Here is a 72,089-nt window from a genome sequence, read left to right as displayed (position 1 = left end):
AACAGTGAGGAGAGTGGGCACCCCTGTCCTGTTCCTGATCACAGAGGAAACGCTTTCAGCTTCTCGCTGTTCAGTATGATGTTGGCTGTGGGCTTATCATATATGGACTTTATTATGTTGAGGTACTTGCCCTCTACACCCATTTTGTTGAGAGTTTTATGAATGGATGTTAAGTTTTGTTGAATGCTCTTTCAGCATCTATTGAGATGATCATGTGGTTTTTGTCCTTCTTGTTGACGTGGTGGATGATGTTGATGGATTTTCAAATGTTGTACCATCCTTGCATCCCTGGGATGAATCCCATTTAGTCATGGTGTATGATCCTTTTGATGTATTCTTGAATTTGGTTTGCTAATATTTTGTTGAGTGTTTTTGCATCTATGTTCATCAGGGATATTGGTCTGTAGTTTTCTTTTTAGGTGGGGTCTTTGCTTGGTTTTGGTATTAGGGTGATGTTAGCTTCATAGAATGTGTTTAGGAGTATTCCCTCCTCTACTATTTTTTGGAAAACTTTAAGGAGAATGGGTATTATGTCTTCTCTCTATGCCTGATAAAATTCCAAGTAAACCCATCTGGCCCGGGGGTTTTGTTCTTTGGTAGTTTTTCGATTACCGCTTCATTTCCGTTGCTGTTAATTGGTCTGTTTAGATTTTCTGTTTCTTTCTGGGTCAGGCTTGGAAGGTTGTATTTTTCTCAGAAGTTGTCCATTTCTCCTAGGTTTCCCAGCTTGTTAGCATATAGGTTTTCACAGTACTCTCTAATTATTCTTTGTACTTCTGTGGGATCCGTCATGATTTCTCATTTCTCGTTTTTGATTCTGTTGATGTATGTTGACTCTCTTTTCCTCTTAATAAGTCTGGCTAGAGGCTAATCTATTTTGTTTATTTTCTCAAAGAACCAGCTCTTGGTTTTATTGATTTCTGCTGTTTTTTTACTTCTCAATTTTATTTATTTCTTCTCTGCTCTTTATTATGTCCCTCCTTCTACTTACCTTAGGCCTCATTTGTTCTTCTTTTTCCAATTTCGATAATTGTGACATTAGACCATTCACTTGCAATTGTTCTTCCTTCTTTAAATATGCCTGGATTGCTATATACTTTCCTCTTTAGACTGCTTTTGCTGTATCCCACAGTAGTTGGGGTTTGTGTTGTTGTTGTCATTTGTTTCCATATATTGCTGGATCTCCATTTTGATTTGGTCATTGATCCATTGATTATTTAGGAGCATGTTGTTAAGCCTCCATGTGTTTGTGAGCCTTTTTGCTTTCTTTGTACAGTTTATTTCTAGTTTAATGACTCTGTGGTCTGAAAGTTGGTTGGTAGGATTTCAATATTTTGGAATTTACTGAGGCTCTTTTTGTGGCCTTGTATGTTGTCTATTCTGGAGAATATTCCATGTGCACTTGAGAGGAATGTGTACCCTGTTGCTTTTGGATGTAGAGTTCTATAGATGTCTATTTGGTCGATCTGTTCTAGTGCGTTGTTCAGTGCCTCTGTGTCCTTACTTATTTTCTGTCTGGTGGAGCTGTCCTTTGGAGTGAGTGGTGTTTTGAAGTCTCCCAGAATGAATGCATTGCATTCTATTTCCTCCTTTAGTTCTGTTAGTATTTGTTTCAGATATGTTGGTGCTCCTGTATTGGGTGCATATATATTTATAATGCTTATATCCTCTTGTTGGACTGAGTCCTTTATCCTTATGTAATGTCCTTATTTATCTTTTGTTACTTGCTTTATTTTGAAGTCTGTTTTGTCTGATACTAGTATTGCAACACCTGCTTTTTTCTCTATGTTGTTTGCATGAAATATCTTTTTCCATCCCTTGACTTTAAGTCTGTACATGTCTTTGGGTTTGAGGTGAGTCTCTTGTAAGCAGCATATGGATGGGTCTTGCTTTTTTATCTATTCTATTACTCTGTGTCTTTGGATTAGTGGGTTCGGTCCATTTACATTCAGGGTGATTATTGAAAGGTATGTACTTTTTGCCACTTCAGGCTTTAAGTTTGTGGTTACCAAAGGTTCAAGGTTAGCTTTTTAGTATCTTACTGTCTTACTTTACTCGCTTATTTAGCTATTATAAGCACGTTCTGATGTTTCTTTATTTCTCTCCCTTCCTATTCCTTCTCCATTCTTCAAATGTTGGCTGTTTTTTTCTGTGCTCTTTTTAGGAGTAGTCCCATCTAGAGCAGTCATTGTAACATGCCCTGTAGAGGTGGTTTGTGGGAGGCAAATTCACTCAGCTTTTGCTTAACTGGGAATTGTTTACTCCCTCCTTCATATTTAAATGATAATCGTACTGGATACAGTATTCTTGGCTTGAGGCGCTTCTGTTTCATTGCATGAAGTATATCATGCCATTCTCTTCTGGCCTGTAAGATTTCTGTTGAGAAATCTGATGATAGCCTAGTGGGTTTTCCTTTGTAGGTGAACTTTTCTTTCTCTCTGGCTGTGTTTAACACTCTGTCCTTATCTTTGATCTTTGCCATTTTAATTATTATGTGTCTTGGTGTTGCCCTCTTTGGATCCCTTGTCATGGGAGTTCTGTGTTCCTCTGTGGTCTGAGAGGCCATTTCCTCTCCTAGTTTGGGGAAGTTTTCAGCAATTATTACTTCAAAGACACTTTCTATCCATTTTTCTCTCTCTTCTTCTGGTACCCCTGTAATTCGGATATTGTTCCGTTTCAATTGGTCACACAGTTCTATTAATATTCTTTCATTCTTGGAGATCCTTTTATCTCTCTCTGCATCAGCTTCTCTGCATTCCTGTTCTCTGTTTCCTAGTCCATCAATGGTCTCTTGCATCTTGTCCATTCTGCTTTGAAGTCCTTCCAGAGGTTGTTTTATTTCTGTATTCTCCCTCCTTAGTTCTTGCACATTTCTCTGCACATCCATTAGCATGGTTATGACTTTTGTTTAGAATTCTTTTTCAGGAAGATTGGTTAAATCTATCTTCCCAGGTTCCTTCTCAGGGGAAGATGTCGAAGATGTCGAAGATGTCTGGGTTAGTCTGGTCTGGATCAAATTGTTTTGCCTTTTCATGTTTATAGGTGCAATGGTGAGCTGTTGACTCATCTGTCAGCTGGGAGAGCCAAGACTTTTTCCACCTCCTCCTGACCTTTCTTTACTGGGACTACTGCGACCCCTAGTGGCTTGTGTTGGGCAATTGCGTGTAGCCTGGGTCTCTGTATCTTGCCCGGCCGGTTTCGAGGAAGGTCCCTTGCTGTGGGCGGGATGAGCCTCAGGCTGCTGCTCTGCTATGGGAGGACCCCGCACGGGTAATGGACGGGGGGCTGTTTGGCTGTTTACCTCCATTAGGGATCTCAGAGCTGTTGCCCAGGGGGTTATTGTGCCCAGAGTTTCCTAGAATTTCCAGCTGCTGGACTGTGACCTGGGATGCTTCCGTCCAGTTGAGTGACATGGGATGCTTCCGTCCAGTTGAGGGACGGAACTTTAAGACTTACAGAAAGCACTCGCTTTTCTTTGTCCCAGAGGCTCTGGCTGCATGACCCATTCACAGGTCTTACTGTCCTGCTTCCCTAGTTTCCAGCACTCTATGCATGCACTGTGTGTCAGCGCTCTGGTGTGGATGGCTATTGCTGGGTGTTTAGCAGTCCTGGGCTCCCTCTCCCTCCCTGCTCTGACTCCTCTCCTCCCACTGGGAGCTGTGGTGAGGGGCCTTGGGTCCCGCTGGGCTGTGGCTTGTATCTTAACCCTTTCACCAGGCACCGGGTTCTCGCAGGTGTGGTTGTAGTACTGTTATACTAATGCCACCATCTTGGCTCTGCCCCTCAAATGGTATTTCTATTTTTATTTTTTTGAGGAACCTCTGTACTGCTTTCCACAATGGTTGAACTAGTTTACACTTCCACCAGCAGTGTAGGAGGGTTCCCCTTTCTCCACATCCTCACCAGGATTTGCTGTTCCTTGTCTTTTCTATATTGGCCATCCTAATTGGTGTGTGCTGATATCTCATTGTGGTTTTAATTTGCATTTCCCTGATAACTAGCGATGTGGAGCATCTTTTCATGTGCCTGTTGGCCATGTGAATTTCTTCTTTGGAGAAGTGTCTGTTCATATACTCTTCCCGGTTTTTTAATAGGGTTATTTGCTTTTTATGTCTTGAGGTATGTGAGTTCTTCATATATTTTGGATGTTAACCCCTTGTCGGATATGTCATTTATCAGAGTGTGAATTTTATACTAGGTAAATTTTACTGCAATAAAGCTATAGAAAAATAATGGTCAGTAAGCAAGATACAGATGCAGTATGTTTGACAGTATATTGATCATTGTTGAAACTGGGTGATGGGTATTGGGGTTTGTTAGACTGTATGACTACTTTTGTAGTCATACAAAAGAAATTAGTAAAAATAGAATGTAGTTAGAAATTTCTCTTACTAAGAAATTTTAATTTTGTTATCATTAATCTACAATTACGTGAAGAACTTTATGTTTACTATGCTCCCCTCTTCACCAAGCCCTCCCCCATGAACCCCATTATAGTCACTGTCCATCAGTGTAGTAAGATGCTATAGAATCACTACTTGTCTTCACTGTGTTGCATTTCCCCTCCTACATGCTAATTATACATGCTAATCCTAATACCCCTTTATGCCTCCCTTCCCACCCATCCTCCTCAGTCCCTTTCCCTTTGGTAATTGTTAGTTCATTCTTGGGTTCTGAGATTCTGGTGCTGTTTTGTTCCTTCAGTTTTCTTTATTCTTATACTCCACATATGAGTGAAATCATTTGATACTTGCCTTTCTCCACCTGGCTTATTTCACTCAGCATAATACTCTCTAGCTCCATCCATGTTGTTTCATATGGTAGGATTTGTTTTCTTCTTATTCCTGAATAATAGTCCATTGTGTATATGTACCACATCTTCTTTATCTATTCATCTACTAATGGACATTTAGGTTGCTTCCATTTTTTGGCTTTTGTAAATAGTGCTGCCATAAACACAGGGGTGCGTCTGTCTTTTTCAAACTGGCTTCTCCATTCTTAGGGTAAATTCCTAGAAGTGGAATTCCTGGGTCAAATGGTCTGTCTATTTTGAGCTTTTTGAGGAACCTCCATACTGCTTTACACAATGGTTGAACTAATTTACATTCCCACCAGTAGTGTAGGAGGGTTCCCCTTTCTCCACAACCTCGCCAACATGTATTGTTTGTCTTTTGGATGGTGGCGATACTTACTGGTGTGAGGTGATATCTCATTGTGGTTTTAAATCACATTTCAATGATGACTAGCGATGTGGAGCATCTTTGCGCATGTCTGTTGGCCATCTGAAATTCTTTTTTGGAGAACTGTCTGTTCAGCACCTCTGACCATTTTCTAATTGAACTATTTGCTTTTTTGTGTTGAGTGCATGAGCTCTTTATGTGTTTTGGATGTCAATCCTTTATCAGATCTATCATTTATGAATATATTCTCCCATACTGTATGTAGGGTACCATTTTCTTCTATTGATGGTATCCTTTGCTGTACATATGCTTTTCAGCCTTGATATAGTCCCACTTGTTCATTTTTGCTTTTGATTCCCTTGCACAGGGAGATATGTTCATGAAGATGTCACTCATGTTTACTTCTAAAGGATTTTTGCGTATGTTTCTTTTCTAGGAGTTTTATGGTTTTCATGACTTCCATTCAGGCCTTTGATCTATTTCAAATTTTCTTTTGTGTATGAGGTTAGACAGTGATCCAGTTTCATTCTCTTACATGTAGCTGTCCCTTACTAAGAATTTTTTAAATGAATAGCATACAGCAACAACAGACTGCAGCTTTGGTTCTCCCCATTAAACCTTGCTAATCTAGTGGTATTTAAACACTATTCCACATTGTTTCATGTTGTGAATAATGATGGGGATAATAACAATAGTAGCAGTAGCTGCCTCTGAATTCGTACTGCATACCAGGCCATGTACCAAGGGCTTTGCAACTGTCATACATTTACAAGAGCCCTAGGTGATGCTGAGCGGGTATCTGTAACAAAAGATATGTACCATGAGTAAAGCATACAGATTTATGTAAGCCATATGTAACCCAGGACCCTTCATAAGGAAATGAGGACTGGAATAAGCTGTTGAGCCTGAACACTTTCATGCTAGTTTTGATGGACAGAGGAAAGTTGTGGGATGGGACAGTGTATGGTAGGCATGGAAATCTGGGGGAGATGCAGCAAGACCTGTTACTTCATTTCTCTGGGAAACCCTCAGTCCTGGAGATAAATGTGCTCCTTTCTTCCAGGTATAGGGATGGCACCACTCACAGGAGGGTCTTAGGATCTGTTTCAGGGTAAGGTCAAAGAGGTTTTGCACTTACCATTTCTTCTATTCCTTCAGCTCAGGGATTCGATATGCAAGGTAATACATTTTGAGGTAGTATATCCCAAACTCTGTCAAAACCTCTTGTAAGTGCTCTGTTTGAGAGAGAAATAATCAATGTGCTTTGAGAGCCCAGGGGAGGTAGCAGTCACTTTTGATGAGTGTGTAGGGGTGGAGCAGGGTGTTTTAGGACTTCACACCGGAGAGAAATTCAGGCTGGTTCTTGAGGAATGGGTAAAGATTCACAGAAATTGAATAGAAGATGATTTCAGTCTGAGAGAACATTAAGAGTGATGTGGGTGTGGAAAGTGCTGTGGGCAGCCACAGATGTGAGAGGTGGGGAAGTAGCTAAAAGCATACAGGACCAGTGGGTGGGAGTCAGGAACCATGATGGGTCTCTAAAAAATGATGGCTGAGGCCTGGGTGCCTGGGTCTGAGGCCTGTAGAAGGAGATCCAAAGTAACTCTCAATTGTTTCAGCCTGTCTTCTGTCCAAGAAGTTCCTGGCATGTCCCCCACGTATGGTCATCCAAGATGATGCAGCGAGAATGAGAATTAGTCAGCATGTCTCAAATGCTCACCCAGCACCAGCCCATTCTGAGTGCCGTTTGGCACAGACAGCCAGAGATAAATACCAGCTGTAACACAACAAAACATAGGTATTTTTTCCAATAAACAGCTTCACTTAACCTCTCCTGAACTCACATTACCTATTTCATTCTGTCTTGCTCACCAGAAATTGATTTAGAAACACAGGAATTTAGTGATAAGATGTCTCAGTTGGAAGGAAAGCTGAAATGCACACTCTTTTGTCCTCTTTTGTCTTATTTTTTTAGAACACGAGGGCCGTTGCTTAAGGGGAAACTCAACCTTGGTGTGAATTCATGCCCAAAGGGGTAAGAAAAATATTCAGGATTAGAGTTACTGCAATAAGCTTTAAAAATGAATATCCTAGCATGGATTCTGGGGCATAAATATTATTTCAGCAGGAAGTTCTCAGTTCCTAATTTCTCACTTTCTTGAGCAAATGGGAACATAACAGTTTAAAACAGAGGTCCTCATAGACTCCAAATCAGTGTGTACTTTTAAAACAGGTTTGAAAAAAAGATTAGAAAATACTGTATGTATTCAATCTATGTAGAAGATAGAGAGCCATTATTACTATATCCAGGTAATGCATTTTTCCCTTCACACTCATAATGAATTACACTAACCTGTGACCTGGTTCTAAATTCTTTATTCCCAAGTGCACAAGTGACAGTAAATGAACTCTGCTAATTAATCCTGGCGTCTTGTCTGAGAAGATATTTAAAATGATTAAAGGAACTGAAGTTTGCCTTGTGAGTGAAATCCAAGCAGAACCCAGGAAGACACTTATGTTTTCACTGCTGCTGCTCTAAGCCCACAGGAGGCAAGGCAAGTGGCTGAGGCGTCCTCGTTTCGAAAGCACCTCAGGCGGCAACCCGGGTATGTGCCAAGCCTGTGCCCCAGGCCTTCCAGGTGTTTTTCCTGTGCTGAAATCCATCCAAACCTTAATCAGGACCACCAGTCAGCAAGCCCTCGGCGGTGCCGGGTGAATCCCCCCCTTGGGCATCCCCACTGTCACTGGACTAGCTCATGGTCCTGGGGAGAAGGAAGGAAGTTCCCATCCTTCTCCCCCTTTACCATTCAAATAGTGACTCTGGCCTCCGCAATGTCACGTGCATCACTAACTGAGTGCAGAGGTCTTCTATGGACTTTCTCCGCTTCGAGGTGAAATTCACGGCGGGATCCCACCAGCAAAGCCACCAGCGGGAGTTTCATCACACTGCCCTTTACAGGCACCCGCTACCAGATGGGTCTTGACTTCAAATCCCTAAACTTAAGACAAATCTTTCCAAGATCCCAGGAGCCACCTGTGCCATTCAATGTGGGAGACTGTGGGACCCCCAAATGCCAATAGATGCTCAGGATTGAAGGAGTTTAGATGGATAGCCACTGGGGATGGGGCACTGCCACTGCCCTCCTTGGGAAAAGTACCCCCATCAAGTTATCCACAGGCTACTATACAAAAGGCCAGATTTTCTTTAAAAAAAATCCAGCCCTTGGTATGATAGTCCAGATCATCCTAATTAGAATTTTAGAGTTTAAGATATTACAAGGCACTTTCAAGATTATCTCATCTAAGCAAGCCATTTTACAGATTAGAAAAGTGGGGCTCAGGAGGCCACAAGACTTACTAAAGGCCCTGCAGCTAACTAGTATCCCATGGGATTGGGACAGAAATCTCCAGGTCCTGGTCCATTCCTGGAGGTCAAGGTAACGTTCTAGCAAGACGCATAGCTCTGAGGTTAACGTAGCCCATTTCCCCAGAGCCAGCATGACACAGTAAGAATCTATAAGACATTATTTTTATACTAAAATATACATGTGAGTTTTTAAAAGATTTAAAAAAGGCTCCTCAAGAATATGCCCTGCTTGAGGTAGAGTTTGGCACTATGTTCCCGAGCCATAAACACTATAGCTGTGCTATCAATATGGTGGCCACTAAACACATGTGTCTACTGAGTACTGTAAATATGGCTACTACAAGATGAGATGCACTGTAAGCATAAATACACAACTGAAGTCAAAGATTTAGTTAAAAAATAATAAAATTCCTCAATAATTTCTTATGGTTACATGTGGAAATGACAGTATTTTACATAAAATCATTGAAGTAAAATACACTATTAAAATTAATATTGCCTGCTTCTATTTTACATTTAGTGTTGCTTCCAGTAAACTGTAAATCACATTTGGGGCTTGTATTATGCTTCTATCAGACAATGGCTGGACTAGAGGGTTAAGGCTCTTCAGTAGTTAGGTTTTCTTCCTTCCAGGCACGAGGTCAGATTGCAGTCTCTGCCCCTTTGAAATGAGGTGTGGTCATGTACTTTGCTTTGACCAGTGAAATATGAGTGGAGGAGACACGTGCTCTGGGCAGGGCATTTAACTGCCCATGCAGAACACTGCAGTGCCCTCCAGGAAACTGTGGAAGTGAAAGTGGAGACTAAACCGTGTCACACTGACTGAGCTGGAGGCTCCAGCTGACTTAGCTTACATATGGAATGTGTGCTCAAAATCAACTTTTGTAAGTAAGCAATTGAAATTTTAGGATTGTTCATTCCTGTAGCATAGCCTAGCATATTCTGTCTGGTGAAAGGTGTACATAGAACTATGGCACTGCAGCATTTCCAAAACTTGTTTATCCACAGAACACTTTTGAATGTGTAATTTATTGATAGGATATTAATTAGAGCTTATGAGATACAATGCATATTTAGATCATATTATTGAAGCCATCAAAAATAGTTCTCACAGATCTATTAAATGAGCCAATGATCAAAATTGATTTGCATGTCTTATTGTTCTTAGAATAAAATAAAAAATAAATCATTTTTAAGTCAACAATGAAATTAAAGATAATTTATTTTACATTTTACAACAAATTGTCTTTCACGAAAAATCTATGAGAGTAATTTTTATGACTTCTTAAAAATCACGAGCCAATTTAATATCAGAAACAATGTAGCTGATCAAAGACAGCATATAGTCTGTCCCTAAATTTTATCTTTACTACATTATAATATGAAAAAAATCAAATTTTCTCTGGTTGGGGCCTACTGATGGACACTTCTCCCAAATTCAATTTTTTCATCCCAAATAACTCATTCCTTATTTTAGAAAAAGTCTGTGATTTTTTCATTTTCACTTTTAAGCACTTTTTACTTGTTTAAAATTGACAGTTTGAGAACTAAACAAGTTTTTTGTTTAAAACTTTCTTCTTTCAATCTCAAATCCACAGAGAACAAATTATGTAGTATGAATATTTTTATATATAATCAAAACTAAATATTACAAATTAATTTTTACTGATATATATCACAGCTTTCAAATTGTTTTTGGTTTTAATGGTTTTTAGTATTGTGAAAGTAAAGCCGCAGGCCAAGAGGGAGTGACTTGTCCTGGGCCAGCTCAATGCTTAGCCTAATGCAGTTTCAAACTCCCCCAGAAATACAGTCATACCTGTCAATCAGGAATTTTCTGCTCAGCACCAGTGAGGTACTTTGTCACATGAGCCCTCTCTGTCCTCTAAAAAGGATATGAGCTCATCTGCATGATAAGACTCCCATATTTCCCCTTAAAGGAAGTTGACCTTGCCAGAGACAATCCTTCCTTATCTTCTGCAATTAATTTCCTTGCTGCACCTTCTTTCCTATAAAAACTTTTCATTTTGTACAATTCCTCAGAGTAACTGTCTACTCGCTAGAAGAGATGCTGCCTAATTCTTGTATTGCTTGCTAATGCCAATTAGATTTTTAAATTTACTTAGTTGAATTTTGTTTTGTAACAATAGATACACAAGTCTAGCAATCATTACCACTAATATCAGGATGTTTTTATCACCCCAAAAAGAACCCCCATTCTCACGAGCAATCATTCGCTACTTTCTTTCCCTCCCATCAAATACTAATCTACTTTTTGTCTCCCTGGATTTGCCTTTCCTAGACAGATCCTATAAATAGAACATATGCAATATGTTGTCCTTTGTGTCTGGCTCCTTCCCTTAGCATAATACTTACGAGGTTCATCCATATTACAGCACTAATCAGTACTTCATTCCTTTTCATGGCTGAATAGTACTCTACCTCATGGAGGATATACCAAGGTTTCTTTACCCACTCATTAGTTAGTGGACATTTTGGTTAGTTATTTCCACTTTTTGCTATTGTGAATGGTAGTACTATGAGCATTCATGTACAAACTTTTCTTGATAATATGTTTTCAGTTTAGGTCAAATTAAAATTTAGCCAAAAAACAATTTTTAGGACAAAATGCATGGCACAGATTTGGATAACATCTGCCCTTCTAGCAAAATGTGAATTAAATACCCTGCATCTGTGCATCAGGCATGTGGTGACTTCCTGGGGAGCAAGGGCATACTGGGAGATTTCTAGCTGGCATTTGTTGGTGGTCCACCTTGGTCCAGGCAGGCCATTTCTCCTGAGGCCCCCCTCACTACCATCACCCTCTACTAGGCATCCACATCCCACCTTATATTCCAGAGGGTCCCTGAGCCTCCTGGCTCTTAGCCACTTGTGGTGAGTGAGAGAGGGATCTGTACAAAATCTCAGAGCACAGATGCCATCACTCATGCTGGATGATTGATGGGCACTGTGCTGGCAGCCATCTGTCAGTGGTCCTCTCTGGGCTGCAACACGAGGCACGTCCTCTTCCTCAGCTTTTAGAGGGCCTCCAAGAGCTGGAAACACATAGTGCCAACTCTAGGGGGAGCTTATGGTCTCTCCTTTGTAGGCTACACACCTTTCAAAAGGGTCCTCCAGTCCTTCCCAGTACCTCTTCCCCAACCCATGGGTTCTTTATGTCTATCCTGCTTTTCACACCTCTGCAACCATCTTCCTTTTCACCAGTGTATTCTGAATTCAAGACTCAAATATGCCACCCTAGTTTTCTTATTTTCAGTGCTCTGTCCACCTAGAGAGGGTGACTCAATGTCTGGCTGCCTGGGTTAGGGGAAGGAAGAAGTGAAAGGCTCAAGTAAAGAAATTTTATTTTAATATATAGCTTTGGAGTGAAAAGAGGGAGCTAAGGAGAGTACCAATTAATCATTCTAAGAGTATCCAGCAATAGCAGTATTCTCAGTAATGCCATACCATTTCTTTCTCTTTTTTAAAATTAAAGTATCATTGATACACAATTTTCTGATGGTTTCACATAAACAACCCTGTGTTTTCAACATTCACCCATATTATGAAGTACTCACTCCCCATTGCAGTTACTGCCCATCAGCGTAGTAAGATGCTATAGTCATTACTTGTCTTCTCTGTGCTACACTGCCTTCTCCATGACCTATCTATATTATGATTATGAAATATAATAATCCTTAATCCCCTTCACCCTCTTTCCCCACCCACCCTCTCCAGCCCCTCCCCTTTGGTATAACCACTAGTTCCTTCTTGGAGTCTGTGAGTCTGCTGCTGTTTTGTTCCTTCAGTTTTGCTTTGTTTTTATACTCTATAAATGAGTGAAGCAATTTGGTACTTGTCTTTCTCCTCCTGACTTATTTCACTGAGCATAATACCCTATAGCCCCATCAGTGTTGTTGTAAATGGTAGGATTTCTTGTCTTCTCATGGATGAATAATATTCCATTGTCTATGTGTACCATATTTATTTATCCATTCATCTATTGATAGACACTTAGGTTGCTTCCATTTCTTGCCTATTATAAATAGTGCTGTGATAGGGGTGTATATGTATTTTTGAATCAGGGATCTTGTTTTCTTTGGGTAAATTCCTAGAAGTGGAATTACTGGGTCAAATGGTGTCAAACAATTTTTTTAAGGATATATTATTACACAAGACTGACTATAGGTTAGTTTTCTTAAATATTTAAGAACAAATTCACTAGTACCAATTTCATTCCCCAACTGAAATATATTGGTACCTGGCAAAACCTTGACCTTCTGTGGGACCCAACTTTAGAAATGAGGCACCCCAGAGCACATATGAAGTATCTACTTTAAGCTGAATATCATTAAATGTCCTTGAGTCATCCCACTGAGGAGTCAGGATATCTAGGCTATCCTAAGGTGAAGGAACAAATAACCCTAAACTTGAATTGACTTTTAATTACAATGGTTTATTTCTCACGTAGCTATGTGCCCACATCTGTCTGTGGTGGCTCTGCATGTGTCACCTCTGCTCCAGGGTCCCAGCAGGCAGAGTGGTCGCCATGTGGAGTGCTGCTGACCAGGGGAAAGAGAGAGCAAGCTGAGTCACTGGCAGTTTACCTTGCCCAGAGGTACTTCCTCCTCGATTTCATTAGCCAAAGTGATCTACACAGCCATGCCCAAGTTCATGGTGAGATGCATAATCCTCTCATGGGGAGGGCATGACAGTGAGGTACCTTGAATCTGAGAGAACAATAAAGAAGTCTATTGTAGGACAAGAAGCAGCAAGGCCCACAAATCTTCAGACCCTTGCGTGGGACCTGTACCACCAACCCATACTTTCTCTTCCCCTCAGTGTGCTCTTCTCTGAGATCATTTGAATCCTTTTGTACTGGCACTAATCGGTCACAGCCATCTCGTTCTACTCCACCAACTTTCTCTAATTTTAAATCTCAAGAAAGTAGGAATTGGGCTCTCAGACTCCAACTGGCCTCCTTCCTCCTCAGCAGTGGGTACAGCACTGCGTTCTGCTGCCGGCTCTACTCCCTGCTCAGAGGCAATGTCCAGGAGGCAGAGTCCGCTCGGCAACACGCTCCACATGTAGCTCCATCCTAGACCAAGTCACGGGGGCTCCAGAAGGTCAAGCTACTATTCTTTTCCCTGTGCATGGTTTTCTTCCCTACAGCAATATAGACTAGTTTAGAATAAATACCACTGCTTACATATAAAAATCATATGAGCAATTAATTAGTGTCAACAGAAGTAGTAAGTGGTAAGAGCACTCAAGAAGTTCTCTCAAACATAAAAGCCTGGGTATCTGTGTTTGCTCTGAATCTAAAACCCTTCCTTCCTTTGCTGTGTCAAGGTGGCACTGACCTGTAAATAACATTACCCCCCAAATTCTGACTTAAATAAGTAGCTATTCAAGGGAGTGCTTTTTCATGAAACACGTGGCCCCAAGTAAAGCAGAGCTGGTACTGAAGCTCAGTGATGCTGTTACTTTCTCTTTCTTTTAATTCCTCCATCCTTAATGTGATGACTTTCATGTCCATGGTTCTGCAAGGGGTGCTGGACCCTGCAAGCCTCACGATCCTGCCCAAAGAGGAAAAGAGAAAGGGACGATGGGTAAGGGGCTTTCTCCTCATGTGGCTTTGCTTTTTTATTCACGGAGGAGGTGACACACTAAGGGCTGCCCCTGAGGCTTCTGCCTGTCCCTCATTGACCTGAAGTGTGCCATTTGGTCCCTACGTGTAACAGAGGCTGCAGAAGAAAAATTTCAATTTTAAAGTCTCTGTAGTTGAATCAGGCAAGGGAGAGTTTTGACGTTGAGTTTGGGTCAGTCAACCTACATCTGCCATGGTGCCACTTTCATGACATTTTCACCCCTTTGTTGATCTATACAATGCACACAATGCCACCTACTTCTGTGAACGAGCATTTATATTCGCCTCCTGTGAAACCACAGTTCTGCTCTTGGGAGTGGTTGGTGCCCACACTTTCTTGCCAAATACCCCTGCAGTCCTTCCATGGTGAGCACCCTAATGCCAACTGGTTTTCACTCAAGCATGCGTAAGTCACTTTAGCCTTGGGTGATCAAAATTATGAAAATAACTAGTTGTTTGCTTCCTGTTATACCTTGGTGACAGCAGTTGGTATTAATATGACCTGATTTTTCACCATCCTTGTATTATTAATTGTGTTCTTGGTTCAAGCTGAGACTTCTAGCTGTTCCCCCAAAACGATGTTCCCTTCCTTAAGTAGTTAAGGAATCCTCATCTTGGGAGGGCACTTGTTTGCCCACTCTTCATCCTCATTTCTCAACATTCCTTGAGGCTAGATGTGGCCATATGGCCACATTATCGACATGTAACCAAGTGAGATAAAACAAAAAGTGTTCTGTGGTAGCTTCCGGGCATTCCCCTATTGCTCTTCTCTTCTTCCTCCTTTTTCTGGCCAGAATGTAGACATGACAGATGGCACTGGAGCCTCCATCTTGGACCAGAAAGTGCCCTTGAGACTACAGGCCACTCATGGTGGACTATCCAACCCAAGCAGCCATGAGTGGTGATGGACTTCCCTGAGCATGGACAGCCCGCCTCTGTATGGGACAAAATCATGATGACTCAAGGACACCACTACCGCTTTCCTCAGACTGACACAAGTAATTTCTAGTTTTCCTCAGACTGACACAAGTAATTTCTAAAACATAATGAATTATTTTACCTTCAGTTTTACTCCTCACTATTTGGCCTCTAACATGTACCCACCGAGCCCATGTGAAAGAACTGATATTATCAGGCATAAAAAATTTCCATTGCATCATTTCTCCAGAGAAGTGAGTGTCTTAGTCAGACAGGAAAGGAAGACATTTTTTTTTTTTTGTATCCCTAATCTACAGTTACAAGGAAGACTACTTTATGTGATTCTTCCCTAAACAAAAAATTGCTTTCAAAATAATCTGCTTTGTCTTCACGGAGTCTTCCACTGACAAGTATACAACAATTTGGTTGTAAAAACACTACTGTACTTGCAAAAGGGATAGACAAATGAGAACCTGTAAATTCAAATAGTCTGTGTGCTGAAACCTATAATAAAGAAAAGGCAAATATAATTACTGTCCGGGTACATATGACCAGTATTATCATTCTTTGTATTTAGTGAAATGTGGAAAAATATGGAGAAAGAAGTGGATTCACAGTGCAGTCTGAAACAAAAATCTTCATATTCAAACGTGAATGTTCCATCTGTTCCATGTAACAGTTACTTGCAGGGTCTGTCCTCTCCTGGTTCTTGCAGTACCATCAAACCCCTTCCAACTTCTGGGTGGCTGACACACACATTCGTGGTAGCGTGGAGGACTCCAAAGAGGGAGCATCTCAAGATGCCTCTCTCTCCCATCTGTTGGTCTTCACAGAAGGCTGTGGTTTAATAGTGGCTGGCCTTAAACCCTCTATCTAATTCTCAAAGGAGAAAAGAAATCCCAGAAATAGGAGACAGAAGCAGCCACTTAATTCTGAGTTAAGAAACTCAAGAAGGTGATCAACATTGATAACTAAGCATGATTGCTAGGGGAGGTTGCAAACATAAACAGAGGTTTTATTGCTGTTATCTTCTATGCCACTGGTCCTTCACCATCAAAAATAAACAAAAGAGAAAAATAGATTTTGAAATTGATATCCTCAGAAATACCACCTAAGTGGACCATGCCCAAGGTTTGTTTTAGGTCTAATCCATGAGAACATTAAAAATGGCATTAAGGACTAAATCAGTGGTTTAACTACACAATTATTTTCTCACTGATGACACAGAGACTTTTCCCCAGGGGTCTCTATAGTTACCCTACATGACCACAGTCTCAGAGACTATGAATATGCAACTAGTATCTCCTTTTCTTTATTTATCTATTTATTATAAACTTAACACACATAATATACACTACTGTGAATATATAATCATATTATATATTATGGAATATGAATAAAATTATACACAATTATAAAATATAAACATAATTCTATCATATGTAACATATTCTACCTACTATGTAACATGTACTGCCTATTATGAAAGTTTTATTCATAATAATTTCATACATATTCTTTGAGCCAATACCAATAGTTAATATGTTCTGCAGATATCAGTATACATATCCATCTTGTTATGACCACTTAAGTTAATAAGTTTTGTATCTGCCAACAGATCAGTGAGATTTTGAAAACCAGGCCAAAGACAATTACAGTCAAGTGATTAGGGTAAGAGCTATAGCCAATAATGAGCAATTTCATTACATTAACAGTTTTACAATGTGATAATATTGAAGAATTTATGTTCCCATCTTTTCCTTTTCATGGTATGTTCTGGTATTTACACCAATTCAAAGTGAGAATAATAGAACATAGATCTTAAAATTATGGTCAGGTTTTTGGATACCAGTACAATCAGAGCCTCAGGGAGCCTTCTGAACCTTCTAGCACATTTTCTTATTTTACAGAAAAGGAAACCAGTATCAGAGAGGTACTGAGTGCCTCTCAGTCACACAACCAGCTAGTGGGAAAGCTGGAGCTAGGATGTGAGGGCTTATTTGCTTGTTTTTACTTTTATTCAAACACCCTTTCTACATCAGCATAAATTTAGAAACTCAAAAATGAATTATTGAAACTTCATAAGGTTGGAATAATGGAAGTTTTTCAAGCCAGAGGCTGAGACTTCTAGCTGTTCCCCCAAAACGATGTTCCCTTCCTTAAGTAGTTAAGGAATCCTCATCTTGGGAGGGCACTTGTTTGCCCACTCTTCATCCTCATTTCTCAACATTCCTTGAGGCTAGATGTGGCCATATGGCCACATTATCGACATGTAACCAAGTGAGATAAAACAAAAAGTGTTCTGTGGTAGCTTCCGGGCATTCCCCTATTGCTCTTCTCTTCTTCCTCCTTTTTCTGGCCAGAATGTAGACATGACAGATGGCACTGGAGCCTCCATCTTGGACCAGAAAGTGCCCTTGAGACTACAGGCCACTCATGGTGGACTATCCAACCCAAGCAGCCATGAGTGGTGATGGACTTCCCTGAGCATGGACAGCCCGCCTCTGTATGGGACAAAATCATGTTCGGTCTTATTCACACCACTACGGCTTTGCAGTTGTGCTCCAGACTAAACTAACCTTCATACATTCACAGAACAGTTGAAATATTTGGACAATTCCTCCATACTGCTATGTTCTATTTGTGGGTGATCGGGCTTTTCTCCATTCCCATTACAGTCCCCAAAAAGGGGGAAGAGCATCTGGAAGGAGGAGGAGGAAGTTGGCAAGGCAAAGAAAGAAGAAGGTGCCCCTTTTTGCACAGTTGCATTGTGGATGAAAGGGGCACACAGACTGAGACCAGTGGGTCTTGACATCCCCAGTTCAGGTCAAAGCCTCAGATGGCCACGATGTGTCAGAGAAGGGAGGAAAAGCCAAAGCTGAGGGCTCCACAAAGGAGTGGCCTCACAGGTAGACAGACCAGTGAGCACGTCGAGTAACGATGGCGGAAGCACTCCGGGCAGGGGCAGGACTGGGCTGGGCGGAGCCAGAACTGGGCCCTCTCTGAGCCCATCCAACCTTTGCCTGTTTTGTAGTGTGAACTGTGCAGGGCCCTTGGAGGGGTGTTGGAGTGGGTACCATCCACACACCACTATGTTAACCTTGGCAGGAGCAGCCCGGCCAGGGCTTCTGTGGGGCCAGGCCAGTGCAGACTTACCCATCCCCAGAGACACAGCCAGGCCAACACCCAAGACCACACAGCTGAGAGCCCCAGCAAGTGTGGGTCATCCTGCAGCCACAACCAGGGAGGACCAGCAAGGATCACAGGCTCTTCTCATCCCTCCAGCACAAGGTCTTCTAAAAATCTCCATCTACTGGCCACCACTAAATGGGAAGGAATCTATAATCTGATCTTGAGAACAATCAAATTAATTCACACCAGAAGGAGTCCTGACACCAAAAGAGATCGAAACAGTACTGACGGGCCAGATCAGAACTTGTTTCCCTGTCGTTCTTACCCTTCTCTGCCTCCCACAGCCTGAGTCCACATGGAGGCTTGTTGAAGAATGTTCAGCTTAAGAAAGCTACCTTTTCTGTGCACATCTGTATGTAGGGTGGGGGTGACTATTGGACTCTGGTGGTTCTTACAGTGTCAACAGTGGGTTTTCAAGGACAAGAAACCTGTATTGCTCCCAAGCCAGGGATGAGAAGGTGTGGGACTTATATGACATCATGTCTTACAGCACTTCACTAAAACAATAGTGTTTATTCAGTAGGTACAAGAGTACATTTTTTTTGTGGCCCTATTGTGAATTCGTAAGTGGCAACTGTTTCTGCTTGGAATCAAAACAAAAAATGTATCCTGCTTATTGTTATTTTGGGTACATCTATGGTCAACTTGCAACATCTGGAACCTCTTGAATCTAGCTGTTTATACAAACAAAAAGAATTCTAATATTAGTTTGGTTTTTTAAAGAGATGGATATTTACTTAAATTGGGACAGTTTGATAGAAAATGTTCAGAATGTTAGGAAAAAAACAGTTTTGTCTAATTTGTGGTTGAAAGAAAAGCTTTGGTGATAGTGGATTCAGAGGACATTTTGCTTTTACTTGTCAGACTTTGCACAAATGCACATTAAAGATCTGAATGAGCTATTAACAAAGCATTCCTTTTATATTTTGGTATAATTAATCTACAATTACATGAAGAACATTTTGTTTATTAGGCTCACCCCTTCACCAAGTCCCCCCCATATACCCCTTCACAGTCACTGTCCATCAGCTTAGTAAGATGCTGTAAAATCACTACTTGTCTTCTCTGTGTTGTAGAGAGTCCGCACTGTACCCCCTCCACATTACACATGTTAATTGTAATGTTCCCTTTCTTTTTCCCACCCTTACCTCCCTTCCCATCCATCCTCCCCAGTACCTTTCCCTTTGGTAACTGTTTGTCCATTCGTGGGTTCTGTGATTCTGCTGCTGTTTTGTTCCTTCAGTTTTTCTTTGCTCTTATACCCCGCATATGAGTGAAATCATTTGGTACTTGTCTTTCTCTACCTGGCCTATTTCACTGAGCATAATACTCTCGTTCCATCTATGTTGTTGCAAAGGGTAGGATTTATTTTCTTCTTAAAGCTGAATAATATTCCATTGTGTATATGTACCACATCTTCTTTATCCATCCATTTACTGATGGACATTTAGGTTGTTCCCATTTCTTGGGTATTGCAAATAGTGCTGCGATAAACATAGTGGTGCATATGTCTTTTTGAAACTGGGCTCTTCATTCTCAGTGTAAATTCATAAAATTAGAATTCTTGGGGCAAATGGTATTTCCATTTTAAGCATTTTGAAGAATGTCCATACTGCTTTCCACAATGGTTGAACTAATTTCCATTCCCACCAACAGTGTAGGAGTGTTCCCCTTTCTCCAACCTCACCAACATTTGTTGTTTGTATTTTGGATGGTGGTTATCCTTACTGGTGTGAGGTGATACCTCACTGGGGTTTTAATTTATATTTCTCTGATGACAAGTGATATGGAGCATCTTTTCATGTGTCTGTTGGCCATCTGAATTTCTTCTTTAGAGAACTGTCTATTCAGCTCCTCTGCCCATTTTTTAATTGGATTATTTGTATTTTGTTTGTTGAGGAGTGAGAGCTCCTTATATATTTTGGATGTCAATCCTTTATCAGATCTGTCATTTATGAATATATTCTCCCATGCTGTAGGATGCCTTTTTGTTCTATTGATGGTGTCCTTTGCTGTACAGAAACTTTTCAGCTTGATATAATCCCACCTGTTCATTTTTTATTTTGTTTCCCTTGCCCAGGGAGATATGTTCATGAAGAAGTCAATCATTTTTATGTCCAAGAGACTTTTGCCTATGTTTTTTCTAAGAGTTTTATGGTTTTACGACTTACATGCAAGTCTTTCATCCATTTTTGAATTTACTTTTCTGTATGAGGTTAGACAGTGATCCAGTTTCATCCTCTTACATGTAGCTGTCCAGTTTTGCCAGCAGCATCTGTTGAAGAGACTCTCATTTCCCCTTTGCACATTTATCATATATTAATTGACCAAATTTGTTTGGGTTAATGTTTGGAGTCTGTATTCTGTTCCACTGGTCTGTGGCTCTGTTATTGTGCCTGTACCAATTGGTCTTGATTACTGTGGCTTTGTAGTAGAGCTTTAAGTTGGGGAGCGAGATCCCCACCCCCACTTTATTCTTCCTTCTCAGGATTGCTCTGGCTATTCGGGGTCTTTGGTGGTTCCATATGAATTTTTGAACTATTTGTTCCAGCTCATTGAAGAATGCTGTTGGTAATTTGATAGGGATTGCATCAAATCTGTATATTTCTTTGGGCAGGATGGATATTAATTCTTCCTAGCCACGAGCATAGAATGAGTTTCCATTCATTAGTGTCCTCTTTAATTTCTCTTAAGAGTGTCTCCTAGTTTTCAGGGTATAGGTCTTTCACTTACTTGGATAGATTTATTCCTAGGTATTTTATTGTTTTTGATGCTATTGTGAATGGAATTGTTTTCCTGGTTTCTCTTTCTATTAGTTCATTGTTAGTCTATAGGAAAGCCACAGATTTCTGTGCATTAGTTTTGTATCCTGAAACTTTGCTGAATTACGATATTAGTTCTAGTAGTTTTGGATTGGAGTCTTTAGAGTTTTTAATGTATAATATCATGTCATCTGCAAATAGTGACAGTTTGACTTCTTCTTAACCAGTCTGGATTCCTTGTATTTCTTTGTTTTGTCTAATTGCCATGGCTAGGACCTCCAGTACTATGTTGAATAACAGTGGGGAGAGTGGGCATCGCTGTCTTGTTTTTGATCTCAGCCTCTTGCTGTTCAGCATGATGTCAGCTGTGGGTTTATCATATGTGGCCTTTATTATGTTGATGTATTTGCCCTCTATGCCCATTTTCTTGAGAGTTTTTTATCATGAATAGATGTTGAATTTTGTTGAATGCTTTTTCAGCATCTATGGAGATGATCATGTGGTTATTGTCCTTCTTTTTTTTTTGATGTGGTGGATGATGTTGATGGATTTTCGAATGTTGTACCATCGTTGCATCCCTTGGGTGAATCCCATTTGGTCATGGTGTATGAACTTTTGATGTCTTCTTTTTGAATTCGGTTTGCTAATAGTTTCTTGAGAATTTTTGCTACTATGCTCATCAGCGATATTGGTCTGTAATTTTTTTTGGTCGTATCTTTGCCTGGTTTTGGTATTAGGGTGATATTGGCTTCATAGAATGAGTTTGGGAGTATTCCCACCTCTTCTGTTTTCTGGAAAACATTAAGGAGAATGGGGATTATGTCTTCTCTGTATGTCTGACAAAATTCCAAGGTAAATCCATCTGGGCCGGGTGTTTGTCCTTGGGTAGGTTTTTGATTACTGCTTTAATTTGCTTGTGGGTAATTAATCTGTTAAGATTTTCTGTTTATTTCTGGGTCAGTTTTGTAAGGTTGTATTTTTCTAGGAAGTTCTCCATTTCTTCTAGGTTTTCCAGCTTGCTAGCATATAGGTTTTTATAGTATTCTCTAATAATTCTTTGTATTTCTGTGGTGTCCATAGTGATGTTTCCTTTCCGTTTCAGATTCTGTTGATGTGTTTTGACCCTCTTTTTCCTCTTAGTAAGTCTGGCTAGAGGCTTATCTATTTTATTAATTTTCTCCGAAGAACCACCTCTTGGTTTCTTTGTTATTTATCTATTGTTTTATTCTTCTCAATTTTACTGGTTTCTTCTCTCATCGTTATTATGTCCCTCCATCTGCTGAACTTAGGTCTCATTTCTTCTTCTTTTTCAAATTTCAGTAATTGTGACATTAGACTATTCATTTGGGATAGTTCTTCCTTATTCAAGTATGCGTGGATTGCCATATACTTTCCTCTTTACACTGCTTTCGCTGCATCCCACAGAAGTTTGTGCTTTGTGTTGTTGCTGTCATTTGTTTCCATGTATTGCTGGATCTCCATTTTAATTTGGTCATTGATCCGTTGATTATTTAGGAGCATGTTGTTAAACCTCCATGTGTTTGTGAGCCTTTTTGTTTTCTTTGTACAATTTATTTCTAGTTTTACACCTTTGTGGTCTGAAAAGTTGGTTGTTAGCATTTTAATCTTTTGGAATTTACTGAGGCTCTTTTTGTGGCCTAGTATGAGTTCTAATCTGGGAATGTTCCATGTGAAGTTGAGAAGAATGTGTATCCTGTTGCTTTTGCATGTAGAGTTCTATAGATGTCTACTAGGTCCATCTGTGTGTTGTTCAGAGCCTCTGTGTCCTTACTTATTTTATGTCTGGTGGATCTGTCCTTTGGAGCTAGTGATGTGTTAAAGTCTCCCAAAATGAATGCATTGCATTCTATTTCCTCCTTTAATTCTGTTAGTATTTGTTTCACACATATTGGTGCTCCTGTACTGGGTGCATATATATTTAGAATGGTTATATCCTCTTGTTGGACTGAGCCCTTTATCATTATGTAATGTCCTTCTTTATCTCTTGTTACTTTCTTTGTTTTTAAGTCTTTTTTGTCTGATACTAGTATTGAAACACCTGCTTTTATCTCCCTGTTGTTTGCATGAAATATCTTTTTCCCTTCCTTGACTCATAATCTGTGCATGTCTTTGGGTTTGAGGTGAGTTTCTTGTAAGCAGCATATAGATGGGTCTTGCTTTTTTATCCATTCTGTTACTCTGTGTCTTTTGATTGGTGCATTCAGTCCATTTACATTTAGGGTGATTACTGGAATATATGTATTTATTTCCATTGCAGGCTTTAAATTCCTGATTACCAAAGATTCAAAGTTAGCTTCTTTACTACCTTACTGTCTAACTTAACTCACTTATTGAGCTATTCTACACAGTCTGGTGATATTAAACACAGTCTGATGATTCTGTATTTATCTCCCTTCTTATTCCTTTTCCTCTATTCTTCATATGTTGGGTGCTTTGTTCTGTGCTCCTTTTAGGAGTGCTTCAATCTAGAGTAATCCCTCTAAAATACCCTGTAGAGGTGGTTTGTGGGAGGCAAATTCCCTCAACTTTTGCTTGTCTGGGAATTGTTTAATCCCTCCTTCATATTTAAATGATAAATATGCTGGATACAGTATCCTTTGTCCAAGGCCCTTCTCTTTTATTGCATTAAATATATCATGCCATTCTCTTCTGGCCTGTAAGGTTTCTGTTGAGAAGTCTGATGATAGCCTGATGGGTTTTCCTTTGTAGATGATCTTTATTCTCTCTCTGGCTACTTTAATACTGTGTCCTTGTCCTTGATCTTTGCCATTTTAATTATTATGTGTGTTGCTGTTGTCCTCCTTGCGTCCCTTCTCTCGGTAGTTCTGTGTGCTTCTGTAGTCTGAGAAACTATTTCCTTCCCTGGTTTGGGGAAGTTCACAGCAATTATTTCTTATAGGACACTTTCTGGCCCTTTTTCTCTCTTTTTCTTCTTCTTTTACCCCTATAATGTGAATATTGTTCTTTTTGCATTGGTCACACATTTCTCTTATTATTGTTTCACTCCTGGAGATCCTTTTAGCTCTCTGTGCATCAGCTTCTATGTATGCCTGTTCTCTGGTTTCTATTCCATCAATGACCTCTTGTATCTTATCCATTCTGCTTATAAATTTTTCCAGAGATTGTTTTATTTCTGTAATCTCCATCTGAATGTCATACCTTAGCTCGTGTATATTTCTCTGCTGCTCTGTCAGCATGTTTATGCTTTTTATTTTGAATTATTTTTCAGGGAGACTGGTTAGGTCTGTCTCTGCAGATGCTCTCTCAGGGTTGTCTGAGCTATTTTCGACTGGACTATGTTTTTGTGCCTTTTCATGGTGATAGCAGTGGCTCTAGGCAGGTTGCAGGTGTATCAGCTGGGAGAAGAAAGTCCTCTCCTGCTTGCTGGATGCCTTGCCCTTTTCTGCTGCCTGTGTCAGTTACCCACACTCCTGGAACAGCCTCCGGGTTAATACCCTAAGCTGCTGTGAGTGGGGTCTCTGTCAGAGCAGCATGGAGCTCTGCCGGGAGTGTCAGGCATGCCAGGTGTGCTCCTCCACTATAGCGGCGCCCCTGCTGTGCAGCTGTGTGCCAGCAGTGGCCTTTGGGTCTGACCTGGGTGGCTGTGCCTCGGCCTGGTATTCCGTTCGACTGCTGGGAGCAACGCTGCTCCCTCTGGCACCGCTGCAGGTGCATGCAGGACTCTCCTGTGCCCCTCTGGCACCGCCACCACTGGCACGCTTGGGCCACTCCTGGATCACTTGTTCCCTGCTGCTGCAAGCTCACACGGACCTCTCCTGGCCTCCTCTGGTGCCACTGTCACCGGCGCATGGGGGCCCCTGTCAGGCTGCTCGATCGCTGCCATGGCAGGCTTGCACAAACCACTCCCAGTCCCCTCTGATGCCTCCAGTGCACATGAGCCACCCCTGGTCCCCTCTGACACTACCGCCCCTGGCACACCCTGCTACTCTCCAACTACTGGGCTGGTGTGTCAGGGTCTGCACCAGTTGGGGGAACAACTGGAGGGCTGCTTAGTGCCATGAGGGGCTTCAAAGCTGCACTGCCACCCAGGGTGTTAGGGCACCTAAAGTTCCCCAGGATTCCCAGCTGCTGGCCAAATGTGCCAGGATGACTTTGTCCAGCTGTGGGGTCCCTGACTCTTTAATACTTGCAGAAAGCACTCACTTTTCTTTCAGCTCAGCGGCCCCTGTTGAGGGGACCTGCCTGCAGGTTTTGCTTTTCCACTTCTCTATTATCCAGCACCCCGCGCACCTTGTGCCTGCGCTCCAGGTGAGGATTTCTAGAGCTGGTTGTTTAGCAGTCCTGGGCTTTCACTCCATCCCCGTTTCAATTCCTTTTTTCCCACTGTGTTCTAGTGTGGGGGGCATTCTGTTCCTGCCTGGCCATGGCTTGTATCTTACCCCCTTTGTGTGATGTTGAGTTCTTGCAGATGTAGATGTATCCTGGCTGTTGTACTGTATCCACTGGTGTCTCTTTTAGGAATAGTTGTATTTATTGTATTTTCCTAAATATATATGTTTTGGGGAGGAGATTTCTGCTGAACAACTCATGCTGTCATCTTCCCGTGATCTGGTAGCATTCCTTTTAAACAATGAACAGAAATGTCAAGAAAACTCAAATGATTTTATGCATAAAACATAGCCAAGTAGTCTTCTGTTCACTTTTAGGTCATGTTTTGAATTAAATAGGAATTTTTTTAATTCTTTAAGGTAAAGTTGAAATTTAGTATCACATGTGCTTAGAAGTGTGTTAAACTTTCCTATGAGATTAATATTATTCTTAAGATAAAAGGAAATCAAAACCCAAATTTTACCTATACAATTAAGGCCAAAGTTGGTGAGTCTAACATTAAAGTTTATTTCTAACATACCCTTAGACAAATGAAGGAAATTAAGAAACATTTATTAAATATCCAAATATATTTTTGCCTGATTGCCACTTTTGAAATGATTTCTTTTCAGTTTCTGAAAGTGAGTCATGTCCAGTGTGGAAAACTGGAAGATTTAGGTTAGTGTGATGGTGACAGACCCATAGCACTACCTCTCCGAGATAACACAACTATTGTTTTTATATTGGAATATTTCTCTCTATTCCTTTCGCAACCGGCAAAATTTTTAAAGATTTTTAAATTCATCAAACCAGCAATCTGGAATTGCATTTTCTAATCTGATGGATAATATATCACTATATTTCTCTTTTTATCTACTTCTGGAACAGTTAAAAATATTAGGAGTAGTAACCATTCAACAAGTATTAATGGAGCTCGCCATACCTGCAGGTTAATACCAGTTTAAGAATTATTGGAAATAAAGTACACAGTTCACTTCTGCCTTAAGTCATTAATGAATTTATAGCCTGTGTAAGGTGAGACTAACATGCATGAAGCTATTAAAAAACAAAATAGACAGTAAATATCATAATAGTTATTATTTTAGCGATTGTTGAGAACATTGAAGGGAGTCTGTGGCTTAATCAGGGCTCATCTGTTTCAGAAAACAGAAACCTGCTAAAAGAAGACTTTATTGGAAAGACGTTGCATAGCAGCAAGGCACTGGAATTAGGAATCACTGCGGACAAGGAAACATTGCTTCAGGGAAGGAAACCAGCTTGCCCAAGGTCATTCAACGCCAGAGGAAGTGCTAACCCAATGCAAATTCAAAGACACCCTACACTTCCTCTCCAGATTCTCTGGTGTCCCATCCCAAATTGTACCTTTGGGGACTGAAATGGCTAGCAGAGAGGAAGATAAAGGTGGAACAGATAGAGAATTTCACTGAGAAGGGGAAATTTGACTAGGTGGATTTCAGGACTAGGTAGAATTCAGAGAGGAAGCACAAAGCTACAAGGGCATTCTGAATGGAAGGGATGCAGAAGGCAGATAAGAAGGGAATGTTGGTGAGACAGTCTAAGTAGTACTGTGTGGCATGAAGTCGGATATTAGAGCATTCTAAGAGCCAGGCAGAAGAGGCTAAATTCAATACAATAAATCTGTAACTAGGGAACCCTTGAAGGTTTGTGAGCAGAGCAAAAAGCAATATATGCACAGTTGTGTTTGGTGGAGATTGAAGTGGTGTGGATTCCAGTAATGTTTATACTACTGGAATCATTCAGGCACAGAAAGAGAACATGACCTGATTTCTTTTTAGCCAAGGTATGTCCTATGGTCTGAAAGAAAAGTGGTAAGAATAGAAAGGAAGATCTATTATAGGATCAATTTAAAGGAAAACAAATAGAAATTGATGAATGACCAGATGTTGGAGAGACAAAAGAATGTTTCCTTGACTCTCTTTTTTTTAAGTATTTGTGTATTATCTCTCTTCTGTGTATCTTTTCTTTCTTGATGTTGATTTTCTTTCAACTTGCACTCTATTCATCTGTCCTCTCATTTCCTTTTCCGTGTTCAGGCTGGCTGAAATACTAGCTGCAGCGATATGAAACAAAGCGTTTGCATGATGGTTCTGAAATCACACACAGACGTTTTTCAGCCAATTCCACAAAGGAGACAGGAAAAATCCTTAGTGGGGACAAGGAAATGTCTTAGATTTTCCTTTTTAGGGTGATCAGAGATTACATTTGTGTTGTTTTCAGCCTTTCCTACTAAGCTTTAGATGCTGGCACTGTGAGTGTTGTATTTAATCATCTGATGTCTCACCTATTTTCTCTACAGATAGTCTCACTCTAAACTGAGGGAATGAGGGAGAAGAACACAACTTCAAAAGTTGGTGGACCACAGCCCACTGCTGCCTTCAGCAGACTTCTCTGAGGTTGTCCTATTACTTGAAAATAATGCAATATATAGAAAAGCTCTTTAGAAATCATACCTCCTAACAGTCCTCCCTCTCTTTGGCTATTCCTTGAGCTCCTAAAAACTGTTCTTTAAGAATGAGGAACTGATGGATTTAAATAAGACCTCTCATACTGGTTTGCTTAGGAGGATGTCCAGGAAAGAGGGGACATTCAAAGTCATTGAAAGGTTCGATGAATGGTGTTTACCCCAGGGGCTTCCTTTTCTCTCTTATTTGTGGCTTACATCTCTTCAATTTAAGGAAAGCAATTCTTGGAAAGGAATGTAACTCCAGTTCATTACACTGGACCAGTACTTCAAGGAGTTGCCAGTATTGCTACACACACACCCAAAGGGTGTAGGAGGGAAAGAAAGAAGCCAGACTTCCACAAAACAATATGAAAAAGACAAGCAAGCCAAAAGAAAAATGGCCAAAGGCTATGAACAGGCATTTATGGAACAGGAACCTGAAATAGTCAACAAATATTAGAAAGCAGCTCAACTCCACAAGCAATCACAGAAATGCAAAGTCAAACAAAAATAAGATGGCATTTCTTGCCTGTCAGGTTGGCAAATTAAAGAGTGGTTGTATCAACATTAGCAAGTGAATAAACAAACGGGACTCTCACAGCTGTAAATTGGTAAATACTGCTGTAGCATTTTAAAGGGCAGTCTCATGTTGTCTATTGAAATTAGAAATGTGCATTTCCTATACCCTGGCAGTTACACTTCTTGGTGTTTGGTGCAGAAAAATACTCATGTGGTTCCAGCTGTCTATTACTTTTATTGTATATTATTCGTAACAGTGAAAAAGTGAAAACAATTTAATGTCCATTGATCAGGGAATGGCTAAAGAGCTATGGTACATCCATATTCATGTAAAATCAATGAACAGTTAAAAAAATTACATACATCTATACACTGACATTAGAAGTCTCTAAGTCATGTTGTTAAAGGAAAAAAATCAAGTTGTAAGATGTAGGCAGTACAATGCTTTTGTATTTAAAACATGCAAAATATTATATATTCTAAATATATATACAAATATGTAAGTACATATTTTTCAAGTACATGCTAAAGAAGTACTCATTTCCCATTATATAATACTTTCTCTAAGTATAAATACAAAATATGTGTATAAGTACACAGCAGCGAGGCCTGGAGAACAAACTGAAAGAATTCCCACAAGACCACCAGGAAGGGACCTGGAATGCAGTTGATGATCAAAAAGGGACTTACACCTAACCTTTAATCCTTTTAATTTTTTTAGGAAGAGGAAACATATTCATGTATTCTCAAAAACGGAAAAGGGAAAGAAAATACTAAAACATAGAAAGAATAACTCTATGGAAATGGAGGTAAGAGTGACTAGGGATGAGGAAGGGGAGCTGGGTGAGCTCTCTTCTAGAAATGGTAAACATCTCTTGCTTCTCGGATTAACAAAATTCTTCTCAGGGATGCCCCTCTGGACTCAGACAAAGCAGTTTCAAAGTGATAGGGAGGGGCATATGTGTGAGTAGGGAACCAGCAATGTGGGCCAAGGCTGGAGATAATGCTGCTGGCAGAAACTTTGGATGGGTCCCAACAGTTGGGAAAAGGACTAGCATGTTCACTGACAGGCAAAACTGAGAAGGACATTTCTGCAAAGCATGTAGTCTCCTCAAGGGTCAATGGTGTTGGAGCAATTCACTGCTGTAGGATGGTTTGTGTGGAGATTTGGGGTTTTTGCTTCATTCTGATGGAATGTCTGAAATCCAGATCCTGTCCCTACTTATTAATGTAGATACACCAATGACTAAAACGCTTTTTTTTTTTTAAATGAAAACAGACTCACAGCCTCCCTCCTTATTTGGCTACTCTCATGGAAACCAGGGATTTAATATATAACTTTGTCCCTCTGTATTTACCTAGATAGAAATGTGTAGGATATATTTATATCCTTTTCTTTATCCATGTAATGTGCTAGTACAGCATAATGGTTAAAAACGCAGACTTAAAAGTCAGACTGGGTTGAAACTGCCCCTCTGATATTTACCAACTGTGTAATCCTGGGCAAGTTATTTGATCTCTCTGTACCTCTGCTTCCTTCTCTATAAACTGAGGATAATAATAGTACCTATTAGTGTTACAAATATTAGATAAACTAATAGAAGTAGGATGATCAGAAGAGTGCCTGGTACATAAGAAACACCCCGTTGGCATCAGTAACTGTTGTCACTACTGTTCGTCTTAGTGAGTCAATCATTTTTCACAGTTATACGTTGAGGTAGGTTTTATGAAGCCGCAGCTTCAGAGCAATCCCCAAATTCAGGCAACATGCTTAAGAGATTAAGTGTCGAATAAATAAGCTATTATGCAGGTAATGGGGTTAAAGGTGAACAAGAAGGCCATTGCTCAGACAGAAAAGTGCACTTGAGATGTGTGTTCCTATGCTGAGCCCTGTAAATAGAGGCCCAACGGAAGCTGAGCACCACACCTTGGGACTGAAATGTTGCTGCTCAGTCTCTTGCCGGCATGCAATGGAAACAGCACACATCTCTTCCTATCTCACCAGGGATTCTGAGTGTGATTTACACTTTTCCAGGTCACTCTTGACTCCACACTTCTGTTTCTGATGAGTCACTTCATCTGTGGATCGTCTTGCCTCCCAGTGTGCTGTCCCTGTCTACACTGCTACAGACAGGGAAGAGACTCGTTCTTTGGTGCACCTCACAGACACAACTAGCACAAAGCTTTTGTGTATGTAGTAGAAGCTTATCAAAGGTTGGAAGCACTATAGGGCCATTTGTTGTGGAGTTAAAAGGCAAAGAGCCATAAATCTTTTAGCTGTTAACCCTCTTCTTACAAGTGCTTTGCCTAACCTCATTCATCACCTATTTCAGTCAAGTTCTTTATTGCCAGCAATAGTTGCCAAAGCTTTGGCTCATCGAATTGGGAAAGGAATCTCAAAGAGGACTGAAGAACCAGGTTGGGAGTTTGTGTCTCTGGGAATGAAACTGGAATCACACTGCAGAGCTGGTCCAGAAAAGAAGCTTCACAGCCACCAGTGAGCATTGAATAGATCACAATGGGCACAACTGGCAGCAGTGGACATTGCTGCTCTGATGCCAAGGCTGCTGTTGCGGCCCCTACCCTTCTCTAGAACATGTTCTCAACAGTCACCACTTCACAGCCATGCCCTGTTCAAAAGTGGGTGCATCTCACTGGTGCTGTGCAGGTCACATGCTCAGGTGGCTGCAAGAGAGTCTGGGAAAGGTTTCTCTCCCTCTAAGATAAGGGAGTCTCAGATCCAAGGATGCAAATTGTTATGGGAATGCTCTCTATGTCAGTGCTTCCTGAACCATATGTGCCTGTGAGCCATCTGGAGATCTTGTTGAACTGTAAATTCTGATTCAGAAAGTCTAAAGTGGGGCTTATTTCCAAGCACCCAGATGATGATGCAAAGCTGCTGTCTGAAGATCACAGTTTGAAGAGCAAAGCTCAAAAGCAAAGATATTCAAATTTGGCTTGCATACTGGAATAACTCAAAAAACATCTCTTTTTTTTTAAAAAAAACTGATACCTGGGTCTCACCCTTAGTTGATCTAATTGATCTCAGCTAAGGCCTGGGACTATGAACTTTTAAAAACCTCCAGATGCTTCCAATGTACTTAAGAATCCAACTTCTACTTTTTACTTCGGGATCCAATTTGTCACTTTGTAAGGTTATTACTTCTCTCCAAATTCCCAGATTTCCACTCTTTCAGCTTGGTTTCCCCCTTCAAATTCAAATATTCCCATTTATTATGCAGAACAATTTGACACTCCACTCCTTGGTTCCTTGGACCTAACTTTGCACCTCCAAAGACTAGATAAAAAAGAACTCTCCTAATCTAGTATTTTCTAATAGTATGTTACTTGTTGCCCTGGGAGAGTGTGATCTGAAGTGACCCATGAACAAATATTGTTCTAAATTTTAATAGTTACATTAATGTGCACTGGAAAAAAAAGTAACTAACAAAAAAACATGATTTCAAAAATGTTATTACTCATGACAACAATGAGTCACCTTTTTTAAATTTAGGTAAATAATACTACAGAGATTCAGAGCACATACAACAAAAATAATGAAAATATATGAAGTTTCAGAGTGCTTATACTAGTTGTAAGCCTTCTATCTAAAGTTCAGGTTTTAGGAGCACACAAGAGCAGCCAGAGTTTAGAAACAGCAGTCTTTTTTCTTCTCCCTTCCCTATCAGTCTCCTCAGGAAACAGAAGCAATATAGAAGTTATTTTTCTGCATTTCATAAATCAGTCTGAGACTGAATTATGCTACCAGTCTTAACACACTGAAATGGTTACAGTCAACTTTGATCTACACAGTTCTTTTCCTATTAAGTGAAGATTTTATAAGGTTTCAAGAAAATACCAGAACCTTTGTAAAAGTTATGATCTAAATAAACATAACCAGAATTGCTTTTGGACTGTGGAATATGAAGAATATGTCAAATTACAATTTAAAGTCTTAAATTAATTGATTTATTTTTGACAAGAAAATGGGTCAAAATTTTAGAACTGTTGAAAGCTAATCTGCCAATCCAGAGTGCCCAAAAACTCTTCAGCAGGAAGGATTTTTAAAACTATTCTTGTCATATATCATTGTGAAATTTTCAGAACACCAAAGAAAAACAGATCTTAACTAGCAATTAGATTGACAGGTTTTTCAGTAGCAACAGAAACCAGAGATAACAGAATAATATATTCGATATTCTGAGGGAAAAAAAGACAACTGTAAACCTAGAATTATTTATCCAGTAGAATCATCTTCAATAAATAAAAGCAAAATAAAAAGATTTCAGGTTGGAAAAAACCTGAATCTTCACATCACACTCTTACTAAAGTAAATTCCATAGAATTTATTTCAGGCCAAGAAAAAAAGCCTAGAGGGAACATCTGAGATATGCAAAAGAAATGGTAGGGAAGTCGAGTTTTACACATGGTGGGTGGGTCTAAAAAACACCATGTATAATTTGTAGGAGGAAAACAGGATGAAACTATAGTAGTGAATAATAGCTTATGAATTGGGAGAAGGTGTGCAGTTAAAGCATCCTAATGGCTTCAAATTATGCAAGAGGAGAGTACAGATATTAGTTTTAGATTACGTTTACAATTTTAAGTAGAATAATCACCTTAAAATACACATAAAGTGGATTGCTCCAAATTAATTGAGGCAAAAAGAAAAGACACACAAACTCCAAAAGAAGCTTCTTCTGTAGGTTTTTGACATTTTGAGCCTTGTTGTCTGCCACTCTCACTCATGATATATACTACAAGCATTTTATAGTTTTTCACTGTGAGCTTACCTTTAAAGGGTCCTTTTCTTACAGCCTTTTATGGAAGCATCCCCCAGGTTGATTTTATGTTTGTTTCTGCGAGCATTCAGAGATCTTTTGGGAAGAAGTGGGGAATCAATTTCTAGACTGTAATATTCCGACAACACTTGTAAGTGCTATAAATTTATACTCCAAACTCTTGTGAAATGCAGGTCTAGGGTTTCAAAACGTCATCATTGTTCATTTTTGTTTTCCTTTCCATCCAGAAATGGGACCACCTTCATCTGCTTGCCCATTATTGGGTGTTTTATAATTTCCTAGTCCACCCTTTTCCTGAGGATTATGTCTTTAAGACAATGGCTTTTTGTCGTGTACTCAAGTGCAGCTTCCACCTTGAGTTGCTCCAAACCCTTGACCTCCTGCCCTTATACTTCCACTTCTCAGGTTACAGAGACTAAGGACATCTTGCCCACACCTAGGATAACCAACTATACTGGTTTGCCTGGGACCTGATTTCTTGGAATTTGGGGAGGGGGAGGGGTTCAGTCTTAAAATCAGTTAAGTCAGAGGCAAACTAGTTGACCTGTCACCCCCAGCGTGTATACCCATAGCCAGAGATGAATCGTTCAGCAAGACCTTGCTCTGGTTTTGTTTACTTTTTTTTTCGGGATTTGGGGATTTCTCTTCATTTCCTATAAGTTTAGTCAAATATTTAAAATAAGGTTAGTCACTATTTTATCTGTATGCGAGGTGTTGGTAGTGAGAGAGTTTTCAGGTTACAGAAGTCCACCATTTTGCCAGAATCCAAAAGTGCGATTTTAATGCTTTCATCAGCACAAGAAGTTTGAGAATAAAAGTCATAGCTAGTTATCCCTGCGGGTACACGGTACTGGAGTGATTCTCGGAGTTGAGTGATTTGCTCCTCCACCGCCTACGCCTTGCTCACCTTGCTCTAGGCCTTGTTTCTCTGACCTTGAGATTTTTCTAGAATTCTCCAGGCAGGCTTAGCTGCTTCCTGTAAGGCCTACCAAGCAAACTTTCTCACCTTCCAATTCAAACTCCCGGGAGGGAGAAATTTGTCTGTTTCTTCATTCCTGCATCCGCACTACCTGGCACTGAATGAATCTTTCTTGAAATAATGCCCTGAACACCAAGCAGGCCTGCCTTGTCTGCTCCTTCCAGTCCAGGCCCATCCACCCCACCGCAAACGTGACAGAAAGGCCCCAAGCCTCTGTATTCTCTATGCCGCCTGCCGTATTCTACACACACCTGCTATTCTGTACTGCTACAGGCATTTCACCCGATTCAGGGGAAGGTGACACGGATGATGACCGTGATCCGGCTAACCCTGTGCATTCAGCATGCCAGTTTGAAGATAGAACCTAGGCACATTAAATTTTTTCCTTAATTTTAATGCATGTATTTTTCTTGAATTTTAATGCATGTTTAAGGGTGCATACTTATTTCAAGTGTTTTCCAAAGGCACTTTCGGGGTCCTGTGCGTGTCTGTCAGCCTGTCAGTCGGCCTCAGGGCGTCGTTGCCCCAGGGGCATGCCGCCGGCCCACGCGCAGCCCCTGAGTACCCCCTGCGTGCCCTCAGCCCTGGCGTAGACGTCCGGCCAGCACACACCCGCCCCGCAGGGGGAGGGGGCGCGGCCACCCATTCGCTGCGGCTGCTGTGTCGAGTACCCCCCAGCGCAGCGCCACCTCCGGGAGCCCGTCGCCCGCCTCAGTGTGCCCGCGCCCCTCGGCCTCGCCATCTCGCTCTCGGGGCTCCTCAGCTCACCGGCACCTTCGGGCCTCCTCTCACCCGCTCTGCTCCTTGATCGCTTGCCTTTCCTCCCCAGGCGGCGGGTACAACCAGACCTAACCAACAGCAGCCCCAAGGGTGCTGCCAGAAGCGCAGCCTCTGCTCCGCCAGGCCCGACGGCCAGAACTGCTCGCAGCCGCCATCATGGTGAGTTGAGAAGGCGGCCTGAGGGGTGCAAGCCCGGCGGGGACCTCCAGGATGGCCGAAGCTCGGTTTTGGGGGTGCGGGAGGAAGCCATCAGCGGGGTCACCTGGCTTTCGGCCCTGGGTTCCGGCCGGGTGCTCCACTGCCAGAGCCTCACAGGGGCCAGGGGCAGGTCCACAAGGCCCGACAGCCGGCCTGGAGGGCCAGGGTGTGGGGGAGGCGCGGCCCCGGGGACCCTTCCCGCAGGCGGCGATGTGCACGGCCACGGCCTTCGCGCCCCCCAGGGGCCGCGGTTCGGCCTCGGCTCTGGAGGGGCGTTTGGTGACCGGGCGCCGTCGGGCCTGAGGGGCCTGAGGGCCAGGGCGCGCCGCCCCCCTCCCGCCCCTCCCTTCGCGCCTCCTTTCCCGCGCTCACCTGTAGGAGCGCGGCGGGCCTCCGCGAGAAGGCGGCGGCCCCCGGCGGGCGAACGCCCCCTGGCGCCATGTGCGGGGCCCCGGGCTGCTGACGGGAGGGCGTGCCGCCGGCCGGGACCGGGCTGAGGCGCCGGGGCGTTCGGAGCGCGTCCGCGAGCGGCGGGGCGGGCCGCCGCGAACCGAGGCGGCCTGAGGGCGCGGCGGCGGGAAGCCGGGAGGCCGAGACGAAGCGTGGCGGCGGGGCGGCCCCCTCGTGGGGCGACCGCAGGCGTAGGTCTCACCGGCGCCATCGTTTCTGCGCGAGGTGGGGGCGCGCAGGCCTGAGACGGTGGACGTTTTTCCTGTGGGAGCGCTTTTTTCACTCTAGATAAACGGGGGACTTGAAGCAAACATGTACGCACGCTACTACGTGCTCTTTTGGTGTCTGTTTATGTGACCTTTGGTAATCGCGCAGTTGATTCAAGATACAACCCTGAACACTTTAGTCACAATTATATACTGTGATTGCTGATAGTATAATAATTATTCTCTCTAGTTTTAGAAGGGAGCAAATTTACGCGCAACTTAGTACCTACCAATATTAAAACAAAAATTAATAATTTGTAGTGATTCGTGTCTTATCTGTATTAAAAAGTATCTAATGATCAATATAGTTGCTATAAATTATTTACAATCTTTTTCTCCCCTATTTTGGAGGCAAGGGGAGGAAGTGCATATAGCTTGTTTTTTTCTTCTGATTCTGAACTAGCATATTAACTCATTTGAAAGTTAAGTAAGAAAAGGTCCACCTTAGTGCTAACGCCTATAACCAGTGTTCAAATTTTGATACATATATTCCCTTCCAGATTGTTTTTATGCGTGTATTGTGTATAGATAAATTTTATTTTACAGAAGTGGTGCCATGCTGTGTAATACTGTTTTTTTACAACCGGCCTCTTTCACTTAATATAGTGGATATCATTCCAAAGATAAATATATGATATTAGAGTATAAGATTGTTCCATTACTTATTTTACTAAACTTCCTTATAATGAGTGATGTCTCTATATTAAATAAATTCTATAGTGAGTGTCTTTTTGCAGATATTTCGGCATGCTTATTCGATTAATTCCATGAAATAAACTGCCAGGAGTAGAATCACTGGGTGAAAAGCTTTGTCCATTTTATAATAATTTTAAATTATGATACATCTTTCCAACTCACTCTTGATAAAGCTTGTACCAGTATATATTCCATTACCACTGACGATGTGTATGTAATCTTTTTTTCCACACTCTTTCCAATGAGAATTTACTATGCCTTTTAAAGTTACTAATCTAATAGCTGGAAAATATTTTGCTCTGTTGATGTGTTTTTTTTAATCATTAGTGAAGTTGAAGTTTGTTGTTAGCATTTTTAATTTCCTTTTTATGATGAATTCTTAATCCACCTGTTGCATATTTATCTAAATGACTTATAAAAACTTTATATTAATGTTAACGCTTTGCCATATATAAAGGAAAAAATTCATAGTGGTTATAAGGAACTGCCCTTATTCCTAATTTCAGTGGAAATGACTATAATGTTTCTCTTTAAACCTGATGATAGTTTAGAATTAGGTCAGTATAAAATAAGATCCTTCTAGTTCTATTTTAAAAGATAGAATAAATTTTGTGAGTATAGATACGGGGTGGAGGGTGTGCGGTGCACCAAGACAGAAAAACATTTTTAATTAAAAATATTTTAATTTAAAAGTTAAAAAATGAATGGTGTATTTTATGTCAACTACTTTTTCAGTGGTGCATTACAATAACATTTCCTAAGAGTGAACCATCCTTGCAATTCCAATGTAAACTATACTTTACTGTATGTTTTGTACATACTGATGGAATTTTGCATCTCTGCCAGGGGGCAGGAGTAGACCATCTTAATCAGGTTTTACTACTTATGTGGTGACAGTTTTGTAAAATACATTGAGAATTATTTTTTTCTCTTTGAAAACATTGTAAGAAAAGCATTTGAATTTTATTTCTCCTTTATTTCCTCTTCTACCTACTGTTGTTTCTGTCTTGGTGCACCCCACTCTCCACCCAATATCTACACACAAAAAAATTATCTGTTTCTTTACAGTTTGAAAAACTTCCAGTGGAATTGAGCCACAGTGGAGCTGAGCCAGAAATTCAGTGTTCTTTCTTAAGATTTTTTTAAAATTTACATTTCTTTTTTAATTGAAATTGCTTTAAGGTGGCATTTATCCATAAAGCTTATTACCATGGAGTTTATCCATAGCATTCTCTAATAGTCTGTGGTCGTATAATTTTTTCATGGCTAATGTATATTTTTGCCTCCTGGCTCTTTTTTTCATCTTTGCCTGTATTGTTTTTTTAATTGTTTGGATTTTTTCTCCCAGGAGTCTAGTCTACTCTTGGTTTTACCTAAAAGTTTTTATTCTGATTTTCATTTCCTAGTTCTTTAATTCAGCTTTTCTCGTCATTAGTGCCTTCCTTTGGTGAATATAAGTGATAACTACAAATTATAGACCTCTTTGCTGGTCCTTATACATAGATATTTGTTTGCAAGTAGACATAGTAGTTGAATGAAGTCACATGGAAGAGCTGAAAACCCGTGAGATTGAGTAACAGTTTTTTTCAGCTTTTAGTTATCTTTGTTATTTGGTTATCCAGATATAATGGAATATATATTACTGCAAATAATGTGCTTAGTGGCCTACAAGTTCACCTCTCCCTAATATCCCAGCAGTACCCATTTCAAAACCCACCAACTTATTTGAAGATACTATTAAGAAAAGTATTTCCTTCTTACATTTAATTTACTTGCAGTTTTATTGTCTTTTATACCTTTGATAGTTAAGATTAATTCTTAATCACTAACATTTTGCTTTAGCCTAAGCATTCATTTGTAGAGGATTTTTGGCAATAACTTAAAAGTAACCTAAAGTTGTCTATTGGTTGTGGATTTTTTAATATATTAATTGAAGATAATACACAGAGAAGGAATTTAGTGTCTGCTGCTCAGGCATCTTAAAATGGAGTACTTTGCTTTGTTAACTTTGAGTGCTACCTGCTGGCTGAGGACAGGGACATGATGATGCCTTCTTGAGGCTATTAGGACACTGGTAAAATGGTTTGGCAAATTATATACTTATATCCCAATTAAACAGGCAGCCATCCAATTTGTGCAACCAAACCAAACCAAACCAAACTTCCTATAATATAAAATGGCTTTTTTTCTGTTTCCGAAATTGCTCTTTAGTTGTCTCAAGTATCCATTTCACTTTTTTAGGTACCATATGGACTGTGGACTTCCCTGTGTAATTCTGGTGATGCTATCACAGGGTTTCTCAACCATGACCCTTTTTCAGATTTTTTTTTTTTTGTATACCTGGCCTCTACGCATTAGATAGTAGGAACACTCCTCAGTTGTGACAACCAAAAATGCCCCTGGGCCACAACATCTCCCCTGTTTGAGAATCAATATATTATCATAAATCCTTATAATCTGGTAGTTTCTGACCTGATGTTAACAGGCATAAATTAAAATACATCCATCTACTGTGGCCACAGACAAATAATACTATAAACAGTTTATCAAATAAAAAGGTACACAAAGTTCATCTACAAATTAGGGGAATATTGGAGGGAAAATAAGGGACAAAAATTTCAGAACCACTATACTGTTTTATTTGTGTTTTAGATTTTTGAATGAGATAATTGAAAGGGATTGGTAAATTTATAGCAAATGGAAAACTCTACAAGTTCTTAATAGGCCAAGGTCTATGGCATATATAATATAGTCCCACTTAGAAAAAGAGTTATGAAACATTAAAATCTTTAGAACAATAAAGAAACCTTACAAATAATTTTCTTAACACTCTCCTGCTTCATTATCCCTGTTACATAGTTAAAAGAATGAATCAGGAAGTATTCAAATAAAAACACAGGGCAGCAAGTGTAAGCACAAATAGGAAAAGCCCAAACCACTCAGACTTGGTAATTTGACAATTTTGATTTCATGTCTGATTAGTAAGATGGTTTATAGAATTTAAAAATTTTCTTCTAAAATTTAACAAAATTGGAACTTTACTTTCTCATTATTATTATTACTAATTTCTATAAAAATTGCTTTTCATACTTTTAAAATATAAATATCAGCTTCTTTTGTTATTGTTTTGTTTTCCTCCATACACAGAGGTGTTATAGCTTTATCACTTGCAGCCTTTTGTAACTAACCTCTTACAGTCAATAAGGCATAACATAAATGAATTTCAGATGAGAGGATCACCATAGTTTATTGAAGTTCCAACTCTGGTTGTTAATTAATAAGGTATCTACAAAATAAGTAACTAGTAAAAGCAGGAAAGAAACTTTTTTAACCTATTGAAAATAAATTTAAGTGACAGCACACTAACTTATATTGACGTACCACTTTATACTTTATAAGATGTTATTACCCTTCAATGTAATTTTCCAAGATAAAAAGCTGCCAAATAAGTTGCTTATATATAACCTATTTATGGACATGAACCTAGATCTCCTGACTAAACTAATTTTTTTATCACTATTCTATAGTGCCTTTACAACATACATGTTGTCAGTAAATTCTGCTTCAGGAAAATTTACATTAACCTTAGTGTGGGAAGACTAAAGACGGTTCTGAACAGAATCCAGAAAAATAATGAGTTTCATGTGTGGGCCTCTTTATCTGAAAAGAAAGATTGTATCATTTATATCTATTGGCCTAGTCTGAAAATTAAAGTTATCAGTAGGATTGATTTGGTGTTAATCAAGAAGAAAAATGTTACTTTTAGCAGGAGCTATGATCATATGTGAGCAAATGAGGTTTTCATCATCCATTTCCAAAGTAAAGAGGACATACTAACAGAATATTATGATTATAAAATCCATGTTAATTTTGGTGAATAGAAAATGAGGCAAGATAAATTGGTTTAAAATGTTGATGTTTGTTTTCTTTTTCATGTAGCTTTAAATTTTCTTTTTATCTTTTTAAAAGATTTACCATGTTTTTTTAATAAGGTAACCAGTAAAATAAAAATTTACTTACGGGCATAGAACAGGATGACTTTAATAACTTGATGACCAAATCTGAACTTCCTAGTCATTTTTTAACAGTTCCCATTTATTTTCACGGTTAATATAAAGTGAGTATTCTACCATTGCATTTTACAAGAGATGGTGATGGGCAACATTGGGCTTAAGAAAGTACGATACACTTTTGTTAAAATTTCATCACTATTACTCTAATTTAAATCCTGAGTTTGAACTAAGTTCTTTGATTATTAATTTATAATGAAGGCGATTTATATGAAAATGTTATACTTTAAATACAAAATTGATAGCACATCATGTATGGCTTTAGCCTGAATATATAGTGATGATATCTGCTTTCCAAATTGCAGTCTGCTGCAAATTCTGAAACTCCGAACTCAACCATCTCTAAAGAGGCCAGCACCCAGTTCTCATCATCTACAAACAGCCAAGGCTATGTTTTACCAGAAGACAAAATCATTCCAAACACCGTTTTTGTTGGTGGAATTGATGTTAGGGTATTGTATCCGTATTTCATTTGTTTCAAAAAATACATTGTGAGTAATGGGATTTTGGACCTGTTGGAAACATAGGTTTTTTTGTACTCATGCAAGTTTGGAATTGGTTTTATGTTAACCAATAGGGACTAAAACAGGCTTTGACAAAGAGCTACAGGTATTTAGGGGATACTTGAGGGAGATACTTCCACAACATTGTCTTCTTTATAGCATAGTAAAAGTTTTTGAAAGCTAAGTTTTTACTCTTGAAGTCAAATTCTTCTCTACAGATGGATGAAACCAAAATTAGAAGTTTCTTTGCTAGATATGGTTCAATAAAAGAAGTGAAGATAGTCACGGATCGAACTGGTGTGTCCAAAGGGTAAGTAAAACATGCTGAGTATAAATTATAAAAAGTGTGCTATAGCATCCACAGAGTATCAGAGTAGAGTTCAAAACTGATATTCTTATATTTTTATAAATGAAATATGGTGCTTTGTCAGGTTCCTTTATGTAGAGGATAAAAGTTTGTGGCCAACTCTTCTATTTAATAATGTCCCTGATGTTTGTATTTAAATATTTCCTGTCTTCATTTATTGCACGTAAGTGCGTTAGTCAGTTTTATCAATTGTTTTCATCACACATTTCACAGTATTTTCAATTTTAACCATGTTGATGTAGATAATAAATTCAGGGTCTTAGATATGAATTTTCTGTTAATGAATGAGGTTTCCATGCTACCTTACTTCTGACATAGATCAGGATAAGAAAACAAAAAAAATGTGGTAAGATTTATGCAGGATCCATTATGTACATTTTTAAAAATACTTATCTCAGTATATGCTTTATCCTTTATCATTATTCTGTCAGTTATCTCGTTGACTACTAGAAATTTTAGGTCATACTTACAGCAGTGATTTTATACTTATCTTCCCTTTTAGCTATGGATTTGTTTCATTTTATAATGACGTGGATGTCCAGAAGATAGTAGAAGTAAGTAATCTTACGGGAAAATCTCTTAATCACCTTATGTTTAATTAAGTTTAGGTTAGTTTTGTTTTATATTGTTTCAGTCCTGAATTCTTGTATGAAATATTAGAAATATATGTACTTCATGTTTGAAATCCCAAACTTAATCTTACATAGCTTGTCAGAAACGATTTTTATTTGGGCATATCTGGCTTCATGAACTAGATACAGGACTGGATGGATAGTATGTAAAAGTTTTTTATCATGTTCATGACACCTCTGAACACTTTGACTAGAGTAGTGAGGGTAGATAAGATAGCTTCATGCAGACAAATTTTGATTTGGTGTGGTCACAGTCTGATCTCTGACTGTGGTGATATTAGAATACTAGGTTACCAAAGTTTTATAAGTAAAGGCGTCAAAACTGATTCTGGTTTTGCTGCTGTTTTTATTTTCAGTCACAGATAAATTTCCATGGTAAAAAGCTGAAACTGGGCCCTGCAATCAAGAAACAAAATTCCTGTGAGTAAAGAAAGGAATTGATGCATAGCTTTTCAGAGAACTGAAAATAGCTTTTGTTTTGTTTTTATTCTTTGAAAAGGTGCTTATCATGTGCATCCACGTCCTTTGGTTTTTAATACACCACCACCACCACCACAGTTTCAGTGTGTCTGGAGCAGTCACAACCCTGAAGGTTACATGCAGCCTCCAACCATGATGCATCCTTTAACTCTGTATGTGCAGGTGAGAATTCTCTAGAGTCCTGGCTTTTTATTATAGTTTTGGAGATCTTATAGATGGGGCCTTTTAAAAGTAAGGCTGTCTTATTTCTGACTTCTGTGGGATTATATCCATGATTTCCATAATAAGTGATATATATATGTCCCTGTTTGAATACTTGGAGTGATGGAAACTTACCTCATTTTTTTAGCAACCTGTCATTCTTAGTGTTACTCCTTATACTAAGCTAAAATCTGCTTCCATATACTTGGTAAACTTTTATCTTAGAACTGACCCCTATGGCCACATAGCATATATTTCTTCTTTTTTGCCTGTTGTGACAACTCCTTAAATATTTGAAGGCAGCTTTCCTTATGTGTGGTTTATTCTTTGTTAAGGTTAGCAGTTCTTCTCATTATTCTTCATATTTGCAATGATTTTTAGATACCTCCTCATACAGAGTGCTGGCATCCAGATGTATTCTGGTTCTAGAATGGATAGGTTCCTTATGACTTAACTGTATTTGTAAGTCCTATGAGTTTCTGGCATATAATTTATCTGGTCCCGGTTACTTTAATATTTCAAGTGGGATTTGGAGTATTTAATATCTCCTACTGACGATAACACTTGGTTCATTTTACTTTCTTCAGTTTAAAAGATGTTTGGGAGAATAGAAAGACAAGATAGGTCTACATTGCCTTTCATTTGTTTACATTTTCCATCAACCAGAAGTATAGGATGTTATATATTTTATTTTTTCTGTTCTAAGCATGGCTAGAAGAAAACTCCTATTTGCTCCTAATACTTACTGTGAGCTATTACCTCTTCTGGCTATACTCATGTATGCTACCATGGTAGATGTTTTGATTAAGTAAATATTTATTGAAAGATACAATACATAGTGCAGTCTCATTTCCAATTTTGGGTTATACCCTACCTTAACATTTAGAAGTAAAATACAGAAGGAGCCATAAAATCTACAGAAGGACTACAGATGGATTACACCTGACCCCAATAATATTGTCAAAAGAATAACAAACTGCCTAAAAGTGTTTATACAAAGAAGTAGCAGGTGTGTCAATGTAACTTTAACATGGAAATCTGTCCTAATAGAGCCTTATCACCAGTGTAAGAAAGAACTTTTAATTGGAGGTAAACAAGATAAACTTAGGTTGGCAAAATCAGTCACTTCCCTCATTTATCTCTTTCTCCTCCCTACCCAAAAGCTAACATTCAAAAGAGAATGCTTTTTTCTTCATGAAGCCAGTCACTCAAATAGAAATCCTGCATGGTATATAGAAAAATAATGAAGATTTATGTTCTTATTTTTGTTATATTAGGAATAATATTTCTTCTTCCTAGTCTTTAAAAATTTACCTTGATAATACATTGTTTATGTAAATTTTATTTTCAGGCATATCCTTATGCAAGTTCACCAGTTCAGGTCATCACTGGTTATCAGCTGCCTGTATATAATTATCAGGTAATTTAAGAAGGAACAAAATGATTTACTTTTGAATATTAGTGAAGCCTTTATCTATGTAAATTTCCCCCAGTAGATTGTTATTTAAACTAGATGAGTAGGCTTACATATAAGAAAAAATAAGAATTTGTCTAGAATTATTGGCTGTATATTACTTAAGAATAAGGGAATGATATTTTGACAGGAATATACTTAGCAAGTTTTCTTTTGTACTGTCAAGATTTGGTGTCCTCTCCTATAGTTCCACATGTCTTCCTCCATCCTTGCTGTCAAATAGCTGAAATAATCCAAGCTGAATATGAATTTTGGTGTCCTCTTCTATAGTTCCACATGTCTTCCTCCATCCTTGTTGTCAAATAGCTGAAATAATCCAAGCTGAATATAAATTCGTATCAAATACAACTGGAATTCAATGCTCTAAGATTGGATTGAGCATTGAATTCCAGTTGTATTTGATAATGTTTATATTATCTGGCTACCAAGATAGTAGTTCTCTGAATTTATTCCCATGGAGAGGACTATATGTATGACCCAGGACCATATCTATGGTAATAAGTTCAAAGAACTTCTGTCTCTGAGTTTTCCTGAGAGCCAGCTACAGAAAAAAGAGGAAAAGGTGGCGTTTATATATGAAAATAACAATAAAACCCTCAGGTACTGTAAACATAAAGTACATCTTTCTTCCATTCTTTTTCTTTTATTATAACAAGTTCAAGGAGCCAGCATGACAAATAAATACCTCAAAACTGTCTCCTCTCTGTGTGAAAATATATAGAATATATACATAATAGTTACTTCCTTTTTGTTTTCAAGATGCCACCACAGTGGTCTGCTGGGGAACACAATTGTTATGCTATTCCTCCTCTGGTAAGGTGAATTAACCAAACATATACTTCCCTATTCATTGTTTTAATATTTTCTTGTTTGACTTATATACCTTGACCTTTAGTCATGTGTATGCCTAGAAATATTTTTAAAAACCCTTTACATTATGTGTTAGATTTTCTTAATTTCTTGTCAATGCAAGCATATACTCCTGTGGTTGGAACTGTGCTGTTTCTCATTATTTTAGTGTGCGTAAATGATGGCTGCTCTCCATACAGCATTACTCATGTGCTTGTTGATACATTGCATAATCCAAGAAAAGTGGTATTAATACCTATGCTAATTCTAATCTTAGGAATCTAGAATTGGCATTGAATCTGCCTCTTGGTTTCACGCATAAAAAATCTGTTGAAGAGAAATAAGGAAATACTTTGCTACTAATAGCTGTTGCATAAGAACAGGATAAGAACAAAAGAGGGTGCTAACTCTTAAAACACTTGAGCCTTTGTTACCTTCTGTCTTTCATCAAGACTGTATCGTTGAAGGATGTAATATGAGTTAAAATTCTTAGGCACTGGGAAATTCCTATTGCCTTGCTACATGTTGGAGTTTACTTTTCTTTGACTCCTTCTGATTCTAATCATGTTGAAGCTTAGAAGACATTTTAAAATAAAAGATTGCTTTTCTGCCTTTCAACTAAGTCCACACTGATACTTTCAATATCAGCTCAACATTTTGAAGAATAGATTCCTTAGAAATGTATCTAATGAATATCTCTTTACTCACACTTTTATTTTAAATGTAGACTTCTCCAGCTGTTAACTACTACCACTGTAATGAAGTTGATCCAGGAGCTGAAATTTTGACAAGTGAATGCTCCATTCGTGAAGCTACTGCATCCTCTGGAAATGGCCCACAAAAGGCAAACATCTAATTTTACTTACTAAAATTTATAGCCTCATATTTTTTTCAAGTTTTAGTAATGGCTCTTTATGAAGCAAGCGTGTTTGCCCAAATTTAAACATGGAAGCCATAAATTACAATGCTTAACATTTGATATTTCAGCAATTTATGTAAAAGTTGACAAAATCTCAGTACCTTGAAACTTTCATTGTATACATATAGTTTCTGATTCAGTAATCTTTCCCTTTTCCATTGTCCTTCCATTCAGTAATCTATCCATTTTCATTTTTTTAACCATATTTTCATAAATACTGCATTAACATGATTTGGTAAGATGCAATAGGTGGGTTTCCTTAGGAATCCTACTCCACAAAAGTATGAATCAATTGTGTTTAACCAATTCAAACATTTACTAGCTAAATTATAATACATAATTATAGTATTCTTATCATAACATTTGGTGGCTGTCAAGAGCGGTGGAGTCCTTAGTAATAACTGAAATACTGAAATAGAGTTGTTTCTCTATTATCTCTAGATCAGATTCCTGTAATAATGCTGTCACTCTTGAATTCTATTTTGAATGAGTGGGAATGTAGAAGTAGTTGATATAATGGTGAAATCACAACATAATGTTGAAGATTCCCATTGCAGTGTGTGAACTTCATCCGTTTGTTTCTCAGGGGGAGAAATGCTGAGAACTCTGAACTATAGGATGTTCAGAACTACGGAACAATTCCCTGATTTGATACATGAATTAAAATTTGAAAAAATATTAAATTAGTGCACAGAGGTTTTATCCTGGATATTTTTTCTTGAAATGCTGAAGTTCATTGTTTCTTACCTAAGAGGAAAAAATTAAAGAATGGAAGGGAATATCTTAGGGTTTTACTAAATTGAGCATTTTCAACCAGTGGTCTATCACTAAGACTAAGATTGCACACTGTTTCTTCAATATCATAGAGAAGTTACATATGAAGTGTATGGTAAGAATTATGAATTACATAAAAATTCTTTAACAAGAAGTGTGTGCATTCAATAATCTATTTTAAAATGTTTAGTAGTAAAAGGAATAATCTTTATATTACTGAAAACTTCTGTTTCAGAAATATGTGGACCAAAGCGTACAGACGGTGGTATCTTGTATATTTAATCCATAGAACAGACTGAGAAACTCACTTGTTACTCAAGATGACTACTTCAAGGTATGAAAGGAATAGTATACATGATAAAATTCACATTTGTCAGCTATGAATCGTCTTTTTTCCTATAGTATATTTAGTTTGAGTTCATGTAGATCATTTAATTGAACTCTTGGCATTTGACTGTAACCCAGTAAACCATTGTGAGAGAGTTTTACCTGGCAGTGTATTTTATGTTGCTAAAACTTCGATATAGTAGAGTTTGTCCTTGGGAAAGAAACCTTTAGCAGAAGCTGACAATTGGAAAGGTTCCTGAAAGAGGAGAGTTGAAAGAGAATATTGGCTTGACCAAATACAAAAAGAAAATTTTAGATAACCGAAAGCAGAACTTAAGAGTACATGGATATTGGACAAAAGAGAAGAAAAGAAATTGATCACTGAAATGACATACCTGAACAATGCTCGGAGAGAAGAGATCATGTGAAACAGTAAAAGGAGCTGAGTAGAAAGAAATGGAAGTTGATTCAGAGTTGGTAAAGTGGAAGAGAATGTGAGTGTTTGAATTTAAGTGCTGCTGTCTGGTCCTGGTTCTGTCACCTCAGACAAATCACTTAAATCTTACTAGGACTCCAGTTTTTATAAGTCTAAGATGAGGAAACATAGGACTAAAGATTTTTAAGATCCCTTAGTTCTGAGTCTGTAAATATGGAAAGGAACTGACTGGACTCTCCATGGGGAGAAGAGGATTTTTAAAATTTTTTTGTAACAGTTTAATTGATACAAAACTCACATACTATACAGTTTGCCCTTTTAGAATGTACAATTCAGTACTTTTAGTATATTAACACAGAGTTGTACACCATGGGTCACAATCAATTTCATAATATTAAATCACTCCCCAAAGAAAGCCCCCTACCCATTTTCAGTCACTCTACATCTTCCCCACAACTCATCTATCACACCTACTTTATTTAGAGGAATTCCCTATTCTGGTTATTTCCTATAAGTAGAATAATACGAAATGTGACTGGATTCTTTCACTGGTATAATGTTTTCAAGGTTCATCTATGTTAGAGCATGTTTCACTACTTCATTTCCTTTTCCTTATTGATATACCACATTTTGCTTATCCATTCTTCACTTGATAGACTTTTGGGTTGTTTCTTTCTTGCCTCTGTTGAGTAATGCTGTTAACGTTTTGAGGAACTGACAGAAGTTTTCCAAAATGACAGCACCATTTTCCATTCAGTGGGAAATTTTCAACCATTGCTGGGTGTCTTAAAGGAGAATAGCTTTTTTCCATCAATGAATTTATGTAGGATGAAGTTTACAGCCTTTTTAAAGGGCAGTGTAAGGGTTTTATAAATGCAGAAGGGGAGAGCTGTTAACAGGATCAAGTCCTCAACCATCTTCACAACAGAGAGCATAAACTTACTCATTTAAAGTTGACATTTGTTCTCTGGCTGTTTCATCCTGTATAGACAGTAAAATTTACAATGAAAGAACTGGGGCTATATGACAGCTTACCTTGCCCAGAGTTTTCAAGATTAAATAGATAGTACTTAAATGACACAGTCTTTAAACTTGAGTTTTCACCTGGTATTAAACAAAAGTCTCCCTTTACACCTTCCACAATTTAGTGCTACTCTGGGCTATGAGTCAAAGGTTGGTAGTTTGCAGATGTCTGGCATCTAGACCTATTTTGATAAGCTAAATGTTGTTGTTTTCATTGAAATTGAATGCATTGAGGTAGGATATACATAGTAAATTTTACTCTGTTGTCCTAATTCCTTCAAAATCTTTGATATCATGACCTGACCTCTGAAGGTTTTTGAGTTTGTGACCCAATTTTCAGGGCTTTAACCCAAATAGGATATGACCCTGTTGCAGATGACATAATTTCCTGATATCACCTTCCTTTATATGACAAACTGAACTAAATTACTAGGAAAATGACTAAACACAGACAGCTAAAAATGTAGCTGAGTAAGTAGAGGAGATAGTATTAGGTTACTATTAGTTTAGTGAGCTCTGTTCCTCTTTGTAATGCCTCACCTCCCTCCATCTGCCCATCTGCCAGCAGCGTGAAGTCCAGGCATATCCAGCATAAATATCCAGGGTAAAACTTGTTAATTATGGATGGGACAGTTATGAATAGGTTGTTTATTTTTCTCTTTATTTCCTAAAGAATAATTGATCATCATCACAGGATAAGGATATGCCTTAAAGTGCGCCCAAACTTCTATTTTTTAACCTAAAAACCTGGGATTTCAGTTTGAAGTGGAGTGCTATTCTCAAGCCATGGGGTCTCCCTATGCACTTCTTTTAGTGAAAACAGTACTTTTTAAAATTAAGTTAAGGAATGCTTCCAAAAAAGGATCACTTTTCTCTCATTATTTATAGTTTTTAATACTAAAATAAATGCTTTAAGTACTTTGCAACTCTTAGGTCATAGTGATATTAGGAAATTTTCAATGAAGTATAAAGAACTGTTTCTGTCTTTTCTAGGATAAAAGAGTGCATTACTTTAGAAGAAGTCGGGCAGTGCTTAAAGCTGATCGATTCTGCTAACTTTCAAGTCTCATTGGAAGTTGTTGGTTTTGAATATTAAGAGACTGAAAGTTGTTCACTATTATATAAATTTAATGCTGGATTTGTATAAATTGCACTCAGACTTTGTACATAAGTTATATTAGATGGCCTAGTTTTACTTTACACTGAAACTGTTTTTCATTAGATGTTTATTTAGAAATGTTCTGTGTTGAATATATAGTTGAAAGTAAAAAGTAATAAAGACTGAAAGGAGTAACTTATGATATATTTGTAAGGAATTTTTTAAACAGAAATCAAAATTTTAAGAGTTTGAAAGTAAATGCTGATTTTCAAAAAATTGTTTTAAAAACCCTTCTATTTTGAAAGGTCAGAATTTTGATAGTTTGAACACAGGCATTTCATTTCTCCAACAAGTAAATAGTGAACATTACAATATTTACATGCCTAACAATTGTACTTTACTATTTGTCTAGAAATTTACCACAAAAGCAAGAGTTTTTAAAACTACATTTTTAATCAGTGGAACTCAACATAGTTAACTTCATTGACATCTTCCTTATATAAACCCAGTAAGACAGATGCTAAACAAAACAGTCCAATCAGTGGGTTTTATGTTTATTCAAAATATTTATCTTTTATCTGGAATCCACACACATAGATATGCTATTTGATTGGGATGGCAATTAGGATAACTAAAATTCTCGGCCTAATTTTTTTTTAATACAAGACAAACTAAATTTTACTAGGAACATAAGCTTCCCAGTGAGTTAACATTCTTTTTTTTCTTTTTTCCTTGAAATGCTAAACTCGGTGGCTGTATCTAAAATTGTACTAAATGTTAGTATTAAAGAATGCTGAAATTCTTTTTATGACACTTGATGGTTAATCAGAGTATCTGAAAATTTTTTTATAAAAAGATGAAAATATTAGTTACTTGTTAAAGAGGAAATAGATTTTTATTTTATTAGCCTATCATATTCCCTTTGTTAAAGTAAAATATGTCCAGGAGAGTCAAAGTAATTTTGACATTTCTAAACAAAAGTTGTTTAGTAAGCCTATCCGAAGAATTTACTAGAGTCAGAGTTAAAAACCCATTTCTAGATTAGCTAGTCTCCCTGTTGTTAGACATTGTATCTTCACAAGCAGCCAGAGCACCAGAGCCGTGTTTGCTGTACCCACTGTCTTGCTTTTCCAGCCAGTACCCTGTTCTCGCCGAGGTTCCTAGAACAGGTGATGTGAAGAGGAGAAGTAGCAGTATGAGCAGTCTGAGGACTCAGCCCTGGAAAGGTGGCAGTAGGGTGGGTAATCCTTTCTAAGGGAAACCCTTGTATCACATCATATGACTTGCCGCAGACATGAGTTTAAAGTGGCTGCCTAGCCTTCTTTACATTGGCCCCTTTGCTACCACATGGAGACACCATTTACCTTACTTAGCCTATTGCAGTTACCATAGGCCTTCTCATCAGGGCCTCTTGTTGTCTTAGTCTGAACAGTTTTCATTCTGAATCTGAAGAGGCTTTTAACTTAAGGATCCCCAAGAGGGCTTACTTAGGCCTCAGAATTGAAAGTGCCTTGAAATTTGTCCTTTTAAGAATTCTCTGTTCTTTTTGTGTGTGTGTATCATGCTGTGATTAAATCTCTAGATTACTACAGATGATACCAAAGTCTAAGGAGCCAATACAAATTATCCCAGTATGCCCTTAAGGAAAGTAGGGGAATAAAGTTTGTATCTGTCTGCTGTTTTGTTGGACTGAAGTATTTAAAAGAGTAAGGTAGAAAGACAACACAAAGTCCTGAACTTTTCAAAATGGAAAATTAATTTTATAGTTAGAAGTAAGTTCATATTACCTATTGCTGAAACTGTCTTTGCATAAATGAATAAAAAGAAATAAACTTCTTTTTCCCAAAAGAGTTTTGGACTTACTTATTCACCCCATATTACCTTAAGAAATGGTGAGTTGGGTGGGTAGTATGTGAACAGGGGTTTAGACCCTTCAAATTCAAAAGTGTAAATATTGTTCAGTTTTTTATCCTGGTAGATTTCGTGTATAAATGCAAATTTTGGGATGTTGTATTACTTACGAAGAGAGATTTTCATAAGAAACGTACCATTTTTTTCTTGAGTTGTAAATGATTATCTGTGACTTCCAGTGCTGTGCATCAGCAGAGCAGTACCTACTGGGTATGCTGGAGCATCATATATGACTGTGGTCTCATGGCCGAGGCCCTCTCATTTTGGACTCCATAAACTCCATTTTGTTTACTGCACACTTTGCGCCTAATCTCTGTGACCTTTTTACTTGAGGATATTGAAGTTGTCAATAATAGAGCAAAGATTTTCTTGTTTGTTTGCTTAAGTGAGGATGCATCCAGAGATCATTACACACCACCTCTTCCTGTCCTACTTGGAATATTTCCAGTTCCAGAGGCTGAAGCCATAGGAAATGCCCCCTTTGGATGCTCTTATACTCTATTTCATGACTGACTCATTACCAACAAATTTTGATATTCAGGTTCTGCAAGATAAAAAAGAGTGCCTTCTGAATCATTAGAGATACATTTTGATGTTTATAATTGCTAAGATTAGTAATCCTTGAATTTTCCATGAGTGTGTATGTATATGCTCATACATATCTACTAATCCAGAAATTTTAAGCCCTGACCACGCTAAATAAGGTTCTACTTGAGACCCTAAAACAGCTACATATATCTTAAAACAGTTGCTTTAAACCTATTCATATTTCAGGTATATTTTCTGTTGAGAATTACCACAAAATTCTCAAAACAAAACCAGGTATTCAGGATTGAAAAAATTTCAGCACTTTTTTTGTAAAGTGTTGCACATTTGGTCAAAATCAAGTAACTCCAAAAAGGCTGGTAACCCTTATAGGAAGTGTACCCTTCATGCTTTTTTTTTTTTTTTGGACTAAGTACATGTTACCTTTGTCATGGTTAAATAATTATTCAATGTTGCTTAGTACCCTTAAATTGCAAGGAAGTAATTTCAAAAATAAAATACTCCACAGCAGTTCCCTATAGTTTTTAAAGCCTGCTACCCTCATTTCTAAAATTCTCTTCATTGTCTTTTAAGGTAAACTCATAAAAACGGGCTGACACATTGCTTAATTGTCCTCCCCTGCTTTCGTTGCTGCCATTTGAGGGTAATAGAGAGCAGCAGCGATACAGCAGCGTGCCACTCTGCTTCCACAAAGATGGCATTAGAGAGGGTGGAGGAACTCTAAGGGGGAGAAAAGCGGCAATGTTTTCCATTTGCAAGTCTTGCAAATAGGCCCCGCTGTCGAGCATGATCATTTGGAATCCCTGAAACACTTCTAGATGAGGATTGCTTCTGTACATATATTGGTAAGTGTAACCTAACCTTTCCCAACATGATGGGTAATATGTGTCTCTGTGTGTGACTGAATCTTTTTGAGCAGTTCTTCACCACCCATCATCAAATACTGAGTTTCTGAACTGTAGATAGTACATTTGGTGGTAGAAGACAATAAACATAAGAAGTTCAAACTATAAATGTTATTTTGAATGCTCATGCAGAATATTCAATTGCATAGCAAAGAAATGATAGGTAATTTCAAATCATATTTAGAGTTGAAAACATCTCTCCAATATAGCTGTAGCTGTGGGCCAATCTCAAGAAAATGCAAAAAAATTGTCTTAATGCAGAAGTTGAAACCCACTGTAAAATTAAGCTCTACAGAAGCTATGTTTTATGATTTTAAACTGTTCTGAAATAGAAAGTGTTCCAGTTGAGTCCATAGTTTGTTTTCCCAATGCACATGAAGACTTTGTATATTATGTGCATCTCCACTGAGGCTGGTACCAGGAATATACCTCTTCCCACATTTAAAATTCTTGATGCCAATCAGTTCACTAGGTTGTTAACATTAGAACAAATGAATGACTAGGATATTGGGGTCATGAAAGCTCTCTACAAATTTGAAGCAGTAGCAGTATTTCAAGCAGTTCAAGTTGGAGGTTTTATAATCCTTATTTGATTTTCTCTTTTAACAGAAAAATCTAGCAAAATACGTTATGATTCTATCTACATCTATTGTCTTTTACCAAAATAAAATGAATAGAGACATATTCTCACCCAATCGTGGATAAAAACTGTTTACCAAAGAAGAACGTAGGGCTGACAGTCAACTGATCTGCACTGGTACAGCCAGATTAGTGGTTCACAGAGGGCTGTTCCCCTCTGCCCTTGCACACTAGATAAAAAAACTTAATATTATTAATACTGCCTAATATTCTGAGTGCCTTCCCCCGTGTTCACACCACCCCTGCCCACACACACTGAATAAATCTTAGTGGACCAGTGGGAATGAAGAGCTGAAATTGAAACACAGAGGCCATTTCCTCTTTGCTTTTATCTAAGCTGATTCCCTACATAGTGCTTGGACCTGCTTACAGTGTGAGTAAATCTGAAACAGTATTTAACAGTACAATTGCTAAATGAGAAAAAGTTTTAACTCTACATTTTTTTTTCTGAACTTGAGTTGGTTGCTTCTCTTAATTCTGGTCAGTGGTGTGTGTCCCATTCTTGACCAATATATATATATATACTCCCCAACCAAGCTTATATCCAGGATTAGATCAGCCCTGAATTGATAGGACAAGTTTTCTCAATGGTAACAGCCCACAGAGAAACCCGAGACCATCAGAACCATCATCTGGGGGTTTCTTTTAGAGGTGCATATTCTTGGGCACCATTCTCAGATTGCTCTTACTCTGTAGCCCTGGGTGGATTCAGTAATCTGTGTTTTTAACAGGTCCCTCAGGGGATTCTGACCTGTTCAACACTTGTAAAAAATACGTCCCAAGATGGGGATGTCTCAGTTTATCATCTCAGGCTACCTCTTTTTCTGGGATAGCTGGATTTGGAAAAAAAGCCTGTTGAGCTCATTTTGACTCCTTCATAAGGGATTTCTTTGGCTTAACTCATCTTTCTCTGCCAAGCTTGTATCCTGGAGTGCCAGCTGTTCAACAGGCAAGGGTAAACTCATGAACAGGCTGAAAAATAGATGGAATGAAATCTGAAAGCCAAATTTTCTGGCCAAAAACAAATGGTACAAGGGAGTGACTGAAAAAGCAAAACTGGATTCTAAGGCCAAGTGCAGGCAAGCCAAGGGTGAGGGATGAGGTTTGGTGGGAGCAGGTTGAGTGAACATGGTGGAGGCAGAGGTACTGTACTTGCCTCCTGGAGGATAGAACTATGCCTCTGGCCCTCTTAGGAACATTTATTAAGAGGTATTACCCTTGGGTTTTAGGAAAGTGTGAACTGCCCATCACTCCTTTTCCTGCCTTGGAATTAACTAGTATGTCTCATCCTTAATAAGAATAATAATATTGGAAATATGTTGAATTCTTATTTCCAATAATATTGGAAATATGTTGAAAAATCAAATTTCAGAGATAATCTTGAGCATATTGAGATCCATGTTGTGTTTGTATGTGTGTTGTTTTAAAATTGATGTAATTCACATAAAACATTAAAAGTAGGTATACTTTTAAAGAATAATATATACCTAATTTAAGAAATTGGACATTCCACTTAATTTTACAAGTTTCTATATGCCCTCTCTGATCACATACCCTCTTCCTCCTAAACAACATGTTACCATTAAATTGAATTTTGGTTTTTATCATCCACCAAATGATTTTTTATTTCTTTTCACGTGTGTCTGTGTACATGATTTTGCTTTTTTTTAAGCACTTACTTAAAGACTATTTTCTTAGAGCAATTTCAGGTCCATAGCAAAATGAGAGGAAGGCATTTTTCCATATGCCCCCGACCACATACATGCATAGCTTCCCCATTATCAACATCCTCCACCAGAGTGGTATGTTTGTTACAACCAATGAACCTATCAAAATCATAGCATCAAAATCATAATCACCCAAAACCCATAGTTTTCTTTAGGGTTCACCCCTGGTGGTGTGCATTGGACAATGGGTTTGGACAAATACGTAATAACATGAATCCATCAGTAATAGCATCATACAGAGTATCTTCACTGCCCTATAAATCCTGTGCGCTCCGCTCAGTCATCATTTCAACCTCGCCCCTGTCAGTTGGCAAACACTGATCTTTTTTACTGTCTGTCAAGTTTTCCTTTTCCAGAATGTCATGTGGTTAGAATTATAGCATGTAGCCTCTTCAGATTGGCTGCTTTTACTTAGTAATATGCATTTAAATTTCCTCTGTGCATTTTATGACTTGATCTGTCATTTCCTTTTAGCACTGAGTACTATTCTGGTGTACCACAGTTTATTTATTCATTCACTTATCAAGGGATATATTGGTTGCTTCCAAGTTTTAACAATTATAACTAAAACTGCTGTAAACATCTATGTGATATAAACATAGAGTGGACAGAAGTCTTTGGTTCATTTGTGTAAATGCCACAAAGTGTAATTGCTGGACTGTATGGTAAGAGTATGTTTAGTATGTTTAGTTTTTAGAATCCTCCAAACTGTCTTCTGAAGGGGGCCATACCATTTTGCAGTCTGACCGGCAATGAATGAGAGCTCCTGCTGCTCCATACCCTTGTCAAAATTAGGTGGTGTTAGTGTTTCACATTCTGGTCATTCTATTAGCTGTCTAGTGGTACCTTATCATTTCTTTAGTTTGTATTTTCCCAGTGACATATGATGTGGAGCTTCTGTTCATATACTTGTATGTCATCTGTATATCTTTGGTGAAGTGTCTGTTAATGTTTTTGTTCTATGTGTTGATCCAGTTGTTTCCTTTTTGTTGAGTTTTAGGAGTTCTTTGTGCACTTTGGATAACAGTTGTTTATCAGATGTATCTGTTGCAAATATTTACTGTAAGTCTGTGGTTTGTGTTCTCATCTCTTAAAATTTGTCTTTTGTATAGCAAAAGGTTTTTCATTTTAGTAAAGAAAGATTATTTCTTTCATAGATTGTGCCTTTATTGTTTTATCTAAAAAAGTCATTGCCATACCCAAAGTCATCCATATTTTCTTCCCATGTTATCTTATAAGAGTTTATAGTCCTGCGTTCTGTGTTGAGGTCCCATCCATTCTGAGTTAATATTTATGGAAGGTGTAAATTATGTGCCAAGATTCAGCATTTTGCATGTGGATATTCACTTCTTTCAGCACCATTTGTTGAATATTCTCTTTGCTCCACTGTATTTCCTTTGATCCTTTTGAAGAAGATCCATGTACAAATGTAGAGGCTACATTTGTGTGGATCTATTTCTGGGGCTTTCCATTCTGTTCTATTGATTGTCTGTTCCTTCACCCACACACTGTCCTGACTACTGTAGCTTTACATAGTAAGTCTTAAAGTCTGGTAGTATCAGTCCTCCATCTTTGTTCTTCTTCTTCAATATTATCTTGGCTATTCTGTGTCTTTTGACTTTCCATATAATCAATTTGTCAATATCCACAAAATAACTTGCTGGGATTCTGATAGGAATTGCTTTAAATTTACAGATCAACTTGGGGATATCTTGGAAATATTGAGTCTTCCTTACATAAACATGGAGTACTTCTCCATTTATTATGTTGTGGGATTTCATTCATCAGAGTTTCATGGTTTTTCTCCTTTAGATCTTATATATATTTTTGTTAGGTTTATACATAAGTATTTCATTTTTGGAGGTTTTGCTGTAAATGGTGTTGTGTTTTTTAATTTCAAATTCCACTTGTGGCACCATTTATTGAAAAGCAGTTTACTTTCATATCTTAACATTATATCCTACAACCTTGCTATATTTTGTGTATTAGTTTCAAGAGTTATTTTTTTGCTAGTTTCTTAGGATTTTCTATAGGGATGATCATGTCATCTGCAAATACAGTTTTATTTCTTCCTTCTCAACCCATATGTCTTTTTTTTGAGAGGGCATCTCTCATATTTATTGATCAAATGGTTGTTAAACAACAATAAAATTCTGTATAGGGGAGTCAATGCTCAATGCACAATCATTAATCCACCTCAAGCCTAATTCTTGTCAGTCTCCAATCTTCTGAAGCATAACGAACAAGTTCTTACATGGTGAACAAATTCTTACATAGTGAATAAGTTCTTACATGGTGAACAAATTCTTACATAGTGAATGAGTTCTTACATGGTGAACAGTACGGGGCAGTCATCACAGAAACTTTCAGTTTTGATCACGCATAATGAACTATAAACAACCAGGTCAAATATGAATATTCGTTTCATTTTCATACTTGATTTATATGTGGATCCCACATTTCTCCTATTATTATTATTATTATTATTTTTAATAAAATGCTGAAGTGGTAGGAAGATGCAAGATAAAGGTAGAAAACATAGTTTAGTGTTGTAAGAAAGCAAATGTAGATGATCAGGTCTGTGCCTGTAGACTATGTGTTAATCTAAGCTAGGCAAGGGCAATAAAACATTCACGGATGCAAAAGATTTCTCTCAAAATGGAGGGGGGTGAGGTTCTAAGCCTCACCTCTGTTGATCCCCAATTTCTCACCTAATGGCCCCCCTGGACTGTGCCTGTCTTAGGTTGTTCCTCCCTTGAGGAATCTTATCCATCTCTGGCTAACCAGTCATCTTCTGGGGCCATACAGGGAGATATAAAATTGGTAAGTGAGAGAGAAGCCATATTGTTTAAAAAGGTTAGCTTTTTACTTCTTTGCAGATTTATGCCCTGTGGCTTCTATACCCAGCATTTGTCTTGAGGAATCTTTACCACTTGGAGGAAATATGATACTCAGTAAATTCGATATGAGGTACAAATTGTATTTAAGGGTTGTAATTAGGAAGAAAGAAGAAAAGCTGTAAAGGTAGCAGATGGAAGAAAACATGGGAGGATTGATTATTTCTTTGACATGTCTTCTTGTAGAGTAACAGCATGTATAGGTTTTAAACTACTAATTAAATTGTGCACACACATTAACATAATAGGGATACAGTTACATAACCAAAGCAGATCTATAATTACCAGCCATCTCCAGTGAAGCGAAGAAAACCAGTTAGGCATGCTAGGCATTTGTGAAAAATTGTCTATGATATGATGGATAGTGTCCAACTGTACTTGAACACTCTGAGAGAAATCAAATTAAAACAACCCGTTTCGGGGAACTGTTCACATCCATATGTTCGTTTAACAGTAGATAGTCTGTAGTTGTAAGATTTTGGAGCCCTACAACTTGCACTTCTTCTAATTCTTGGATGAGTTCCAACAGTACAGATCCAATCAAATTTGAGGCTTTACTGAAAGCACAGGCCAGCTTAGATATCTCCTTCTTCATTCCCATGGCAAGTCCAGGAACCAGTGTGATGGATGCAGCTGAAACTGCAGCATCGCGTGGATCTTTGTTGAGGTATTTTGATGATCATCTTCTGGTATGACTCTTCCAGAGAGTGCTGATGTTGGAAGTTCTTCTTCATATCATATTTTAGTTCATTTTCTCGGTAGCCAAATTAGGCTTTGATCCTCTGTATAAACACAAACAGACCCTTTGCCCACACTTGGATATTCCCTTTATACCATTGTGTAGAACACATTGGAGGTAACCACATAGGAACTGCTTTTTTTTTAAGAGAAAGGAATATTGTCAGAAAAGTTTACCTCCATAGCCGATCATCTGATATCCTGTAAGTGATCAAAATTAAGGGTATTTAAAGCATGCATAAATCATTGATTTACAGTTAATTTTATCCTATCAGGGAGTAATCCCCCTTTTCTTTCTTTTTTTTGTTATCTTTAATCAACACTTACATGAAGAATGTTATGTTTACTAGGCTCTTCCCTATACCAGGTCCCCGCTATAAACCCCTTTACTGTCACTGTCCATCAGCATAGCAAAATGTTGTAGAATCACTACTTGTCTTCTCTGTGTTGTACAGCAATCCCCTTTCCCAACCCCCCATGCATGCTGATCTTAATACCCCCCTTTTTCTACCCCCTCTTATCCCTCCCTACCCACCCATCGACCCCAGTCCCTTTCCCTTTGGTATCTGTTAGTACATCCTTGGGTTCTGTGATTCTGCTGCCGTTTTGTTCCTTCAGTTTTTCCTTTGTTCTTATGCACAGATGAGTGAAATCATTTGGTATTTCTCTTTCTCTGTTTGGCTTATTTCACTGAGCATAATACCCTCCAGCTCCATCCATGTTGCTGGAAATGGTAGGATTTGCCCTCTTCTTATGGCTTAGTAGTATTCCATTGTGTATATGTACCACATCTACTTTATCCATTCATCTACCAATGGACATTTAGGTTGCTTCCAATTCTTGGCTATTGTAAATAGTGCTGTGATAAACATAGGGTTGCATCTGTCTTTCTCAAACTTGATTGCTGTGTTCTTAAGGTAAATTCCTAGGAGTGGAATTCCTGAGTCAAATAGTAAGTCTGTTTTGAGCATTTTGATGAACCTCCATACTGCTTTCCACAATGGTTGAACAAATTTACGTTCCCACCAGCAGTGTAGGAGGGTTTCCCTTTCTCCACAGCCTCACCAACATTTGTTGTTTGTCTTTTGGATGGCAGCCATCCTTACTGGTGTGAGATGATACCTCATAGTAGTTTTAATTTGCATTTCTCTTACAATTAGTGATAGGGAGCATCTTTTCATGTGTCTCTTGGCCTTCTGTATTTCTTTTTTGCAGAACTGTCTGTTCAGTTCCTCTGCCCATTTTTTAATTGGATTATTTGATTTTTGTTTGTTGCAGCATGTGAGCTCTTTATATATTTTGGACGTCAAGCCTTTCTCGTATCTGTCATTTACAGACATATTCTCCCATACTGTGGGGTTCCTTTTTGTTCCATTGATGGTGTCTTTTCCTGTACAGAAGCTTTTCAGCTTAATATAGTCCCACTTGTTCATTTTTGCTGTTGTTTTCCTTGCCCGGGGAGATATGTTCAAGAAGAGGTCACTCATGTTTATGTCTAAGAGATTTTTGCCTATGTTTTTTTCCACGAGTTTAATGGTTTCATGACTTACATTCAGGTCTTTGATCCATTTCGAGTTTTCTTTTGTGTATGGGGTCAGACAATGGTCCAGTTTCATTCTCTTACATGTAGCAGTCCAGTTTTACCAGCACCATCTGTTGAAGAGACTGTCATTTCCCCATTGTATGTCCATGGCTCCTTCACTGTATATTAATTGACCATGTATGTTTGGTGTAATGTCTGGAGTCTCTATTCTGTTCCACTGTCTGTGACAATGTTCTTGTGCCAGTACAAATTGTATTAATTACTGTGACTTTGTAGTAGAGCTTGAAGTTGAAGAGCAAGATCCCGCCCACTTTATTCTTACTTCTCTGGATGGCATTAGCTATTCAGGGTGTTTGGTGTTTCCATATGAATTTTTGAACTATTTGTTCCAGTTCATTGAAGAATGTTTTTGGTAATTAGATAGGAATTGCATCAAATCTGTATATTGCTTAGGGCAAGATGGCCATTTTGACAATATTAAATATTCCTAGCCAAGAGCATGAGATGAGTTTCCCTTTCCTTGTGTCCTCTTAATTTCTCGTAAGAGTGTCTTGTAGTTTTCAGGTTTTAGATATTTCACTTCTTTGGTTAGGTTTATTCCTAAGCATTTTATTCTTTTTGATGCAATTGTGAATGGAATTGTTTTCCTGATTTATCTTTCTATTGGTTCATTGCTAGTGTATAGGAAAGCTACAGGTTTTTGTGTGTTAATTTTGTACCCTGCATCTTGGCTGTATTCTGATATCAGTTCTAGTAGTTTTGGAGTGGTATCTTTAGGGTTTTTTATGTACAATATCATGTCGTCTGAAAATAGTGACAGTTTAACTTCTTCCTTACCAATCTGGATTCCTTGTATTTCTTTGTTTGTCTGATTGCTGTGGCTAGGACCTCCCGTAATATGTGAAATAGCAGTGAGGAGAGTGGGCATCCCTGTCTAGTTCCCAATCTCAGAGGAAAAGCTTTCAGCTTCTCGCTGTTCAGTATAATGTTGGCTGTGGGTACATGATATAAGGCCTTTATTATGTTGAGGCACTTCCCCTCTATTCCCATTTTGATGAGATTTTTTATCAGGAATGGATGTTGAATTTTGTCAAGTGCTTTTTCAGCATCTATGGTGATGATCATGTTTTTTGTCTTTCTTTCTGTTGATGTGGTGGATGATGTTGATGGATTTTTGAATGTTGTACCATCCTTGCATCCCTGGGATGAATCCCACTTGGTCATGGTGTATGATCCTATTGATATACTGTTGAATTCAGTTCGCTAATATTTTATTGAGTATTTTTGCATCTACATCCATCAGGGATATTAGTTTGTAATTTTCTTTTTTGGTGGGGTCTTTGCCTGGTTTTGGTATTAGAGTGAGTGTTGGCTTCATAGAACGAGTTTGGGGCGTATTCCCTCCTCTTCTATTTTTTGGAAAACTTTAAGGAGAATGGGCATTATGTCTTCTCTGTGTGTCTGATAAAATTCCAAGGTAAATCCGTGCGGCCCCAGGAGGTTTTGTTCTTGGGTAGTTTTTTTATTACCGTTTCAATTTCTTTGCTCGTAATTGGTTTGTTTAACTTTTGTGTTTCTTCCTTGGTCACCCTTGGGAGGTTGTATTTTTCTAGGAAAGTTGTCCATTTCTTCTAGGTTTTCCAGCTTGTTGGCATGTAGGTTTTCATAGTAGTCGTTAATAATTCTTTGTATTTCTGTGGAGTGTGTCCTGGATTTTTCTTTTTCTCATTTCTGATTCTCTTGATTTGTGTTGATTCTCTTTTTGTCTTAATAAGTTTGGCTAGAGGCTTATCTATTTTGTTTATTTTCTCAAAGAACCAGCTCTTAGTTTCATTGACTTTTGCTATTGTTTTATTCTTTTCAATTTTGTCTATTTCTTCTCTGATCTTTATTATGTCCCTCCTTCTGCTGACCTTAGGCCTAATTTGTTGTTGTTTTTTCCAATTTCGATAATTGTGGACATTAGACCATTCATTTGGGATTGTTCTTCCTTCTTTAAATATGCCTGGATTGCTATATACATTCCTCTTAAGACTTCTTTTGCTGTATCCCACAGTAGTTGGGACTTTGCGTTGTTATTGTCATTTGTTTCCATATATTGCTGGATCTCTATTTTAATTTGGTCGTTGATCCATTGATTATTTAGGAGCACGTTGTTAAGCCTTCATGTGTTTTGTGAGCCTTTTTGCTTTCTTTGTATAATTTATTTCTAGTTTTATACCTTTGTGGTCTGAAAAGTTAGTTGGTAGAATTTCAGTCCTTTTTAATTTACTGAGGCTCTTTCTGTGGCCTAGTATGTGGTCTATTCTTGGAGAATGTTCCATGTGCACTTGAGAAGAATGTGTATCCTGTTGCTTTTGGGTGTAGAGTTCTGTAGATGTCTGTTAGGTCCATCTGTTCTAGTGTGTTGTTGACCGCCTCTGTGTCCGTACTTATTTTCTGTCTGGTGGGATTTATCCATTGGAGTGAGTGGTGTGTTGATGTCTCCTAAAATGAATGTATTGCATTCTATTTCCTCCTTTAATTCTGTTAGCATTTGTTTCACGTATGCTGGGTGCTCCTGTATTGGGTGCAAATATATACTTATAATGGTTATATCCTCTTTTTGGACTGAGCCCTTTTTATCATTATGTAATGTCCTTCTGTATCTGTTGTTACTTTCTTTTGTTTTAAAAGTCTATTTTTTCTGATACTTGTACTGTATACACCTGCTTTTTTTCTCCTTGCTGTTTGTATGAAATATCTTTTTCCATCCCTTCACTTTTAGTCTGTGCATGTCTTTTGGTTTCAGGTGAGTCTCAGTCTCTTTAAGCAGCATATAGATGGGTGCTGCTTTTTTGTCTGTTCTATTACTGTGTGTTTTTTGATTGCTGCATTCAGTGCATTTACATTTCAGAGTGCTTATTGAAAGACATATACTTATTGCCATTTCAGGCTTTAGATTTGTGGTTACCAAAGGTTCAAGGTCTAGCTTCTTTACTATCTTACTGTCTAAGTTAACTCGCTTACTGAGCTATTATAAACACTGTGTGATGTTTCTTTGTTTCTCTCCCTTCTTATTCCTCCTCATCCATTCTCTATATGTTGGAATATTTTATTCTGTTCTCTTTTCTGTTTCCTTTGACTGCTTTTGTGAGTAGTTTGTTCTATTTTATTATTTTTTTGCCTTTAGTTAGTATTTGGTTGTTCTGCTTTCTTTGTTTTCATTTTATTTTCTCTCTGGTGACAAACTATTTAGCCTTAGGAGTGCTCCCATTTAGAGCAGTCCCTTTAAAATGTCCTGTAAATATTGTTTGTGGGAGGTAAATTTCCTCAACTTTTGCTTGTCTGGGAATTGTTTTAATCCCTCCCTTCATATTTAAATGATAATCTTGCTGGATACAGTATCCTTAGTTCCAAAGCCCTAATGTTTCATTGCATTGAATATATCATGACATTCTCTTCTGGCCTGTAAAGTTTTCTGTCGAGAAGTCTGATGATAGCCTGATGGATTTTTCCTTTACAGGTGACCTTTTTCTCTCTAGCTGCCTTTAAAACTCTTTCCTTGTCCTTGATCTTTGCCATTTTATTTATTATGTGTCTTGGTGTTGTCCTCCTTGGATCCTTTCTGTTGGGTGTTCTGTGTATTCCATGGTCTGTTAGATTATTTCCTCCCCCAGTTTGGGGAAGTTCTCAGCATTTATTTCTTCCAAGAACTTTCTATTCCTTTTTCTGTCTCTTCTTCTTCTCGTACCCCTATAATATGGATATTGTTCCTTTTGGATTGGTCACACAGTTCTCTTAATATTGTTTCATACCTGCAGATCCTTTTATCTCTCTCTATGTCAGCTTCTATGCATTCCTTTCTCTGGTTTCAATTCCATCAATGGCCTCTTGCATCTTATCCATTCTGCTTATAAATCCTTCCAGAGTTTGTTTCATTTCTGTAATCTTCATTCTGGCATCTGTGATCTTCCTCCAGACTTCATCCCTTTTCTCTTGTGTATTTCTCTGCATCTCTGTCAGCATGTTTATTACTTTTATTTTGAGTTCTTTGTCAGGAAGCCTGGTTAGGTCTGTCTGCTTCTCTGGTGTCTCTGTTATCTTGGTTTGCCTATAATTTTGTCTTTTCATGGTGATAGGATTAGTTTGCAGAGCTGGGATGAGTGACGGCTGGAAGAACTTCCTTTCTTGTTTGTGGCCTTCCTCTCCTTGGAGAACAGCGACCTCTAGTGGCTTGTGCTTGGTAGCTGCTCACAGACAGGGCTTCTGCTTCCTGCCTGGCTGCTATGGAGTTAATCTCCGCTGTCGCTCTGGGCGTGACCTGGCTCTGGCTGCCCCTTTGTGAGGTGCTGGGTTATCACAGGTGTGGATGTAGTCTGGATGTTATCCTGTGTCCTCTGGTCTTTATTCTAGGAAGAGTTGTCTTTGTAATATTTTCATAGATATATGTGGTTTTGGGAGGAGATTTCCGCTGCTCTACTCATGCTGCCATCTTGGCTCCCAAGCCTCCATATGTCTTTTATTTCCTTTTCCTGTCTAGTTGCAAAAGCAAAGACTTTCATTACAGTTTTGAATTTGTACATGGTTTTGGCTTGCCCTTAAAAGAACTTGCACAGCAAATTGCTCTTGTGGCTGTACATTATGAGACTCATCCATGTTTACTTGGATACTATTTATTTCCACTGCGGTTTTGTTGTATCGATTGAGTATCGCATGGTTTACTTACCCCTTTGTCTTGCTAAGGGACAATGGAATTTTATTTTTTACGTTTCATTTCTAAATATTTAAATATTGATTGGTTGACCACTATTATAAATCATGTACTCTCAACATACTTAAATAACTTTATGCTTGTGATTACTTTAGAATCCATCACAGGATAGGTACTAGGGTCCCATTAAAAGAATGCAATTATCTGATTCTAGACCCAATACTTCCTGAGTAACCTGGACAAGCTTCTATCAGTCTGTTTCTTCCTCTATAAAATAATAATTCTGATAACTACTTTATAGGGTTGCTATGAGATTAAGTTTGGTAATATATCAACATGGTTAGCTCCTTTCCACCACTCTATCCACCCACCTTCCACAGAAGTTCTCTCTTCTGAGGCCTTTTCTGGTCCTTTCATTTTGTGTCTAGAACTTTGCAAACATTCAATGTACAGAATGGTCAGGCCATACAAGTGGGATGCTCTACCCTGAGATTTAACATTTGTGCATCTTCTTTGGCAGCAGAAAGTAGCTCATTATTCTGGGGCATCCAGAATATATTCTAGAGCGTTTCTTCTCTTTGTCTGAGAGGCCCTTGACTGAACAGAATGTCTAATAACTGTGTGAACGTGTATGGGCCAACATTCCTTAGCACAGTCTGATCCCTCACGTCCCTCTACAATGCTCAGAGAGGCAGGCAGGATTTGTCATCCAGCTTTCATCACAAAAATATTCCCTGGTATTTGTATGTATAGTGCTTCAGGATTTTCAGAGCTACTTCATGCAGATGATCTCATTTGATCTTCACCAACTCCTTTGAAGGACTGGACATACCCAGGTTTTAGATATAATTTCCCTAACTATACACATCTTGGGGTTTGTAAAAATAAAAAACTAGGATTTTGCATAGCTGGGCCAGTGCTTTTTATGCTATCTCATAGACAGTGTTCTCCCCAAATACAAAAGATGGAAATATTTTTGCTTGTGCTCCATAGAAACTAAAACTAGATCCAGAAAGTAAAATGGAAAGTTAGCATTCAATTGAGAAAAAATAAAGTCACTTACTGTTAGAAGAGACTGAGCTAAGACTTACCATATGCTAGGCTCTGTGCTAAGCTGCATTAGGTAGCTCCCCTCATTAAATCCTTACAACAACCTAATAAGGTTAGGTAGATACTGTCCCTATTTCTAGTGATGAGGACTCAAATGCTCAGAAGTGTGAGTTTGCCTAATGTCACCGGGCTAGTTAGCTGCAGTCAGGCGTCTTAAGCACTCAGGGTCAACCACTATCCTAAACTCTCTGATTGTCACGTAAACCTCAAGGCCACCTCACACCACTCTCTTTCCTTACCCTACAGTGGTTTACACAGAACAGATCTGGTGTTGAGTGTGGAAAATGTGTCAAAAATGAATAAATTTTCTTCCTTGTAGAATCTTTTCTTCAGGAAAAGACATTATGAGGTGAAGTTCATATAAGAACATAAACTATTCAAAAGTGAGTAATTTAATGACATTTAGTCCATTTACAATGTTATACAACCACCACCTATCTACCAAATATTTCCATCCCTCCAAAATAAAATCCATTATGCATTCAGCAATTTCTCCCCATCCTCCAACATTTCCAGCTTCCAGCACCCACCAATCTGTGGATTTATCCATTCTGGATATTTCACATAAAAGGAATCATTCAGTATATGGCCTTTTGTCTGTCTTTCACTTTGCATGTTTTGCCCACTTAGCACCATACCGTAGCATGTGTCAGTACTTTGTTCCTTTTTATGGCCGAACAATATTACATTGTATGCAATATACCACGTCAATCCGTTCACTTGCTGATGGGCACTTGAGCTGTCTCCCCATTTGGGCCACTGTGAATAGTGCTGCTACGAACATGAGTACATGTTTGAGTCACGTTTTTTTTTTTGCTTTTCTGGGTATATACTTAGTGAAATTGCAGGCTTCTATGGTATTCTGTTCAGTCACTTCAGACCCACCAAACTGTTCTCCACAGTAGCTGAACCACATTACATAGCCATCCACAATATACAAAGGTTCCAGTTCTTCCACATCCTGGGCAACACTCGTTTTTGTCTTTTAATTGTAGCCATCCTCATGAAATAGTACCTCACTATGGTTTTGATTTTCATTTCCCTAGTGACTAATGATGGCGAGCATTTCTTGAGGTGCTTGTTGGCCATTTGTATTTCTTTGTAGAAATGTCTATTCAGTCCTTTTCCCACTTTTTAATTTGATTATTTTACTATTGAGTTTAAGATGTAGATAGATAGATAGATAGATTGATTCAACTACATATATATATATATTCTTTCTCTGGATACTAGACTCTCATCAAAGACATAATTTGAAGATACTTTCTCCCAGTCTGGTAGCTGGATTTTCACTTTCTTAATAATGTCCTTTGATGCACATTTTGATTTTATATGAAGTTTAACTTATCAATAATTTGTTTCCTAGTCTTCTGCTATTATATCTAAGAATATATTGCAAGTCCAAACACATGCAGACCTACCCCTGTATATTTTTCTAAGAATTTTGTAGTCTTAGCTTTTACATTTAGATGATTGATCCATTTCAAACTAATTTTTTATATGGCATGAGGTAGGGGTCCACCTTCATTCTTTTGCATGTGAGGTTCGGTTGTTTCAGCACCATTTATTGACAAGACTATTCTTTCCCATTGAAAGGTCTTGGTACTCCTTCCTTTGTATAATCATACATGATTATACATTTGCCTTCTAACAAAGTGGGGGTTAGGAGCACTGATGCCCCTGTAAAGTAAGAAAGTCTGCATATAACTTTGACTCTCCCAAAATTTAACTACTAATAGTCTATTGTTGACTGCAAACCTTACTGATAAACAGTCAATCAAAACATATTTTCTATCTTATTTATATTATATACTGTATTCTTAGAATAAAGTAAGCTAAAGAAAAGAAAATGTTTTTCAAATTGTTTTAAACTTCCAAAACATTTTCCAATATATTTGTTGAAAAAAAATCCACATATAAGTTGACCTGGTTAGCTCAAATCCATGTTGTTCAAGGGCCAACTGTAATTGTGTACAATAAAATGCACATATTTAAAATGTACAATGGATGAATTTTGACATATACCCACACAACAGTCAAGGTAAGTAGCATTTCCATCACCTTTGTGATTAATTCCCCCCCCCAAAGAATCCACTTTTTGTCACTATAGGTTAGTCTGTATTCTCTAGCTTTTTCTATCAGTGGAACCGTAATATATACTCTTGGGCCTGGCTTCTTTCACTCGAAGTAATTATTTTTACATTCGTCCTTGTTGATGCATGTTTCAATAGCTGCTTCCTTTTTATTGCTGAGTAGTAAGTACTCCACAATACAGATTCATCACGGTTTGTGCTCACCCATCCTGGTGAAGACATCTGGGTTGTCTCCAGGTTTTGGCTTTTGTAGGTAAAGCTGCTGTGAACATTTTTGTACAAGTCTCTGGTGAATATATGCTTCCATTTCTTTTGAGTAAACACCTAGGAATTGCATGGCTGGGTCCCATGTTAGGTATATTTTAAGTTTTTTAAGAAATTTCTAGACTGTTTTCCAGAAACACAATATATTGAGGTAGCATCATATCTCCTGTCACCTTTGTGCAGCTGTAGTACTTGGAGGTCCTTATAAAAACTAAATGGGCATCTTTTTCACGTGTGCCTCTGATTACCTTCCTTTTGCTCCTTCAGTTCCTAAAATATTTACATAAGGTAGATGTTCAGTTTACTTTGGATTAATGAATATCAAGTAATGATTTATTTTAACAAATATGATGGTGAATTGAGAACCAAAATGAATGATAGAACAAAATTTGAGAGTTTGAAGAAATAAACTCTCAAAAATATGCACGTAATTCATAATAGAAAATACAGACTAGTTTAAAGGAGGAAACAGAAGTCAGCTGTGATCTTTCCCGATATCTCTTTTTTAAAAATTGTGTGGTTCTGTTTCTGTCCCAAAAATGCTCTTAAATTTAGGGCCAGTGGTCCTCAACTCTGGCTGCACATAGAATCATCCAGGGAACTTGCAACGGGCTGATTGTTTCTGCCCCCAGAATTTGTATGTTGAAACCTAATACCCAGTGTAATCATTTTAGGAGGGGGTCCTCTGGAGAGTGATTAGATCGCGATGGTGAAACCTTCATGAATGGGATTCGTGCTCTTATAAAGAGGCCCAGAGAGCCCCCTCTCCTCTTCTGCCATTTGAGGACCCAGCAAAAAGCTGGCCATGTATGAAGTGGGCTTACACCAGACACTAGAACTCCAGAACTGGGAAAGATATATCCATTGTGTAAAAGCCACCAGTCTACAATATTTTGTTACAGCAGCCTGAATAGACTAAGATAGGGTGCTTTTTAATAGGTTTAATGACTGAATTTTAGCCCAGAGTTCCTAATTTAATTAGCCTGAGGTGGGGTCTGAGTGTCAGCACTTTTCCTTTCAATCAACTTTTTGGAGTTGTAACTTACATACAGTGAAATACATCTCTTTTAAGTGTACAGTGTTATGAATTGTTTAACAAGTACACATGTACTTTCCCTCTAAACAAAACCACAATTAAGTATACAACATTTCTGTCATCCCCAAATACCCCACATTCAGTTCCCAGGTAACTGAGGATCTGATTTGTCACCATAGTTGTGACACTGTAAGCACTAGAATTTCACATAAATGGAATTGAGCACTTTGGTATGTGTCATTCAGCAGTATGTTTAAGAGAGTCATCATATTGCTGCTTGTTCCAAAGTTTATTCTTTTTTTACTGCTGGTTAGTATTCTGTTGTGTAGAAGGACCACCTTTTGTTTATCCTTTCACCAGCTGATGGACATCTGGGCTGTTTCCTGTTATAGACAGTTAGGAATGATGCTTTTATGAACATGTAAAAGGTTTTGTTTGGATATATGTTTCCATTCTACTCTAGGAGTAGAATTTCTGAGTCATATGGCACTTGTCTGTTTAACTTTACAAGAAACTTCCAAACTGTTTCCCAAGGTATAGTTATATTATTTTACATTCCCACTAGCAATGTATGAGTATTAGGCTGTTCTACATTTTTGCCACAACACTACCATCAGTCTTAAATTTTAACCCTCCTAGGAGGCATCCATTTTTAAAAGTTCCTCAAGACATATGTACTTTTCTGTATATAATACATCAAGAAAAAGTTAAGAAAAAACAACTCTCCCTAAAGGATTCTAATATGCTGCTGAGACTAAGAACCATTAAGCTAAATGGACAAACAAGCTCCAAGTATTTAAATAATGTTATTTTTATTTACACATTCATGGTTGGTTTGTTCTTATTTCCCTCAACCATTCATTGTTCAAAAAGAGTTCTTTAAAAAGTATTGGAACTATAGAGAAAACACAACATTCCTATCCTCAAGAAGCTTGGGGTCAGGTTTATTGTGTTTTTTTAAGCAAATCAAAATTCACAAGTAGGACCACAGCCATTTCAAACAGTTTGTTTTTTTAGGGAACCTTGGAATTTTGCTGCTTTGGCTTTCCTCCTGATAAGGAGAGAAGGTAATGGGACCACAATGGTGCTGGAGATGTTGCTTTCTTGGTCTAGTACTTTTTCTTCCCTGCTTCTTACCTCTCATGCTTTCTTTTCTACATAATGTAACTTGATGAACAATGTTCTTAAACGAGGTTCCAGGAAATTGTACTGGTAATAAAATGGATGTATTTTGCCCCTGGTACCCTAGTATTTTTGCACTGGTGCCTACACACCACAGAGACCACAGCTGCTTTCTGATTTTTGTTTTGTAGCTCTCCCTTGTTTGTTTTTTCTGACATAGAAAATTTTTGATAAACATAGTATTCTAATAAAAATAAGGAAAATTGGCAAAACTTTATGAAAACATCACCAGAAACCAAGTAAAGAAATAATAGAAGGGAGAAAATAATTTGGCCTATAAACCAAACTCAAGTGTAAAATTGTGTCATTAAATAGTAAATATTCTCTTACTTGCTATTATATTTACACTATAAAAAGACTGAAGTGGTACAACAATGCCTGTTCTTGGAACTAATAGAAAGAGGTCTGAAATGAGCAGTGTCTATGCAGAAGTGTTTGTAATCTCTCATAGAAGTCAGTGTGAGGAATCATAAAATTGGCTGACACTTACGCGTAAAGCAAATTCCGCTCAGAGCAACTGGTAGAAAATGCATTCCATTTCCTTTTCCTTGGGGGCCTTACTAGTTCCAGAGACCTCAGAAGCTTATAGAAAATGACTAATGATGAATGTCAGAGAATGAGTAGAAAACAATTATCAGTCTAGCTCTGGGTCTAGAGAAATATTACATCCAAAATGGATGAATTTTCATAAAAATATTTTCCATATCAATCTCAAGCCAATTTAATCCCTTGATTGATATTCTATACAATGGAATAAACCATTTTTATTATTTTCTGTGTTTATTTTTATTTCACTGTAATTTATTTTCACTGAAATTATTCTTTTTTATATTTTCATTTTTTTACACAAATTGGATTAACTGACTGGTTTTGTCCAGTTTTATTGAGGTATAACTAACAAATAAAAATGATATTTAGTTTTGACAATGTGATTTTTAAGGTGCATAATGTGATATTACATGTATGATATGATTAATATTCATATACACTGAAATGATCACTACAATCACGTTAACACATCCATCACCTCACACTGTTGGCTTTTTTGTGTTCAGAA

At 38.3% G+C, this 72,089-nt stretch overlaps 1 protein-coding gene across 1 annotated transcript; it reads left to right on the top strand.

Annotated features, from left to right (window-relative positions):
- The first annotated feature begins 34,827 nt into the window (after positions 1–34,827).
- Positions 34,828–51,517, top strand: LOC140847601 (deleted in azoospermia-like). Its single transcript, XM_073228295.1, has 11 exons — positions 34,828–35,143; positions 40,970–41,116; positions 41,386–41,477; positions 42,037–42,088; positions 42,523–42,586; positions 42,666–42,808; positions 44,199–44,267; positions 45,081–45,134; positions 45,898–46,014; positions 47,099–47,197; positions 49,643–51,517. Exons 1-10 carry the CDS (start codon positions 35,141–35,143, stop codon positions 47,150–47,152), a joined length of 795 nt encoding a protein of 264 aa, XP_073084396.1. The 5' UTR covers positions 34,828–35,140; the 3' UTR covers positions 47,153–47,197; positions 49,643–51,517.
- Positions 51,518–72,089: the final 20,572 nt, after the last annotated feature.

Source organism: Manis javanica, unplaced genomic scaffold, assembly GCF_040802235.1.
Source record: "Manis javanica isolate MJ-LG unplaced genomic scaffold, MJ_LKY HiC_scaffold_24, whole genome shotgun sequence".
Taxonomy (NCBI): Eukaryota; Metazoa; Chordata; class Mammalia; order Pholidota; family Manidae; genus Manis; species Manis javanica.
The sequence above is the reverse complement of the archived record's forward strand: the minus strand, read 5'-3'. Positions and strand labels throughout refer to the sequence as shown.

Excerpts from the sequence above, each read along its gene's own strand:
- LOC140847601 (XM_073228295.1), top strand. Across the intron at positions 42,089-42,522 it reads ATGTCCAGAAGATAGTAGAA|TCACAGATAAATTTCCATGG; the intron begins GTAAGTAATCTT and ends TTTTATTTTCAG. Across the intron at positions 44,268-45,080 it reads TGCCTGTATATAATTATCAG|ATGCCACCACAGTGGTCTGC; the intron begins GTAATTTAAGAA and ends TTTGTTTTCAAG.